The following is a 68679-nucleotide window of genomic DNA, read 5'->3' on the forward strand; positions in this document are numbered from 1 at the left end:
GGGCTCTCCCGGGGCTGGCTCGGGGCTGTCCCGGGGCTGATCCGAGGCTGTCCTGGGGCTGTACCGGGGCTGTACGGGGGCTGCCCCGAGGTTGTCCCGGGGCTGTCCCGGGGCTATCCCGGGGCTGACCCGGGGCTGTACCGGGGCTGTCCGGGGGCTGTCCTGGGGCTATACCGGGGCTGCCTCGGGGCTGTCCCGGGGCTAATCTGAACACAAGTGAATTTTGGGCCGAAAAATTGGGTTGGCGGGATATGCCCTGCCATGATTGTTGAGTTCGAAAAGAGCTTCGATTTGGTATATTATAGGCCCAGTAACGATATCTAAATAAAAAGTTATGGTCGTTTTCAGTCATAGTTCTCCGATTTTTTTCCTCCGAAACTGATGAAAACAAGTGAATTTTCGCTATCGCAATCAAGTAATATAATAGTAAATAAGAGTATCGTCCCACAAGGATTGTTGTTTACTAATTACCGAAATTATATTAACCCCGATTTTATTTGAATAATTGAAAAGAGAGTTTATAAAATTAAGTAAAGTAAAACTAAAACAATTAAATAAATTAAACAATGCTAAGCAAGTGAATAAAATTCAATAGATTAAGACTCTAGGGTTTTCGATTTCACCAAAATTAATCATGTTCAAATTTCCATAATTCAAGAAAATTAACATTCAATCCTATACTGACATCAATTTCTCTAAAATAGTTATTATTCTTTCTCAAGCAACAATAATATTAATCCAACAAGTAAAATCCACATCTCTGTCAGACTTCTAAACTTGTTAAATATCATTAAGTGCAAGAAATTTAAAAGAACTGCACAAGCATCATAGATATCTCTATCCTATGAACAACTCATGGTATTTCAATTTAGAGCTTATTTAATCATCACCTTTCAGTCTCAAATCAAATACAAAATCATGTAATAGTTGGCCAAATAATCACAAGCATTAAGAATAAATTGAAATACTCAGCATATATGGATTAAACATCAATTACTTAAAAAGAAGATTGAGAATCTGAACATTCATAATCCGGTTACATCGTAGCCCTAGAAAAAGAAATTAGTTCATCTCTAAACAAAATAAATTTCTAAACAAAGTTTTAATCATTGGAAAAGAAAGGAAAGAACTAGTTTGGAGTTGAATTGAAGCGTCTCCGTCTCTGAAATTTTAGCCGTTGTTCTTCTCCGTACTCAATTCTCCTTTCTCTTCTTGAATCTGCTCTCAAAAGTCAGCTGTCACTCTCCAGTCCAAAAGTCCCTTTTAATTGCCCTAAAATTATATATTTATATGTTTTGAAGCATTAGGATAAAAATGAGTAAGTTTTCTCATGATTGGCCTTCAAAACGCGTCTTTTCTCGCGTCGTAGCGCCGCGGCGTTGAGTTCCTAGTGCTGGGGCACTAGCTGTGCAAAAATTAGCGCCAATCGTCAGTTTTAGAGCACTGCGGCGCTGTCATGGGCACTAAAACGCTACTTATTATGTCCACATGTACTGGTTCTATAAAACTCAGTGCCAAAACGCTACAAATTGGCGCCTAAACGTTGTGTTTGCTGTCCTTTTTTCCACCACAAGTTGTCTAAAACCTTCCAAATCATAGACTTTCACCTAACCTTCAAACAAAGAACAAAAACACACATAAAAACTAACGAAAACCAACTAGATATTAAGTGTAAAATGATACTAAATGAGTGAGTAAAACTCACTCATCAAATATCTCTAGACTTAATATTTTGCTAGTCCTTGAGCAAAACAAAAATGAAAGAAAGAAAACTAAAAAAAACAAAAAGTAAAAACACGAGTAATACGAAACATAAATAAATGAAATCTTGCTTGACTATTGATCAGGCGTTGTTTCACAAAAAATGCCTCAGAGATCTCACATAAGTTATAGCTCAAGAAAGACTTTAGACTTTTTGAAAGTTTAGAATTTCAACTCGAATGCTAATCTCACCCCCACCTAAGACTCCTTATGTTTGTGTGTGAATTATCAATTACACATACCCAAATGCAACTCAGATGGGTTTATGCAATTAAGTGAATCAAGGTAGATCTCTGAGTGAAGAGAATTTTTTGAACTCCATAGGCTTGCTTTTCTTATCACTCTCTACTAATGTCGGTCAACAAACCACCAATGATCAATAAGACTTTATTAAGCTTGAATTGAATGGCTAGGGATTAAGGTAGGATAAAAGGATATCAATGAGGCTCTAAATTCCCTAAACTCATCAATTACTCTAGGATCCTCTTGTATAACTTCTAACTCACTATCCCAATACATCCGCCATTTGCCATCAACATTCTTGTCTCAACTCTTTATTTCTTTCTCTCTCTTTCTCTTTTTTTTTGAATTTTTTTTTGGAATTTTTTTTTCTTTTTTTTTTTTTTATAAATACGAGAAATACAGAATTTCATTGGAGACATCAAACAAATTATAGAAAATATCAATACACCTCCCAATTCTAAGCACAACTCAACGTGCATCCTAGAATAATCAACAAGCTTAAGGGAAAGGGTGAATGATAGGATTTATTTAAAGGCTAAGCTAATAATGTGGATCACAAAGAAAAGTTTAATCAGGCTCAAAGAGGTGACTAGGGATATTATTATAACATGGTAAGCTCAAATGGCTCAAACGATCTAAAAATACCCTAAATCATTTTCTTAGTGATAAATTGCCTGGGATTTCACCTCGAGTGATAATCAAACAAGTTCTAGAGTCCGGTGAGATCTTAAGAAACACAAAATTCACATAAACTTTCTCTAAGTTCACAAAATGGCTAAGTGCTCTTAGTTATGTGCGCAATAATATAAGGAAATCATAAGTAGAGCAAAACCAACAAACAAGTCAAGCACATAAACAATCAAATTATTCATTGTCTCCCAGAAGCCATAGTTAAGTTCAATCGTTATCTCATCATCGGCCAGGGGCGAAACAAACCGAACCAAAGCTCAAGTTTTTTTTTAATAAACTGAATAAAATAACATAAAATAAGATAGTTAACTCCCCCAAACTTAAAAATGGCATTGTTCTTAATGGAAATGTAAAACAATAGAGTGTAGAAGACTTGCCTGAGTAGTTGTCAGTCAGTGTCTTCATTGGGTGCAAGAGGAGGTGCGGAACTTGCAAGGGTTTTTTTTCTTTTTTTTTTTACGGAGGCAGCGCCAAGGCGCTCTATGGTAGTGCCAAAACACTATGTGCTCTGCCACTTTTGCCCGAAAAGGCTCTATTTCACCAAAGCGCTCAGATGAGTGCCAAAACTCTACTGTCGCTGCCAAATCCGTGCTTTCATGCCTGCTTGAGCTTCATTTCAATTACAAATCCTTAGAGCAACCCCCAAACTTGTTTACTAAGCTATCAATCAATTTAAAACACAATGAGTCAACTGTAAATAAAATAAATAAATCCATGAAATAAGAGAAAAGATTTTAGAAGGCTCGGGTTGCCTCCCCAGAAGCACTTGGTTTAACGTCATCAGCCTGACGTCTTGCTTTTTATGGTGAGTTCAGGAGAATGGTGGTCTTCTTTTGATTAAAGCCACCATTAATAGATGGCTTCAAACGTTGTCCGTTAACCTTGAATGTTCCCTTGCATCATGAGTGACTTCAACTGCTCCGTAGGGAAATACTCTCACCACGGTAAATGGCCCAGACCATCTGGACTTGAGCTTTCCCAGAAATAAGCGCAGCCTTGAATTATAGAGCAACACTTATTGGCCCGGCTTGAACTCTTTTCTTGAGATGTGCTTATCATGCCAAACCTTAGTTCACTCCTTGTAAATCTTGGCTTTCTCATATGCATCATTACGAAACTCATCCATCTCATTAAGCATCTGTGGTTTCTCAATTGATGGAAGAGGGCGTGATGGGCCTCGTCCCAAAGCTTCAAAGTACCTCTGATTGTTAGGTCGGAAAGAATCCATCTAGTGCACAAACTCCATAGCTTCATGATCTTTTATTGTAATAGTTTCCGGATAAATTAGACAAGCTTCCAAAGGCTCTTGAAGTCGGTTGATTAACGCCCAAAAGTGATGTTCACAAGCGGTCAATTGTAGCACAGAAGGGCGGTCGTATCCACAGAGAGATAACAAAATAACAAGAATGACTAACAGAATAAGAGCGTTAGAGAAAAGTGAATTAAAGAAAAAGAAGAGTTTTTGAGATTTTTGTTGCAAATAAAAAGTAGAGAAGATTTGTGTGGAAGAAATTTAATAACAAAAATGGTAAGGTGTCGAGAATCCCTAATGCTTCGTTCACCAATCAAGTTTTGATTCACAAAATAAAAGAGCCGAATAAATTAAATCTCTATGTTGACTCTGAAAATATTATTATTACAAGTTAACCAAAATCGACAATATATCAATTTGACAATATTACAGTAAAAGACAATTTGTAAAATAATTTGAATAATAAAACAATGCATGACAGAATTACATAAGAAAAGTGTGACTGAACTTATATAAAAATTGGCACACAATATTTTGAAAAGTAAAAGAAAAATATATGAGATTTAATTCATTCGGATGTTGAAATTTACAACACAATGAATCAAAAATCCGAATTGGGTCACTCACAAAAGTTCATCTTAACCTCACCAAAAGAACTCTAGCCTAGCTTGCAAAACATTCTCACAAGTTCTAGAGAGAAAATATGAGAGTGACAGCAAAACGACAGAAAACTGAATATTCAAAGCTTTTTAAAACCTTAAGCCAACCCCTCTATTTATTGTGTTCAGAGGTTGCCTGTCAAATAAGGAAATAAATAGTAAAATTAGAAAATTACAAAAGAAAAGGAAACAAAATAAAATTACACATAAATTAGGAGAAATCATATATTTAATTTGGGAAAGAAATCTGGTAATTTGCTCTGATTTTTGGGGAATGAATTCGGATTCAGCATAGGAGGGACACGTGTCGAAGCTTGATTGGCAGTAAGGAAAAAACGCGCCACGTGTCACGCTCGGAGTGGAGGAAGGGCGCTGTCGTGTGCTGGCAGATGGCTGTCGCGGGGACAGCTGGCACACGCAGGATGGACGGAGGGCTGGCACGCTGACACGCGGGACCCATGCTTCAGAATTGTTGGACGCGCGGTGATGGCTCCATGGAAGGAACGCGCTCGCTGAGGAATGGGCGTGCTGAGGACGCACGCAAGGAAAAGTCAGGGAGCGTGGAAGAGCTGGGACCCACGAGGACTGATGCGACTTGGCCGGCTCAGCTACTCGGCTCTCTCTCTGATGGCTTGTGCGGCTCGGCTGAGAGGCTTGGCTTCGGATGGTTGAAAATATGGCTTTCATGGCTTATTTTTGTATGGCTTTTTACACTGCTTTTTATCTGTAAATAATTAAGCAAAAACTAGACAAATTCCAATTAAAAATATTTTGAATAAAAATAATGGAATTGTTTAATTAAAGATTAAATATTTTAATATTATATAAATCAAAAACAGTATTCAGGGTGCATTTTCATGCACTAATCACAACCCCCAACCAGCTTATTGCTAGTCTCTAGCAATCCAAGCGCAAGAGAAATCATGTCACAAAGAAAATCTGAGTCTCAACTAGTTTAGTCACCTTGGTATTTCAAACAAACTATCAGTAAGAAGTCAAAAGATACTATCAAGATTATTTCAGTCATAACTCCAGAGTTGTGTGTGTGTGCTCCAAACCATAACCTTCTTACCACTGACCATAACACATATAGCTTTGAAAAATTCACCAAGTAAAAGTCTCAACTCCATTGATCTCATGGGTGTCAGAAATATTTGAGTGTAAAGGTTTTCTTTCATGGAGTTGGAAGCACAACAATCAACGCTCAGCGTGAGGAAGGTCAAATTTAGGACAAACAGTCAAACGAACATTGACCAAAAGATGGGTTAATCAACTACTAGAACATTCCACCATTCTTACCACAAACCAGCTTTTGGGATTTCATTCGGGTCAAACAGGAATTTACAGAAATGATCAAAGAGCCAAAAAAAATGCATAGGAAAATTACTTTTTTTTTGTTTTTTTGTTTTTTTGGCAAGAGACAACCTTAAGTGAATGTAGAAAGGTGTTCTTTTAACAAACATCTATATAGCATCGAATGTGATTAACACCAAACTACAGGATCTGTGAAATGTTGCTCTTGCTCAGTTTTTTTTTTTTTTGAAAAATAAGAAATGAGGCTCTATTACATAAGATCATTCCTATCTAACCCAAAATCCATCCCTCAAGCATATGCACCAAGCATACCACTAACCATGTAATGATGTTCTAATAGTGATTTTACCAGCTCAAAAGATCAATGAAAGTTTAAAAGTTGTTTTCTCTACTCTCTTGACTCACCAAAAATCAAGCACTTAAACTCAGGAATTTTCTCAGCTGACGTGCATTAACATTCATCTTACCACAAGGTTTAGCACGTGCAAAAAGAAACTCTGGAAGTCATTTCTTAGTAACCAAGACAGCAAAAATCAACCCAAACCAATCATTTTGAATCATACTCAGACAACTTTGCAAAAATTTTAACCCAAATATCAACATGACAAAAATCGCTCTTACGCATGAATATGCTCACCACTCTCAACCAAAATCAGACAGTGTCCTCAGTGTCAAAAAAAATTATGGAAATATAGAGAAAGAAGACACCTGGATAATGAGCACTCCACATATGAGCACAGCTTGAGCTTCCTGATATGATTCTCCAAAAACACACACATAAAAAAATGTAAAAAGAAACGAAGAAAATAGAAAATGAAAATATGATACAGGAGATGTGAGCAAACTACTTAGGACTGGTAAACGGGGTCATCGAGAGTGATCTCTTCAACCTGGTTCACCCGCTCTAAGTAATTTTTCAGACGCTAGCCATTTACTTTGAAGATTATCCCATCAGTCAGGTCCTCAACCTCGACAGCACCATTGGGAAAAATACGTTTTACTATGAACGGGCTAGTCCACCGCGACTTCAACTTACCGGGGTGGAGATGCAAACGGGAATCATAGAGATGAACCCATTGATTCGGCTCGAAATTCTTTCTTAGGATCTGCTTATCATGAGCCGCTTTCATTTTTACCTTAATCCTAGAATTGCGCTCTTTTAGTATGTCGATCAATCGGTGTTCTTGCAATGGATCGAGTTTAGATGAGATGATGATTAGGAATGTGTCTTTATCTCCCAAGAATGCATCTTTTAAGCCCTCAGGTGGTTGGGCTAGCTTGACTTTTGGAGCATCCTCGGTGGATGATTTTAGTTTTTCTCCTTCTATTGGGAGCTCCTGAAAACATGGTGGCCCAAACTTGGTTCCTCTGTCTTGTGATTCTTTAAAAATGGTAGAAATGGTAGCCACCTCACAAGGATCAGAACTCTTAGCTTCAGAATTTTGGAGGAGGTTTTCAAGATCTTCAGAGTTGCTTTGCGGCAAAACCTCCTCCTCGACAAGTGTGTCGATCATAAATGTTTGGTGACACTCGTCGTCATCACGTGGCTGCTTTTGAATATGAAAAATATTCACCTCAAGGGTCATATTCCTGAAAGATATCTTCATAAGACCATTCCTACAATTGATAAGTGCGTTTGTTGTGGCAAGGAAAGGTCTTCCTAGAATGATGGGAATGGATGACTCCATATTCACCACGGATTGTGTATCCAAGACAAGAAAGTCGACGGGGTAATAAAACTTGTCGATTTGTAACAGAACGTCTTCGACTATTCCCTGTGGTCTCTTAATGGATCTATCGGCCAGTTGCATAACCATAAATGTGGGCTTAACCTCTCCAAGACCCAATTACGAGTAGACCGAATAAGGCATGAGGTTCACTCTCGATCCTAGGTCTAGTAACGCTTGACTGAATTCATGTGTCCCGATCTGGCAAGAAATGGTAGGACAACCTGGATCCTTATACTTTGGCGGTGTTTTCTGCTCAATCACCGCGCTCACTTGTTCCATCAAGAATGCAGTCTTCTTGACATGGTGCTTTCTCTTTATGGTGCACAGATCCTTGATAACCTTGGCGTAGGCCGGCACTTGCTTGATCACGTGTAGTAAGGGAAGATTGATCTTCAATTGTGTCAAGTGCTCCAGGATCTCACTTTGATTTTCCGGCACTTTCCTAACAGGTCAGAGAGCTCGGGGAAAAGACACCTTTACCGGAATTTTAGTTGGCTCTTCTTTCTCCTGAGCCGATTCTTCATTACTCGAAGTGGTCGTACTTGTTGATGGCGTGTCAAAATTCGTAGCACTTCGTGTAGAGATGGCGTTAACTTCCTTAATATTTTGACCTTCAGAGTTGGAAGTTTGAGCCATGTGTTGTCCTCTCAAATTGGATTGGGCTTGTGATGGAAATCTATCTTGCCCCTGAACGGTTAAAGCTTCTGTCAGCTTTGTGATATGACTTTTTATTTCCTTGTTCTCTTCCACCAGCTGTGTGAGCATTGAATCAGCTTTTTGATTCGTCTTATTTTGCGCATCCATAAAAGCTTTTTGGGTATCCTCTAGAGAATTCCCTTTTGGCTGCATGTTATTCTGAGGCGTAAAATATGTCCTTGGTGGTTGAGATTGTTGCTCTGATTTCCATTGCCCTCTAGATGATTGTGCTTGTTGGGTTGGATCTCTCAAACTGAAGTTTGGGTGGTGTTTCCAGCTATCATTATATGTGTTTGAGAAAGGTCCATAAGGCTTATTGTATGTGCCCAATACATTGCACTGCTCCTCGTATACCCCTTTCATTTCACCAAAAGTGAGACAATCTTGAGCCAGATGGCCCATTCCACCATAAACGAAACAGAGCTCATGTGCCTCTGTCCTTGCCACCATGTGGGGTCCTTTACTATCTTTACTTTTAAGGGCCTCAATTTGCCTCGTCAAAGCTTCAACTTGGGCCTTGAGGCTGTCATCTTCCCTTAATTGATAAACTCCAACTGGTCGGGACCTACTGGTGCTCTCAGTAGCACTCGGTCCAGTCCAAGTATGAGCTTTCTCAGCTAACTCATTCAGGTACTCGATAGCTTCGTCAGGATCCTTTTGGAGAAAATCCTCATTGCACATCATCTCAACAAATTGGCGCTCTCGGATTGTGAGTCCATCATAGAAATAGCTTACGAGACACCAACTTTCATATCCATGGTGGGGACACAGATTTAACAGATCCTTAAAACGCTCCCAAGCTTGATAGAGAGTTTTGTTTTCTTTCTGAGCGAAATTCAAGATCTGTCGTTTCAAATTATTAGTCTTATGGTGTGGGAAATACTTGTTGAAAAATGTCATCGTCATTTCTTCCCACGTACCAATAGACTTGGGCCTAATAGAATACAGCCAGCTTTTGGCCTTGTCCTTAAGAGAGAAAGGGAAAAACTTCAAGCTGACGGTGTTTGCGGCCTCAGCACGGCTGTGAAAGGTGGCCAGCACCTCTTCAAACTCCCGGATGTGTACATAGGGGTTCTCGTTCTCTAACCTGTGAAAGGTTGGGAGAAGTGCAATCATGCCCGGCTTGAAATCCGTAGGTGGTGCATTCGGTGGGAACATGATGCAAGATGGGGTAGCCGTACGCGTTGAGTGCAGGTAATCTTGCAACGTCCTCTGCTGAACTTCCTCGTGTTGTGCCATTGCGAATAGATTTTCAAATGCGAATTCCAACGATGAGTGTGAAGATGGAGGCGTAGGAGACGAGTCGGATAGAATTTCACTAGGGGTTTCTAGGTTTGGACGTTGAGCGAATCTCCCTAGCTCGTCTCTGTACCGATGCATTCACCCAAAGCAGTTTTTTTAATTTTTTTTTGTTTTTTTTGTGTTAATTTTTAATCAAAACAAAAGAAAATAATTATATAGCAACTTAAATCGTAACCACCGAGAGTACTCTCAGGAAAGACTATAGCTCTTGGCTCCATGAATAGTCTCCTAGACAGAGCAACGTTCCCAGGAAAGATTGGTAGGGCGAGGCCCACTTAAGTACCAACTTTTCTAGATAGAACTCCCTCAGATTATACTTTCCATGTAACCACATAATTATTCTCAAAATTAATTATTATATTTTATTGAGTAAATTATGAAATGTAATCTAATTAATGGAAACTATCCCTAAAGTCAAAAGCCTAAATCTACTAAATTATGAAATTCCTAGATTAGGAATCTAAATTAGTCAATTAATTACAATCTAAATTGTAATCCTAAGAATGAAAACTATAAAAGAAAAAATTAAATTAGGCAACAATATAACAATCAGCAATTAAAATATACAAATAGAGAAACAAAATAAAATCCTAACTTATCAAAAGTAAAAGATTACAAAATCAATTCACAATCAATTTTAAAACTAAAAAGAGAAATAAAATTAACAATAAAAACAAATCCTAAAAGTGTGAGATTTTTTTTTATAAGCAATATAACTACAAAAAAAAAGGGTAACAAATGCTAAAAAGATGAACACATAAACAAACGGAAAACACAACTAAAAACAAATACTAAAAAAAATGACATTTTTTATTTGAGAAAACAATAAACAACTCCCGAAGAGAGCAAAGAAGAACGTGAAAGGTAAGAAAGAAAGGAATACAGAAAATAAAAGTTTATTAGGTAACAAATGCTAAAAAGATGAACACATAAACAAACGGAAAACACAACTAAAAATAAATACTAAAAAAAATGACATTTTTTATTTGAGAAAACAATAAACAACTCCCGAAGAGAGCAAATAAGAACGTGAAAGGTAAGAAAGAAAGGAATACAGAAAATAAAAGTTTATTTTTTCTTTTTTTTTGTTGCAAACTTAAAGACACGTACGAAAAGAAGAGATTTGCAGCAACTCTTTTTTTTTTTCTTTTTTGAAATAAGAAATGACAAGGAGAAAGAAAAAAAATGAAACAAAAAGGTTAAAACAAATTAAACTACTAATCTACTACAGAACGTGAACTAAAGGTTAGACACAGATTAATAACTAAAAATAAGAAACTAACACAGCTTAATTGCAAAGGAAATAAGAATTAAAAAAAATGTATACTTATCTTTTTGGCTCAAAAATCTACTGATCAGTCTTGCTAGTAGTACCTCCCCGGCAACGGCACCAAAATTTGATTAACGCCCAAAAGTAATGTTCATAAGCGGTTAATTGTAGCACAGAAGGGCAATCGTATCCACAGAGAGATAACAAAATAACAAGAATGACTAACAGAATAAGAGCGTTAGAGAAAAGTGAATTAAAGAAAAAGAATAGTTTTTGAGATTTTTGTTGCAAATAAAAAGTAGATAAGATTTGTGTGGAAGAAATTTAATAACAAAAACGGTAAGGTGTCGAGAATCCCTAATGCTTCGTTCACCAATTCAAGTTTTGATTCACAAAATAAAAGGACCGAATAAATCAAATCTCTATGACTCCGAAAATATTATTATTACAAGTTATCCAAAATCGACAATATATCAATTTGACAATATTGCAGTAAAAGATAATTTGTAAAATAAATTGAATAATAAAATAATGCATGACATAATTATATAAGAAAAGCGTGACTGAACTTATATAAAATTTGGCACACAATATTTTGAAAAGTAAAAGAAAAATAGATGAGATTTAATTCATTCGGATGTTGAAGTTTACAGCACAATGAATCAAAAACCCGAATTGGGTCACTCACAAAAGTTCATCTCTAACCTCACCAAAAGAACTCTAGCCTAACTTGCAAAACATTCTCACAAGTTCTAGAGAGAAAATATGAGAGTGACAGCAAGACGACAGAAAACTGAATATTCAAAACTTTTTAAAACCTTAGGCCAACCCCTCTATTTATAGTGTTCAGAAGTTGCCTGTCAAATAAGAAAATAAATAGTAAAACTAGAAAATTACAAAAAAAAAGAAACAAAATAAAATTACACATAAATTAGGAGAAATCATATATTTGATTTGGGGAAGAAATCTGGTAATTTACTCTGATTTTTAGGGAAGGAATTCGGATTCAGCATAGGAGGGACACGTGTCGAAGCTTGATTGGCAGTGAGGAGAAAACGCGCCACGTGTCGCGCTCGGAGTGGAGGAAGGGCACTGTCGTATGCTGGCAGAAGGCTGTCGCGGGGACAGTAGGGGCGCGCAGGATGGACGAAGGGCTGGCACGCTGACACGCGGGACCCATGCTTCAGAATTATTGGACGCGCAGTGATGGCTCCGTGGAAGGAACGCACTCGCTGAGGAATGGGCGTGCTGGGGATGCGCACAAGGAAGAGTCGAGAGGCGTGGAAGAGCTGGGACCCACGAGGACTGATGCGACTTGACCGGTTCAGCTACTCGGCTCTCTCTCTAGTGGCTTGTGCGGCTCGACTGAGAGGCTTGGCTCCGGATGGTTAAAAATATGGCTTTCATGGCTTATTTTTGTGTAGCTTTTTACACTGCTTTTTATCTGTAAATAATTAAGCAAAAACTAGACAAATTCCAATTAAAAATATTATGAATAAAAATAATGGAATTGTTGTATTAAAGCTTAAATATTTTAATATTATATAAATCAAAAGCAGTATTCAGGGTGCATTTTCATGCACTAATCATTGGCTAAGATGCTCAGTGACCGAGGTGTTAATTGTTTCAATTCGAATAAAACTATCACTCGCTTGTGGGTATTTGGGAGCATTAAATACATTGAAAATCACCTCCTCCTCTTGTACTCTTAGGCAAAGTTCACCCTTTTGCACATCAATGAGAGCCCGACCGGTTGTCAAAAATGGTCTCCCAAGTATAATGGGAATTTCCTCGTCTTCTTCTATATCCAAGACAATAAAATCGGCCGGAAATATAAGCTTATCAACCTTGACGAGTACATCTTCAATAATTCCTCTCGGGTGTTTGATGGAGCGATTGGCCAATTATAATGAGACCGTAGTTGGTATTGCTTCTCCTAGCCCAAGTTTCTTGAAAATTGACAAAGGCATTAAGTTAATGCTTGCACCTAAATCGCATAATGTCTTTTCAAAAATAGAATTTCCAATAGAACAAGGGATTGTTAAACTCCCCGAGTCTTTAAGCTTCTGAGACAACTTCCTTTGCAAGATGGCACTACACTCTTCAGTAAGTGCAACTGTTTCATAATCCTCAAGTTTCCTCTTGTTTGACAGGATGTCTTTCATAAACTTCACATAGCTCGGCATTTGTTCAAGAGCTTTGGTGAATGGGATGCTTATGTGCAATTTCTTAAAGATGTCCAGAAACTTTGAAAATTGTTTATCAAGCTTACTCTTCCAAAGGCGTTAAGGAAACGGATCCTTCGTGATGGCTCCACCGACAAAGGTTGTTGACCCGTAGGAATTTCACCACTATTCTCTAAAGATTGAGTATCTTTGGGTGACGAAGCTTCTTCACTACTTTTGCTAGACTTCTTAAGCTATGGGAGTGTATTTAATTCTTTCCCGCTTATCAAAGTAATGGCATTGCATTGCTCTATTGGATTCACCACCATTGTACTTGGCAAATTACCTTGTTGATGATCATTTAGCATGTTAGCCAATTGACCAATTTGCACCTCCAAGCTTCTGATCTGAGCCGATTGATTATGGAAAATTTTCCTGGTTTCATTTATAAATTGTGTGTGAGAGGTAGCCAATTGAGCCATTACATCTTCCAAATTCACCTTCTCCTCTTGTGGTAGGTTGCTCTGTTCGAGCTGCAACACATTTTGAGTGTTTCTCCAAGACAAGTTCGGGTGATTACGCCATCATTGATTAAACCTGTTGGAGTAAGGATTGTTCTGTTGCCTATTTAAATTTTCCAGATATTGAGCCTGCTCCATTTGTAGCTGTGCAAAAGGGTTGTCAGCTTGACATTCAGAACCTTGATGAGGCCTATTACAAAATTCACATACTGGAGATAATGCTTGAATAACATTAGCTGTCAGATGATTATTTTGCAATTGTTTGGAAAGAGAAGCAATTTGGGCCGTGAGTTTAATGATGGCATCTATCTCATGTACTCTGGCTATCTTCTTTGGTATGCTTATTTCACTTGGCCACTAGTAATTATTGGTTGCCATATCTTCTAGCAACTCATATGCTTCATCTTCAGTTTTTTTCATTAAAGCTCCTCCTGCAGATGCATCAATCAGAGTTCTTGTAGTGCTGCTCAACCCATTGTAGAAATTATGGACTTGTATCCATTTAGGTAGACCATGATGAGGATATCTTCTCAATAACTCCTTGTATCTCTCTCATGCTTCATATAGAGTTTCACCTTCATTTTGAGCAAAATTGTTGATCTCGATGCGCATCTTCGCTGTCTTAGCCGGTGGGAAAAACTTAGAAAGGAACTTCTGAACTAAGTCTTCCTAACTAGTGATTGAATTTGGCGGCAGTGAGTTCAACCACCTTTTTGCTTTATCTCTCAAAGAGAAAGGAAACAAACGAAGGCGAAGAGCTTCATCATTAACTCCATTGTATTTGACGGTATCGCAAATCTCCAGAAAATTTACGATGTGAGCATTAGGATCTTCATTCAGTAATCCATTAAATTAGATCGCTTGAATCATCTGCAACATCACCGGCTTTAATTCAAACTTATTCGCCTGAATAGCAGGCCTCCTGATCACTGATTGAACACCAGTTGGTGGCAATGCATAATCTCGCAAAGCCATTGGCTGATTGACCACCGGTGGATTGTTCAATGGTATGTTGTTGTTGTTCTCGTTTATTACCCCTTCAAGATCAGCCATAGTTCTTTGCGACTGAATGACAGTTTCTCTCTTCTCTTTTCTATTTCTTGGACAAGTATGCTCAATTTCTGAATCAAGAGGAAGTAGAATACTGCTCCCAAACATTCGTATGCACGTAGAGTAAATTCCTGTAGAGCACAAAACAAGAACAAGAAAATAAATAACAAAATAAAATCTAAAGTAAAATTAGAGTTATTTAGTATCGATATTAGCAAAAAAATAAAATAAAATAAAAAATAATCCCCGGCAATGGCGCTAAAAACTTGTTGTGAAAAATCGTAACACAAGTATACGCTATCGCAATCAAGTAATATAATAGTGAATAAGAGTATCGTCATACAAGGATTGTTGTTTACTAATTTCTAAAATTATATTAACCCCAATTTTATTTGAATAAATGAAAAGAGAGTTTATAAAATTAAGTAAAGCAAAACTAAAACAATTAAATAAATTAAACAATGCTAAGCAAGTGAATAAAATTCAATAGATTAAGACTCTAGGGTTTTTGATTTCACCAAAATTAATCATGTTCAAATTCCCATAATTCAAGAAAATTAACATTCAATCCGATACTGATATCAATTTCTCTAAAACAATTATTATTCTTCTCAAGCAACAATAATATTAATCCAACATGTAAAATCTACATCTCTGTCAGACTTCTAAATCTGTTAAAAATCATTAAGTGCAAGAAATTCAAAAGAACTGCACAAGCATCATAGATATCTCTATCATATGAACAACTCATGGTTTTTCAATTAAGAGCTTATTTAATTATCACCTCTTAGTCTCAAATCAAATACAAAATCATGTAATAGTTGGCCAAACAATCACAAGCATTAAGAATAAATTAAAATACTCAGCATATATGGAATAAACATCAATTACTTAAAAAGAAGATTGAGAATCTGAACATTCATAATCCGGCTACATGATAGCCCTAGAAAAAGAAATTAGTTCATCTCTAAACAAAATAAATTTCTAAACAAAGTTTTAATCATTGGAAAGGAAAGGAAAGAACTAGTTTGGAGTTGAATTGAAGCGTCTCCATCTCCAGAATTTTAGCCGTTGTTCTTCTCCGTACTCAATTCTCCTTTCTCTTCTTGAATCTCCTGTCAAAAGTCAACCGTCACTCTCCAGTCTAAAAGTCCCTTTTAATTGCCCTAGAATCATCTATTTATATGTTTTGAAGCATTATGGTAAAAATGGGTAAGTTTTCTCACGATTGGCATTCAAAACGCGTATTTTTTTCGCGTCGTAACGCCGCGGCATAGAGTTCCTAGCGCTGGGGCGCTGGCTGTGCAAAAATCAGCACCAATCGTCACTTTTTAGAGTGCTGCGGCGCTGTCATGGGCATCAAAACGCTACTCATTCTGTCCACATGTACTGGTTCCGTAAAACTCAGTGTCAAAATGCTACAAATTGGCGCCTAAACATTGTGTTTGCTGTCTTTTTTTCCACCACAAGTTGTCTAAAACCTTTCAAATCATAGACTTTTAACTAACCTTCAAACAAAGAACAAAAACACACGTAAAAACTAATAAAAACCTCAAAAACTAATTAGATATTAAGTGTAAAATGATACTAAATGAGCGAGTAAAACTCACTCATCAATGTTCTAGCTTTTTTTTGCCTTAGGTTTTAATCTCTTTTTCCATGCATTTCCCCGTTGTTTGTTTTTGTGCCTCATCTGTTTAGATTTTTTAATGTTTACTAAAATTTCATCTGGGTTTTGGTGCATGTCTCTTCGGTTTTCCTCGCTTGCCTCCATGTTCGTTTGATTCGTGATTTTAGTCTGTATTTTTGTCTGTTCTTGGGGGACTGCATGTTTGGCCTTTTTTTGCACCTGGTTTTAATGCCTTTTTCCATGCTTTTTCCCGTTGTTTGCTTTTGTGCCTCATATGTGGGTTTTCAAAAATTCCTTCGCAATCGTTCCGTTTTGTCCTTGATTGGTCCTTTTGTTCATAGAGGAGTTTTTATCGTTATGGTTCCATGTTGTCTTTGGCTGATCTTCATCTTCTTTTCCCGTATTTATTGAGTCGGTGATCTATGGAGTCTACAGTGCTGATTTGTCCTGCCACGTTGATGATCTATGCTCATTTTGCTGCAGAGGTATTAAATGAATCTTCCATTGTCTAGGATGAGTGAAAATTTTAGACAAAAAATATATTCTGACTTTTAGCTCTTTTTCTTTTCTGTTGTCCTTTTTTTGGAGTGATTGTTATATTTATGTTTTATTCATTTTTTGCCCTTTTTCCCTTTTTCCTTATTGTAAGTAATGCATAGTTTTTATTATTTAATTAGGGAATTTTAGTCTCTCATCTTTTGTCAACTGCTTTGTGCTCTTACGTGTGATGTTGTTAAAGGCTATACATCTGTTCTCTATCTCTGTATTTAAGAATGTGGCTGCACATGGATTTATCATGCATATCCCTGTTTCTTTTGGTTGCATTTCTCGTTTTTGCTCCCCTATCTCACCTTCCATCATTTATTGCTCTGTTTCATCGTCCATCATTTACTGCTTGATCATTTTATCTCTGTGTCTTTTACTCCTTCTGTTCACGTTTGGTTGACTGCTATTTCAGACTTAAAGCAATATTTATAACGTTATAGGTACTGTTAACAATCCTTATCCATAACTTTATAATTTATGGTGATGATATTGGATGTATTGGTTTGTTGTGGTGGTATTAATGTTTGTCGTTTGTGTTTTAGTATATGTCTTTGTTTTACTTTGTATTTGCTTAGTACATGATATTTATGTGTTGACTTGCTGATTTGTTTCTTAGTCATGTGTATATATGTACCTTTACTTATCTTACTTTTGGTAAGTTTTTTTTTTTTTTTTTTAACGTGGCAATGATGATCATAATTCATTTTGATGTGTTGATTTTGGTGTAATTTGTCTCAAGATTGCTGTGAATGTGTTTTCCTTATTTGGATTCAAATTTTATCTATTGTTTTTTAGTTAGATTTTTTGGTAAATTCTCCTTTTGTTATTTTGACTTATTGCATACCTTTTGCCTTCTTTGTATTGACTGTTTCATTCAAAAACTATTTATAAGCATGTTAACTTTCTTTTTCCATTGCTGAGCTTTAGCTTTTCTATCATGTTCTTACCGTTTCATACAAAAAAACTATGGGGAAAAAAAAAACAGAGACCCTGCTATTTATTTTGGTCCTCTCATGATGCTCTTCATCTTTTGATTGCTCTATTTGTTGCTCCTTAATGTGTTTCTCTTCTCTGCATCTTTTACTTTCTTTCGTCATGGATTGCAGGCTTTATTGCTCTGTTGGTGTCGCTATTTTTTTTCTCCCTCTTTCAATTCACCTGGTTTCTTAAACATTTTCTATTCATTTGCCAACAGATGTCATTGATATCCTGACAAAAGTGCAAACAATTGAGCAAACAAATGTCAACAACAGACCAACATCACGGTGCACTATAATGATACAAAACATAAGGTAAATAAACTCCACATAACTTTCATCATAACCATGTCAGAAAAATTTATGCTCAATAAAAGCGCAAAATTTTTACATCGTCCAGAACTTTCTATTTTAACTTTCTTTTTTTTCCCAACAAGAATGAACAACTTTAAGTTACCTTATGGGGACATAAGGTAGACCAATTTGATAAAAATGTTCTAAAGTCAATGAAAGGACCAGTTGTAGTTATTTTTACAACAATATTGGTCAAGTAATATCTAGGTACGTATTTTCTTAGCAATTTATAAGGATAATTACATACAAGAATAAAACACATGCACCAACATACACCGAGATATTAATTAATTAATTGTAAATATCTTAGGCAATATATATGTCTCAAGTACTGCAGCAACAATTTTTTACATTGACCCAGATATACCAGAAATAACAACATTAAAGACAAGGTAACAAAAATAATCCACAAAATCTCAAAACTGAAAACCTTTTATTACTTTTTCTTCTAACTATTGTTAATTTTACATATGTAGATTCTCTCACCAAAGTCAAGAAATTGAGTTCCCAATAGCATCAGTGGCACCAATACAATCCATTGAAGAACAAAAAACACAAAATAAAAAAACAATTAATGAGCTAAAACATTAAGTCAAGAAAGCAATCAGGTTAGTATCATGATATTCCCCGTACTTCTTTTTCTCCAACTACACTATTCAAACAAACGACTTCTCCTCATCTATGTAGGGTGTAAGATTTACAGTAAAAACTACCATAACTGGGTTCTCAACAGACTAAGGCTAGTATTACAACTCTTGTCCCAGATGTTATCGACAACTAAAGCAAGCAGGAACTGGTAATTGGTGTGACAGTCATAGACACATAAAAACAATGCCATCTCTATAGTAACCAAGATTACAAATACGCCATTACGAAAATGTATTTACCCTCATTAGCTATAATAAATAATTTATTACATGAATCATCTATCATTATATATATTACAGGTACAGGTTAATCGTACAAATCGAGGATGACACTGGAAACATGGACATCCCTATATATGGCAGAGCAGCACAGGCCTTTATCAAAAAATAATGCTCCGCACCAACAATCGATGAAGACTTCACCGATCCTTTACAATCCCACCAGTCATTGCTCAGTTAAGAGGACAAACGAAGACCTTCCAAATATATTTTCAACAAAGAGGAGCACAAATGATTGCAATCGTTTCAAAAATATTTGAAAATACTCAACCTGCAATGCCATTGCCACAAATATCAGCCACCGCAGCACCAACAACAAGGTAAAACATGTATACTAATTTATATCAACAACACATAAAAAATGATATTTATTATTTCAAATATATGTCTAAACAATATTTTACCATTTCGGCCCTCGCTAAAAAACAACAGCATCAACTCCAACATCAATTCACCCACAAACACCAGACCCACAAAAATCAGGCACAAGGTAAGACATATTCACTAATCTACATTATTCACGAATAAAAAACAATCTTTATAATTCTAGACACATATCTTAACAACCTTTTATCATTTCAGTTCTCAGTCAAAAGAAACAGAGCAATCCAGAAAACGCCCAAGCACCAGACAATATAACTACTCTTAAATTAATATATTTCTAATTTCCTCAATTATTAATACTAATTTTTTCAAAATTTATCTTTTACAGCTAAAAAAAATAGAACAACAAACAAGGATAAAAACTCAAGTACACAACGTACTTATGACAATATCATATATACATATCCATATGTAAATATGTACATAAAAAATAATTCTGTACTATAAAAATTATTAAATTTTTGTATAATATAAAATTATTACCCGTTTCAACATGCGAGTACGTACGCAGCTAGTATAACTTAATGACAATTAAAATAGGGAACACTATTTATTTATTTAAACCATATATAGGACAGGTTGGCTCCTATTTTGGTTAATCACAATTTTTTTTTCTCTTTTAATTTAATTATTGCGGAGTCGGTTGTTGGTGTAGGAGGTCCAATCCATTTCGTATAAGTGCTGAAAAAATTGTAAAGATGCCGTTTTCGATAAATAAAATGCACAAACATTTGCTGTAAAATTATTATTCGAGTGACTGCCTATTTCCTTTTACAAACTTGATATTAAGTTGTGCATACCTAATATCATGCTCTAAATTTTTGAAAATTGTTTCTTCTTCGAATTGGTTAATACTAGCATATCTGTTTGCAATTTTGCAATACTTCACGTGAGAAGAGGAACTAAATGATTAAAAGATTTCTAGATTAAATTATAACTTTTCTCCTTTGGATCTCTTTAGATATTACTCCCTAGCGGAAACACTTGCAATTTTCACTTATGGCTATTATGATCGTGCCCTAAAAGAAAAAAGAAAAAAGAAAAATTGACTCCGGTTATTTTCACTGATTGAAACATGTGTAGTCAACATTAACTAAAAAAGACTACTGGTAAACAAAACTTTTCTTTTAAAAGAAAAAATACTAGTAACGTGTCTTTCTTGGCTAGAGATGATACAAATTATTCAATCATCATTTTGTTTCTTTCTTAAACTTATACTCTTTTTTTTTTTTTTTTGCTAGTATTATGCTCTTGATTTGAGAGGGAAATTAAACATGTCCAAAATATATACATGTGTTTGTTTATTATCCACCTCTTTTCCTACAGAAGCCATTCGCCAAGCTGACGAATAGAATTTCACCCTTAAAATAATTTTACATAATACTAACAATAATCTTAAACTAATAGCAAGAGAGATCCACAAGATCAAATATCGGCGTATATTTAATTAACAGATTACAATAAAAAAAAATGGAAGAGCAAAAAAATAAAGTCAAATTTTGATTAGAGGTCAGTTAGGCAACGCCGCATGTATTGGCTACAAGAGACCAATAAAAAGGAACCGTCCATGTGGAAAACAAGAGCCAAGCCTAATTAAGATAATTCACAATTAATGCTTATAATTTTGGCCCCCGTACAGATCGATTATTAATTAACAGCGGATTACAACACCGTTTAAACTTTAGCCCTAAAGTCTAATCTAGAAAAACTTATAACCAAAAAAAAAAAAAAAAAAAAAAAAAAAAAAAAAGAAAGAAAAAAGAGGTGAGTATAAAATTGATGCTACGCAGCTAAGAATGATGACCCCCCTATTCTCTCTTACAGTAACTCTCAATCTCAATGATGATGAGTAGTTGTGTGTCATTCTATACAAACACACACACACACACACACACACACATATATATATATATATATATATTTAATTGATTTCTTATTGGGCTTTCCATTTCCATCAGCTACCATCCGTAAACAAATAAATTAACCTTTCGTAAGCTTCCACCATAGCATGACATTGACTAGCGTGCTGATTCAGGACCACTTTGTCTCTCTCTCTCTCTCTCTCTCTCTCTCTCTCTCTCTCTCTCTCTCTCTCTCTCCTAACTTCACTTTGGTTTTCCATTGTTCTGTGGTCTCCACAAGCACGTCATGGGTTCCGGTTCTTGCCTTATCTTCTTATCTACTAATTTGTATTTTTTTGGTTTTGCCTACTAACACATATTTTCTTCACTGCCGATTATTAACAAGATTGCGTTTAACGCAGGCCTTCCCTTTCTTCTATACTTCGTCTTCATCGAATATTTAAAATATGTCCAAAAACAACTTTAAAGATCACGAACATGATCACATATAAATATAATAAATTTACAGCGTTAAGATTAATATCATAAACCCAAAAGAAGAAGAAGAAGAAGAAGAAGAAAGACTAAAAAGATAAATATAATTCTGACCGACCAACAAGATACTAACTAACTAGCTAAGGTTGGCCTTTTCATTCGAAATTCAGCCGGTTTTCGTAATTGCATGCTACAATCAAAAAGCTTAAAAAGCCAATCAAACAGAATCCTTTTTTATTCCGTTTTAATCCATCTTCGCGCGGTTTCACCACTTGCACTTGTAAAATCATCAACTAACGGTGCAACATGGAAAGATAAAGAGAGATGATCGTCATCGTCATAATCCAAAACTATCTAGAGAGAGAAAACATCATGACCAAAAAGAGAGAGGAGATCATAAGAGATTATAGACAGTCGAGGATTCGCAGCAATAATAATAATAAGAAGAAAAAAAGAAAGAACAATTCTTATAAATCTCATCTCTTTTTCAATGATCTTCATCGGAGTCTTCCGGGTCCGGGTACTCGTTTAAGTCGGGCGTGGGATTAGATTTGGACGGAGACGACGTGGCATGGAGAGCGGTCTGTATGGCGTCCACCTTGGCACCGATCTCGGTGGCTCGCTTGCGGATGGAGGCGGCGGACATGTCGGTGAGGCGGTCGTCTTCCTGGAAGATGAGTTCGGGGAAGTTAAGGCGAGCGGACGGTCCTCGGAGGTAGAAAACCGCCGTGTCGTAGGCCCGAGCCGCCGCGACCGGGGTGGTGTATGAGCCGAGCCAAATCCTTGACCTCTTGTTCGGCTCTCTTATCTCCGCCACCCACTTCCCCCACTTCCTCATCCTTATTCCCCTGTACGGCTTCTCCGCCGCTTGATTCATATGATGATGATTATGATTATGATGATGATGATGATGATGATTTTGATGCTGTACTTGTCGCCTGATCGGCTTACGCTTCTCGGCGCTGTTATTAGTTGATGTTGAAGAAGTCGAACAGCAGTACTGATCAGACTGATCTCCTAATTCCATTTTCCAAAAGATAGATTTTAGAAATATTTTTTTGGCTTGGTACAAAACCCCAACAAAGAACTGACTTGGTGTGTGGAGGTGAAGATATATATGATTGATATAATATATGAGCGGAGGCTGAAATTGTATTTGTGTGTTGTGTATCAGTATATTTCCTACTTGGCTGCTACTCTGTCGTAAGGACACGGCCGCCACGTTGATCTGCCTTTAAGATAAATCTAAAGTTGGCCGACATATTCCATCACCTCCCACCTTTCAGTCTCTCTCTCTCTCTCTCTCTCTCTCTCCTCTCTAGTATAGTATGTGTTCTCTCTCTCTCTCTCCTCTCTGGAATAGTATGTGTTTTGTGCTCCTTTTTATAAACTGATATTTATATTCCTTTTATACTCTGTGATCTCTGAGGGGCTTGGCTCAGTGAGTCTGAAAAGGCTTATTGCAGTTTATTTATAAATAAATATATTTATTGTTAAATAAAATTTATGAAAAGAAGTACCGATTGAACGGACGTAGTTTTGTTAATTTTTGTGGAGGTATAATAACTTGCCGACGTGTACGGTTACGCCTCTCGTACGTAATCACACCCAACATCCATCCGCCCTAGCCGTTCCTTTGCTTTGTGCTAAGGTAAGGTTTTTCTTTTGGTTTGTCAAACTCATGAAAGAAATAACTGGTCCATATATTATAATAATATTCTTTTTCTAATTAAATTATTATTTTTTTAATCTTTATTTTGGATGATTGTCTTGGGTGGTATGCTTTGTGGGAATAGTTTTATCGGCATTTCTTTGGATAGAGAAAGTCGGTGGTTGATGATGGACGGATAGATGTGGATGTGTGTTATAATACTATGTATATATATATATATATATATATATGGACAGATTATATTGGACCTAGCTAGCTAAGGGGGGTTTTGAGAATGACTCTCTCTCTCTCTCTCTTTCCGTCCACGCAATGACCAACCCCAAGTGGTAAAAGCAAACGCAGACTTGAAATAGTTTTAATACGTATCCCTGGTTAATTTCTCATTTTGTATTTCTTCTAATTATAGTATATATTTTGGTAGGGGTTGGAGAAAACTATAGTTATCTATCTGTTGTTTTGATCCTTTTGGATTTGAAATTTATATTCAAGTTTGGTTTTGATGATTAGCGTAACAGTGGTATTGCTGTTGTGAGGGCGTTAAAAGTATGACTTGCTAATTATTAGGAGAGGCTGGGACACATGTGTAGCAAATATGTGGATAACCATTACCTTAAGGGAAGTTCTGGTCAATTTTGTTTATTAGACTTCTAACACCTTGGAAACTTCAATATATATCCAATACTCTCCGTCTAAATGACAACATATACAGTATAACTATTATATATATATATATATATATATTTGATAAAAAAAAAAATTTAAGATTCAAGTTGGTCTTCCTAGCTAGCAGTATTCTTATTATATAAATAAATGAATTTATAACACTTAATACTTAACCCGGTTAGTATTGGAATTGAATATGTGTAGGAACTACTGTATTGGTATTATACGGAGTGGAAAAATCTTGTCCATTCAAGACAGGAGGGTTTTTGCGTGATACATCTCAGTTAAAGACAAAAGGAAGAATATAAGAAAAGATAGTAGTAATATACATTAGGAATTGATGAAATTTACTGTAATATTGGACAAGACTCAACATAAGGAAAATATATATATATATATATATATATATATATATATATATATATTAATTTGTCTAAACGTTGCTCAAAGGAGGCAAGAAAACGGGTAAACCGGAAAAAAGTTGTTTCGAAGTTCATAAACAACAGCTTAATGAAGCAAATGTAGCCTTTAAAGGAGAATAATAATATAGAAATGTGGAACAAGACAAACTTCCAAACCTACATAATTCATAGATCACTGAACAAGTACTATACACCATTTTAATAACAGGGAAGATCATGTAAAATCAGACATTGGAATTTGAACAAAAGCTATATATAAACAAAACTAAAATTACTATAGCTCCTTGTGTTTCGATTTTATGTATTATGATATCTTTCTGATCTGTTGATTTTTCAATTTTCTATAGCAGAAAAGATTCTTTCCCTCAATCCTATGTATTTGCGTGGTCCAAATCTTCAAAAACATGATGAATAATCAAAAGGGTGGGTTTAAATTAATCTGTCCTTTTTCTTTTCTCTGCCGTAAATCATATAAGAAACTACACCATATCCAATATATGTGTGTGTGTGTGTGAGAGAGAGAAGCGGAATTTAGTAAAAATATTAATTCTAAGTTCATAAACATTCATTGCACATAAAAATTAATCTTTTGTCAATATATATAGAAAAAACAAATATATTATTTTCCCAAGATTTTTTTCCTTCTAGAGAATGAGATACAGATAGGGGAAAATATTATAAAAAAAAAATTAAAATATATATATATATATAGAGGAAAGGAAAGGAAAAGAAAATAAATTATTAGGGTGGACTTAAGATTTTCTGTTTGGGAAAAATTGCATACCGGACATACTGAATCCATTAGGAGGGTGAAACATCGGCCATGATGATGATGAGGAAGACCCGAGAAATAATGGCCGTTGACCTATAGCAACAGCTGGTGGTGATGATGAAGAACGAGCATTAAAATCAATACCCACTGCACTTGATCCTGATCTTCTACTGGTACTACTCATAAGATTAACAAAATTAGGCTGCTGAGCAAAGGAGGTGATCTGATCAGCTGCGCCGAGACTAGAGTAAGCGCCGCTGATTTGATCATGATGATGATGATTAGGCCCTTGATCGTAAAGAATACCCTTGAAAACATGGCCTCCGATGCCCACACTCGTCTGATACGCATACTGCTGCTGCTGATGATGATGATCAGGACCTCCATCGTCCACCATGGAGCTCACTCGCACCACGTGAAATGTCGCCATGGCGTTCACTTCCAATGGGAAATTCTTTGCCCCATCACCATCATGATCTCCTAACCCTAGAAAATGAAAAGTAAAAAAATATATAAAGCCTATAATTGGAAAAAAAGGGACATCATTTATTCAATTTTAATTTTAATTAGAGCAATTAAACCAAAAAAAAAATAAAGTAAAAGAGAAAGTTGTAGAAAGAGATAGATATAAAGATATATAGCGATATAGCTATAGTAGGGAGTATAGTACTGAGAGAGAGAGAGAGAGAGAGAGAGAGAGAGTTGGGAGTTTCTCTGAAAAATAAAATTTTTTGAGCCACCATAATTTTACTTTTTTTAACCGTATTTGTATTAAAAATTATTTATTATGCATATTTTTTTTAATTTTATTAATTTTAATCAGATTTAACATTTAAAAAATTAATTTAACCGGTAAAAAAGTCTATTAAAGACCGTCCCAAACAAATTTCCCGAATATGTTTTTGGGAGTTTCTCTGAAAAATAAAATTTTTTGAGCCACCATAATTTTACTTTTTTTAACCGTATTTGTATTAAAAATTATTTATTATGCATATTTTTTTTAATTTTATTAATTTTAATCAGATTTAACATTTAAAAAATTAATTTAACCGGTAAAAAAGTCTATTAAAGACCGTCCCAAACAAATTTCCCGAATATGTTTAACTTTTATTCTTCCTTTTTATTTTTATGAAAACAAGGAAATTTTCCAAACTGTAATTTTAGGTAGTCTCTCAAGAAAGGGGGAAAAAATCACACAGGCACTCCCACCAAAACAGATGATGTGATTAACCATGATTAGTGAGGAGAAAAGAGCAACTAAAACTTTTGAATATCTAATATGTAAGGAAGAGATTAAAGTCCGTTCATTTTACTGATTTGAATTTAAAATTTGAGTTTTGTTACAGTTAAAAAGCTCTAAGAAATAATCATATTTAACTTTTTTACTACAGTAAAAAATTTTCACATAAAATCACATCTCAAATCAAATTACAAATTTAAATCAACGAACTAAACGGACCCAAATTTCTTAGTTGAGAGGTGGTCTGAGAAGAATTGGACCTTCTCATCTCCAACAAATCATCAAACTCCCAAAGGACCAAAAGCTCAAGAGTCACAAGTCTCCACTACTTGCCACTAGGCTGAAAACGACTTCTGTCGGCTGGGAAATATCAAGTGATCAATACGCATAAAGAATGAGAAGAAATATTGCAGAGAGCCACCTGGCTATCCAACATATTACGAATAGTGCATATACATAAATTCAACCGTTACATGATACAAGTCCCCAAGATCAAGCTAAAATAATGTTGGTGTCGCTACATGATACATCCTTCAACTACACACCACTGACTATTGTCCATCAAGTACAAAAGAAATCCCAATAGAGAATGATTAATCCGTATAAACTTAGAGAAGAATTAATCAAAATTATACTATGCTGTCATTGCGTTTACATAAAATGCATGACCAACATGAAAATTTTTCCAAACTCATTACCGTGAACCATGATGTTCCAGACAAAAGGTTTATAGTTCTGATTTAACAGACGTTGGACTGCACCGTGGTACATTATTCAATAAGCCCGACTGGCCGTTTGTGGAGCACATAATACATTTACATTGTATGATAATCTCTCTCAATCTCCATGAAGAAGGCAAATATATACACAGTTTATCTCATGTCCCTTTTTTATATTTAGGCTTTTTTTTTTTTGGCATAAAATCCCCTAAACTTTTCGTGTTTGGCGGATTGGTTGTTAAACTAAAAATTTTACAATCTAACTCTTTAAACTTTAAAATGTGTTGCACTGTTAGTCATTTTGACGATATCTGTTAAATCTTAAACGGCTTTTGCATGTGATTCCCAGCGTGACATACCTCTCAAGAGCATTAGTGGTCATTTCATAACTAAATTAAAAAAAGAAACAAAAACACCAGATTCCTTTGTCTCATTGCATCACCCAACAGATAAAAGATGTCAATACTAATGGTATTTGAACTACCAAGCCAAGCAAAATGATACGTATTCAACAAAACAGAGTTTTTTTTTTTTTTTTTAGTCGAACAGCAAATCAGAGTTAACAAACAATTGTTTGAAAAACAAAAAAAAAAAAAAAAATCATAATTAAGGTGCCCCATGCTTTAACTCGGGTTCACCATGGCAAAGTTAGGCACTAGAATTTTCAACTTGCAAAACCTTAATGATACAGAATAAACCCAGATTAATTTAGTTTTTTTTTTTTTTTACCCATATTGACAAACCTAGATAAACGAACCCGGATTAAAATAAAAAATGTCAAAATATCGAAATGTTAAGAAGCTTACTTTTTGCACCTTACGGCAGGAAGAAAAACACGCGGCTTTGCTTTATTTGGTGAGAGAACAAATTAGTTCGGATGAGCAGACATTAATATTTGTATCGACAAAACATAATGTGGAGTTTCTTAATATTTTGTTCAGAGATCCAAGCTTGGTATTTTTTTTATTTTAATCTGGGTTTTCGGACTGAGATCCGAACCCAAATAAATGTCAGTACTGATATCCAAACTTTCGGACACAAACAAAGCAATAAAATCCCTATGTTTCTCGGCAACCAGCTATACCAGATGAAGAGAGAGGAAGAGAGAGAGGGCGCTAAACCATAATCAAGGCAATACCAGATGCGGCGATAGCTCTTCTCCGGCGGTGGCAGAAGGGGAAGGGCATGAGAAGAGAGAGGCAGCGTGAAGGAGATGGGCCTTGGGGCTTTTATTTTGTGTGTGTGTGTGTGTTTTTATTTTATTTTATTTACCTACTTATTTAAAAAGAAAAAGACCATCAATACCTTTACTAATAGTTCAAGTGCAAATCACGTGAAAAAAAAATCGTTTAAAATCATTCAATTTTTAACAAACGTTATGAAAAGGACTGTCAATACAATACATTTCAAAAATCAGGGAGTTGATTGTAAAAATTTTAGTTTAAAGATCAATCCGCCAAACACAAAAAAAATTTAGGGAGGTCCATGTAAAAAAAAAAGCCTTTTATAATAACAGTTTCTCGGTAGATCCAAAGTGTGTACTTAAAAAAAAAAAAAGAAAAAAAAAAAAGAAGACAATGTGACGGTGGAAGTCTGACCCAAGTGTCACTGTGAATTATCCAATACAAATCACAAAAGAACAATTGCACGACAAGTTTACAGCTAAAACGGATATATTAAACCAACTAGGCAAATTGATGATTTGTTCTGTTCCATAACAGATTCATTTACCCTCCATATTGAGATAACACACCATACTGAAATTTCAAAACAGATAACAAGAATCATGAGTATGAGGTGTTAGATTTGTGGTTTGGTGGTAGTATTACTGAGTGCATCTCTTTTTAAGTAGAATTGAGTTGAATCACTTTCGTTTTATTAATGAGCTTTTACACTTTTTTTATGAACGAAAAGATAAAAGACGAAACGACACTAATAATTTTTTTAAATTCAAACAAAAAATAAAAATAAAAAATAACAACTCATCTTGTCAGTCTACTGTGCGGACATTTGTATTTCTATAGCTCCACCTCCACTACCCTTTATCTATGGCCTCAGATATAATAATTCATACTCTGTTCAGGTCGTTTTCTTTTAGGTGTTTTCGTGACTTGTGGCCCAATGAACACCAGCCTCACTTCTCAATGGAGAAGTCATCCCGCATTAAGCTTTTAGTACATACAACTTTGCTTAGAGCTGCCATATCAAATACTATAGATAAAGGTTAGTATTGCTGTTTCTGCCATATCAAATACTCAATGGAGAAGTCTACGTTGGAATTTTTGTCACCTTCAACTTGGGTAACCCTCCTGTCGGCGCGCTCACTAAGGAAACTTCCACATGTATAACTGTAACTACATATAATCACTCAATTCTAGAAGGCGGCAGATCCTACGATCACCGTCTAAACTTAACAAACACCTTATAATTCTTTTCATTTATGTCTTTTCCAATCAGCCAACTTCATGTGCGGAAACTAAGGACTCGTTTGTATCTTTGAGTTGTAGTTATTTATGTGTAAATTTGAAGTTGAATTTAAGTTATAATTTGAGTTAAAATTATAACTTAAGTTTGTATTTAGATGTGCACATTTGAATTATAATTTGAATTAAGAATTTATTTGAATTTGTGTTTGAATGTGTCAAAACTTAAATTTGTATTTAAATAGTATTTTAATAAAAGCTCAATAGTGATGAAAAATTTTAATAAGGTATATTGATGGGATTTTATTCGTCTCTTCGTTGTGAACGCATAAAAAATCATCTCAATCGGATTAAAACGAAAAAGTTATAACGTTTTTAAAAATAGAAAAAATATTGTTCATTAACTTGAGTTTGAATTTCTTGTTCATTTCACCGATTCGAGTTTTGCTACAATAAAAAACTCTCAGAAACAGTCATCTAACTTTTTTACTACAGTAAAAAACTCACATAAAATCACATCTCAATTCGAATTAAAAACTCAAACCAGCGAACTAAACGGGCCCTAAGAATTTGAGTTGAGGGGAAAACTTAAACTCAGATTTTAGCCTCAAACTCAATTTAAAACTCAAATTTTATAAACGAACATAAATTTAAAAAAAAAATTGTAACTTAAATTCAATTTTTTTTTTAGTTTTACTCCAAAGAACAAGCCCCAAATATTTTCACGTTATCCAAATTTTATCTCAAGCGGCCAAAGTCACCATTGGTTTTCAGTAGTGGAAACTGAATTTGGCTTCCTGATAATGATAAGAGGAAATGCAAATTCATAGAATTTGTAAATTGCAAAGTAAAGAACTAAAACACACTATCTATAATTAACTATTGTTGTTTTGTATTGTATTGGCTTTGAATCACTAACATCCCGTTTGATTGAAAGATTTATTATCTGATTTGAATCATGATTCATGATTCGTTATAATATTTTTTCTTATAAAAAATACACATAAATTAAAAATGATTCCACCCTCACCGGATAAATCCGGAGAAGGACAACAGCTAGGCAGACTCGCAGGAAGATGCTACTGATAGTAGTCCGCTTTGTGAAAGTCCCAAAAAAGCTCACTTCGCGGCAGCGACATCCATCCAATGAGATATGCTTCGGGTAACATTCCCTCATCTGAAATTTCATTTTTGGTGGGAAATGTTCTTTATTTTAGATAATGAAACCATTTCATTACTACCAACCCAAAGAAATACGATCTCAATCTCATAATTTTAATGTACGAACTAAACGGGCTCTATCTATCCAGCCACCGTAAGGCATCACGTTAGACTAAAGATGAGACAACCTCAAAACTGTAATCAAATATCCATGAAAATAATTTTGTTCAAGAATTGTAAGCATTGAAATGTTCAAAAAAATGTAGACAATCAGGCAGGAAAAAAAATTAATTACCTCCATCGTAAACAATCAAACTGTACATCCTCAACATCACTTTTCCAACCCATATCAATGTAGCTAGTTCTTTCTCATTTACATGTCAAAAAATCCAATCTTCCACTTCCATTTCCTCATCATCACTATCCCCAAACAGATACTCTTCTTCACCCATTTCCTCTGCCTCCCATTCTTCCTCTTCCCCTTCCGAAAACGCCGAAATCCTCACGCCATTTAAGCGATCGCTCGTCACCACAAGCTCATCAACAACTCTATCAAGATCACCAACATCATCAAAACCATCATCACCAAACATCTCATCGCTTCCACTCCTACGCTTGGGCACCAAATCGCTCTCCGTAATCTTCCCATTCTCGACCTCAATCCACGGTACCCACACGTCGGCGTGCCGCCCCAGCGCCTTGTCCCAATCCCCGACGACCACCGTCCCTAAATTGGCGTTCCTAGCCCTCCTCAACATCTCCGAGAAATCCGAATCGTCGGAGACCAGAAACAGCCAATCGATCCCTCTGCTCATCGAGTGTTGCATCTGCCGCTTCAGCGCCCAATCCGCCGCCTGAGGCTTGTCCTCCACCGTCTTCACGAAAACCCCCGCCCGACGGAGCTCCGACGCCAGCCCGTACCCGACTTTCGGCGTCAGCAAATCCCTCGCCGCCTCGTTGTACTTGTGGTTCCCCGAGATGTGCCGCTCCTTAAAACGCTGCCGTTTCTTCCCCTTCAGGGATTTCAACCGGTTCAGCTTCTTCTGCCGCTCCCGCTCGTGGAGCTGCTTGAAGTGCTTCTTGAGGTCGAGGTTGGTCTTGCACTTGCGGCCGCAGACGCTGCAGACGTAGGGCATGGAAGGGACGGCGACGCCCTTGCGCTCGAGGATGTCGAGGGTCTTCCTCTGGCGGCGCTGGTCGAGGACCCACTGGGGAAGGTGCACGAAGGCGTGGCGGTTGGCGTAGGCGGAGGCGTCGACGACGTGGCCGAACTTCTCGGCGACGCGCTTAAGGGACATGGCGGCTTGGTAAGGAGGCCCACGAGGGGGCTTGTTGTCGAGGTCCCAGAGAATCACCACCTTCTTCTGCTTCGGCGCGTACACGCCTTCCTTGTTCTTCACCATGTCGATCTCGGAACCCGACGCGGAGGCTCTGACGCGACATCTGAGGGTGATAATGTGTCGTTTTAAAGGGAAGGATAGAGAGAGAGTGGTGTGGAGGAAGTGAGAGTGGGAGGATTGGAGTTGGTTGGTGCGGCGGAGGAGGGGCGGAGGAATTAGCGGTTGGAGGGTAGCGGTGGTTGCCGCGTTGCAGATTGGGTTCATTTCATTTATCGTTTTTGTCTTCGGAAGACTGTGATGAGCGAAAATCGAGCTCGCTCTTTCAAGATCTTGTTCGGTTTGCTTTTTTCTTGATTTTTGGTATCCGTTGATATTTTCGTACTGTTTTCTGGTTTGAGATCTTTCAGAATTGAGCCCAAGTTTAATCTTCTCTCTATCTGATGAAAGGATGCGGGCTTTGCTTAGGCGTGTTAATGTGGGCCATTTTGGTTTCGGGAAGGCCCGTGAAGGATAAATTAGGCCTGTATACGCTTAATCCTCTCCCGAGTGCACATTTGCTGCTGCGAGGTTCAGGGCACAGTTTTGAGCGGCGCCGTTTGAGTTTGATTTGGTTTGTAATAATGGTTGTTACTTGCCCAATTAGTTTATATTATCCTTGTCTCATTTGTTTAATATTTGGCCGTGTTTTGCGTCTCTTTGTGTGGTATTTTTTTTTTTTGGTTTTTGTGCTTGGGATTTTTGAATTGTGCATATCTTTTGTATCTAAGAAAGAGTTCGTATGATCTCGTTTATTTTACCAATATGATTTTAAAATTTAAATTTTATTATAGTAAAAAGTTTTTAGAAACAGTCGTATTTTTTTTTTATTACAATAAAAGATTCTCACATAAAGTCATATTTCAATTCAAATTAAAAACTCAAATCACTGAACTAAACCGGCTACGTGTCTTTTGATTACTTATACGCAAGACTCCTTATCTTCTTTTGAACGTTTATTTTAAATTTACATGCTGAGCCAGTTGTTTATTAGTGCCATATATTTTATAAAAACTGGGACGGAGGGAATTAAGGATTATGGGGGCTTAAGCCCCCTCTTAACTTTTTATTCTTTTTAAAAATCTATAGATATATTATTTCAAATTACATTACAGTCCCCACAAAAAGAATGAAAACTTGATTTAGCCCCACTCAATTTTTTTTTAAATATACATATTTATTGAAACAAATTACATTTAATTAAAGTTTTACCCTAGTAATTAGTCTCTCCTCGCAAAAATTCCTAATTTTGTCACTGGATAGAAAGTTACCTGAGTATGAATTGCTATTTTTATTCCCTTTTAATGCTATGAAATATATTTAGAGAACGTTTGGTTTATGTATTCAAAATCATGATTCAGAATTATTTTTATTTTACGTGTGTTTTTTGTGAGAAAAAAATACTGTAAAAAATTATGAATTATAATTCAGAATCAAAAATAAATATAAGAAACAAACGTGAAGAAAAAAAACTGATTTGCTTCAAAGATGGTCGACGATGTTTCCATTCCATCATGATTACCGACTTTAAATAGCGAGGGCGCAGACTTTTCCATATTTTGTTACTAAACCAAATGAACAAGAAAAATTTGGATAGGGATACTTCTGTAATTTAGGTTGTGAATGATTTATTGGTAAAACTTATTAAGCGTCCAAGGCGTACCTTATCCATATATTGAAGATGGAAAAAATAAATAAATAAATTTAACGGTATTTGATATTTCCTTGTTTCCACTCAAAAGATCATGATTCTTTCTTAAAATCCCTGCAACGTTTGCCTTCCAATATATCTTGTCTTAATATTCGCCAAACAAAAGGAGCCTACATAGAGTTATACGACACATCATTTCATTTTTTTTTTTTTTCAAAAGGTCAATAATTTAAAATTATGGGAGGATATTTGGCGAACATCTAGTTGCACAAAATCCTTGGGAAATCTTGCAAGAGTTGTGCAGTTATTTTCCTCTTAATAATCGCCTCAAAAGTTGGAATTCTTAAGGTTCTGTTAGGATCCTGGTTGAATCCTATATTATTAAAGTATGGGCTTAACATGTGGGTTTATAATCACTTGGGCACCATCTCCTTACAAGCTAGCTTTTAGAAATGAGTTCTGTCCAAGGGTTATAACAATTGGTATCAGAGCATGTCCCTTCTCAGGCCCACGTTGCGGAAGGCGCGACCTGGGGAGGGGCGACTTGGAAAGGCCAGAGTGGGCCATCCAGAGTGGGCCGCCGTGGACGTCGGTGTCGGAAGCATGGTGGTATGTTAGGATCCTGGTTGAGTCTCACATTGCTAAAGTATGGGCTTAGCATGTGGATTTATAATCCTTGGGTAGAACTCATCCTCAAAAGCTAGCTTGTAGGGAGAGGGTGCCCAAATGGTTATAAACTCACATGCTAAGCTCATACTTTAACAATGTGGGACTCAACCAGGATCCTAACATACCACCACGCTTCCGGCACCGACGTCCATGGCGGCTCACTCTGGATGGCCCACTCTGGCCTTTCCAGGTCGCCCTTTCCGCAACGTGGGCCTGAGGAGGGCATGCTCTGATATCAATTGTTATAACCCTTGGATAGAACTCATCCTAAAAAACTAGCTTGTAGGGAGAGGGTGCCCAAGTAATTATAAACTCACATACTAAGCCCATACTTTAACAATATATGACTCAACCAGGATCCTAACAGGTTCTTTGTCTTCTAGAAAATTCATATGGAGCCTTACACTCGAGAGTCATATCTGCCGACATCAAATTTCTTATTCTTTCTCTTTGTTCTCAGTTTTTTTTTTCCCCCCCTCACATTTTTACACAGTTGATCAGAATATAAACAAAAAGTGTGCGCCCACAATATCCGTCTAATGTGCTTCCACCACCCCCAAAACTACATTAATAAATAAAAAAATAGAATAGAATAAATACTAATTCCATTCTACACAATACAAATTGAGGTCCCCTTCCAAAACAGGTGGCGTTCAATGAACAAATCTTTATTCCCCATGCCACATCGTGGCCTAATTTTATGCAAATTTATTTGCTCTTACTAGTTACCTGCATAAAAAAAAAAAAAAAAAAAAAAAAATTCTCTTTTGTCCCCATACTTGCTCAATTCATTTATTATTTTCTTAATTTTTTGAGATTCAATTGTTATTTTTTTAATTAATAGAATGTGCAAATTTGACGTTTTAGTGACGTGTCATTTGTGCTTGAGCAAAGTCATAGATTATCCGTCCTATTCCCAATAAGAAGAAATAGTATCCAATGATAGCTACCCAGGGCTCTGCCTGCAAGAATAGAGACAAACGAGAATGGATGAGCTCTTACTTATATGGTTTTGCTTGCTGTGTTCTCCATGCTAAAAAGTCTCACCTATTTGCTTGCAGGGCCATAATCCTATTCCTCGGTTGTGCCTTTCTTCTTTTTTTCTTTTGTCTTTTTTTTTTTTTTTTTTTTTTTTTTATATTTTTTAGTTTTTTTTTTTTTTTTTTTTTTTTTGCATAATTTTTACTCCATCTTTTCCAAAAGCACTTTCCTAAGCTTTGTTAATCCCCAGAGAGAGAGAAAGATTAATTTTATAACTAATATGGTCAATCGCTTTCTTTTTTAACATCAATCATCTTATAATTCTATCTCTTTACAACATTTCCATAGCTTGTCTTAAAGATTATCCCCATTCCATACGCCTTAAACTATCAAAGTGGGACTAGACAAAACTTCCTTTGTCCTTTGATCGCCTCCTTTTTTTTTTTTTTTTTTTTTAAAAGGGGAAGGGTTCTCTTAACTTTTATTTTCTCTTTAATAATTTTCTCCTTGATTTATGGCAATTATCTTCAGAATTATAATACACACTGTTTTTTCCTCAACTACAACCGACCCAAAAAAAGCAAGTCAATTATATAATATAATTAAGATGATTTGTAATTATTCTGATGATTGCTTTCTGTTTTAAATAATGGTGGTGAATAACAAGAAAATTGAGCAGACAACTTTGGTGGGTCTCAGGCAGATGCAGCTATGTATATGTCAATTCTATCCAGTTCATATAGACGTACCTGGTACAGTGACTGTCTTTGCCTCTTTGGGTCCCATAAATTAAATTTTTTTGTGTTTCCTTTTTTTTTTTTTAACAAAAAATGAACTCTACTTTTTGTCCATAAGCTTTTCTATTTTAGCAGCTACTCCCACCAATTTCTTGTTTTCGTGGAATTTGGCACCAAGGCAATGAGAGAGAATTCCTCATCAATGAACATAGAAACGACAATAATAACAGAAAGAAAATACAATCATAACTAAGCTCATTACAAGAAAAATAGCAAAAAGAAAATACTAATGCTAAAAGTAATAGTAATAACAATAATAACACAAAGAAACGACACAAATTAAGTGGGGAGAGTAGGTGTCCCACTGATATTGAATCTATCAATTATGTTGCATGGAAAAGCATTAGCTGTTAAAATTGGTGTAATCACTAGAGGAAATATAATTGGCTAAATACTCTTGAACAGGAAAAGAAAGCCCACTAACAAAAAATGCTCTAAAACCAGCATTTATTCTAATCAAGATTAATGCCAGTCACAATCACCATCTTCCACTTCCATATCCATTGATTCTTCTCCACTCCCTTCTTGGCTTGACCATACACAACCGCTAGTAGAGATGTCCCTTTGTGGTACTTCAGCCTTTTGCCATGGCCAGAATTTGTCACAAATGAGACAAATCTTTTATGCGGATTCTGCTTCTTTCAAATTTAAGATAACGGGAACAAAATGCTTTTTTCTTTTTTTCTTTTTTTTTCATTAAAAGAGCTTTTAGGATGTGATGTGATATTTGGAAGATGATATCTCCAAAAAAAATCTTCTCACAACCTCCAATTTTATTTATTTATTTATTCTTTTTGCCAAGTATTTGATATCGGTGAGTCTAGATTCCAATTGTAAATTTCAACTTATAATCTTTATTACGCTTTTATTTATTTTACATATTAAAATTTTTAATTTAAATTAAGATGTGATATTTAAAAAAAAAATTAATTATAATAAAAAAATTAAATATAATATTTTTTTAAAAATTTTAACCGTAAAAATTTAAAATTTAAAATTTAATTGGATGAAATAAACAACACTTATATTTATACCTTTTCTTATTGTATCGTCGATGAACTTTTTCTTCATAGAATGATTTGGTCTACAGTGGCATAGATGTAGCTAGAAAAGGAAAACAAAAAACAAAACAAAAAATCATAATAACTGTCAGTTGACAAATAACTACCATCACGTATTACTATGAATTCATGTTTCGCTGCGCTTTTATGACTTTTTCGAATTTAGGAACTTTCATTTTGTTTTTCTTACAATTCGAGTTTATTGTCTCCCGTTTTAAAATCCAAGGGTCCGACAAAAAGAACAAGAGAATGACATGAAAGTCCTCGATGGTATTTTGACATTTTGTGGCGTTCTAGAAGTACTTATGAGTAACACGGGAAACAAAAATTGAAATTTCCATAAAGCAAATCAAATGTGGAATAACAACTGTTTTAGAATGAAATGCTGAATTTTAAATTAAATTTTATATGACACACATTTTAAATAAGAGTATTAAATAATTAAGGATAAATCAATTTTAACTGTCACGTTAATAAATAATTCTCTTAGGAGTCGACTGTTAAAAAAAAGTGTAAAACATATGAAGGAGGTCGGCTGCTCTAAAAGGATACAAAGAACAACATGAAGCTGACCGTATCCGCAATTATAGACGAAGAACTGTTAAAAAAAAGTGTAAAACATATGAAGGAGGTCGGCTGCTCTAAAAGGATACAAAGAACAACATGAAGCTGATCGTATCCGCAATTGTAGACGAAGAAGCTTCTGAAAGCATTTACAAAGTTGACTATGTAAGAGATGAGATTTTTGAGACTTGCACCAAAATTTACTATTTGTAAACTAAATATATGAAATTTAAATAAAGAACTCATCTTAAATGATTGTAATCTATATTTTTTGAGAAACTGCCTCAAAAGATAAGAAAAATAACCCAAATTCAAATAGAAAAAGTTTATGGGTAGTGACCTAAGCTATAAATAAGAGATTATGATTTAGAAAATCGCTAAGTCTGATTTTGAGCATTAATGAGTGTAATTTTTCTAAAGATAATGAAATTTCTCTCCACCCCGCAGTGGACGTAGCTCTCGAATTGAAGGTGAACCACTATAAATTTTATGTGTTCTTATTTAAATTCCAATTATAATTATATTTTATATTATTTAATTCGTACAAATCATTTAAAAATTTATTATTGTTCTGTTGGTGAATTCACCATTAACAATAACATTCTTAAAAACTGTTATTGACTTGACTGTAGAAGCCATCTAAAACAAACAAAATTTGGACCAACATAAAAAAATAGTAAAACACATAATATTATTTCCTAAAGAAGCATATGACACAAATATTACATCAAAAAAATAAATGCATCTCTCTCTCTCCCTCTCTCTGAAATCAACCACCACGTTTTCTAACGACGAAAGAAGTCGGTCCAAATTAATAAAATTGGAAAGAGTAAAAAGTCTGTATTATTTATCTTTCAAAAAAACAAAAAAATAAAAGGGTGCCATCTAAGAGCAGGAGTTATGCCTGTTCTGTATTCGTTTCCAACATTCTTTCCCACTTACTCCTGCCTTTCTTGAATTAGTCTTAGTCCACGCTTCCTTTTCCCTTCTCCTCTTAACAAATTTCCCCATAAAATTAAAAACCTCAAAAATCTTCTCCTCTTTACTTTTCTTCAGACAAAAATAATAATAATAATAATAATAATAACTAATCCACAGAGTAGACGAAGAAGAAGAAGAGATGGTCGAAACGATACATGTGATTTTGGCCATAGGCTGCTTTGGAATCTTTTCAATCATCTTCATCTTGTTACTATGGAGATTTTATTTCCATAAACCTGATAAGGAAGTTATGGAGCCAACAAGAAGTAATAACAGCAGAACCGAGAGACTACAATCCGGGATCACCAAGCTTCACCAAGAAGGCGTTTTTCGTCACCAGCTCCAAATCGATTTCGACACCAAACAGAAGGGAAACTACTACATGTTCCGACGTGGGGTTTCCGGTAAGCCTCTCTTCAGCTGGGCTGACCACCCGTCTCTGATCACCGACGCCGTCGAGAACGGCTGGTCGCGCTTCGCCTTCACGGGCTACATGTCGTCGTCGTCGACCGCGTCAACGAGATCCTCGGCAAGATTGTTGGGTTTGTGCGCTGTTGGCGGCGATGTTCGGAGAGAATCTGAGCCGGAAACGAGCTGGGAAATATGCCAGGAATCGGCGGATTTCATGCAGAAGATAAGGCTGAATCCGGGGCTGAGAAAAGCCTTGAATTTTGGAAGTCAATCCGCGGCTGCTACGTCCGTGATCAGGACGGCTCTGCCTTTGCCTGGCCCGCCTTTGGGGAATTCCTCCTTCCCACAAGAGGCCTATTTCGAGATCACCGTCTTGTATTGTCGCGGCGGTGGTAGCGGCAGAGGAGAAGAACATGATTCTATTGGTAATAATAAGGTCAGGGAAGGGGAGAAAACGAAGCTCATACAAGAGAATTCTAATGCGAGAGCGAATTCGGAGTCTTTGGTCCATTTTAATGGCCGTAGTAATAGAGTTAACAAGATTGAGGACTTGAAGATTGGTGGTAAATTAGATGACGGGAAAGCTCATGATCATGAGGGAGTAATGTTATCGGTTGGACTCACCGCCGGTGGCTCTCTTCCTTTGAAGCTGCCCGGAAGTTATCTCGGCAGCATTGGATTCAACTCCGACGGTTCGGTCTTTGTTGACGGTAATTCATGAGTTTCTTTTATTTTTCTTTTTATAGCATTCAATTTTCGGTGACAGTGAACCAAGGGAAAAGTGGTGAAAACTTGTGAAAGTTTGAAGAAAAAGGAAAAGTGGCAAGGTTATGTTTTTTATTTCTTATTTTACAGTGAGTATAATCTTTGGCTTAAAAGATCTCCAACACCATGAAGGTGTTTATAAAGAGCAAGGTCCACCAACGTTTGACTTAAAGTCAGACATGAATGCTAAATTACTTCTTTTTGAAAATTTTCTCAAAGCATGAATGAAGTGAATTAATGGACCCATTTAGTTGTACCATCCTCATTTCTATCTCGAAAACTTTTGGAGCTATTGACCAAATAATTCGTTACCATAATATACTCCATATCTAGACTAATGGTGTATTTTCTGTCCTCTTTTTTTTTTTTTTTTTCAGGAATCAAACTCGTCTTTGCATCCGAAAAGGCGGAATGGGGAAGAACAGACAAGGTGATCGGTTGCGGGTTCGATCCAAAGCAGAAGAAAGTATTCTTCACTGTAGACTCGGAAGTAATACATGTAGTCCATTGCAAATCAGAGGAATTTGGGACACCCCTTTATCCAACTCTGGCTGCAAACGACGACGTTTCGGTTCTTGTAAATTTCGGACAAAGTATGTTCAAATATCCGCCGGCGAATGCCCAAAGAACCCCAAATCCTTGCTTTGTTGGTCCCGTGGCGAATTCGCCCGCTCTAGGATATGAAGACAGCAAAGAGCTTTTCTCAATGGGAAGAATAGATTCTCAGTGGCTTAACAGATGTACAACAAGAGGAAACCAGAATCAGGGGAATCCAAACAGGGCATTGGACTTTGACGAAGAGTCTGAAGCAGATTTGTTTGAGATTGTGTTGGACAGTTGCGGAAGATCCCCAAACGTAGTGTCTTAGAAAACACATCATCAACAAAATTCAATGCCGAGGGTAAAACTACTGTACTACTTACTCTTGCATTTGTATTTGTTGTGATTTTTCTTTTATTTTTTTCCTTCCTCCTTTGCCCTTTTTGATTGGTTTACTTCACTCATCACCGAAATATAGGAAATAGAAACAGGTTCATACACACTGCGGAAAATTTTTATTTCGTTCACCATTTGATTTTTCTTCTTTTGGCATGCAATGTATTTTCTTGTACATAAACAGCGCTAATGTCCATTCAAGGTGTAATACTATGCGGTTCTTATGTAATGAAATTGAAGGTGACATGGTATAGAGATGAAGAAGACATTTTTTGTTTTCCTATTTTTTTTTTTTTTTAATAGTGCTTTAATTAAAACTTGAAATTTACTCTATTAAAACCACGTCCAGCATAACTGGATCTGGCGTGCATTTTTGCAAACCTAGCATTAATCAACCTGTGGTAGCTTAAAAGCATGCTTATCATTGCGTACGGTTCAATTTGCTTCAAGAGTTTCTTCATAAAAATGCAAAACAAAAGTACAAATTCAGGGATTATGGGCCTGAGGTTATAATGTAATGACAAGTTAAAAAGGGAAACAGAATAAAGGAAGAGAATTAAGAACACCAAATTTTGCTGTCAAATCTTTGTTAAGGTGGGCCAAAGGTGAAGGCAAAAATCATCGTGCAAGTTTGCAGGAGAGGAATGTTTGATGCGCTGCATGTTCTGGCAGTACAAGGTTGACCGTATATATACGCCTTTAAAAGGGAAGGATGTGGTGATCATATTGTACTGGTGCATGAATCAATACCAACTCTCATGTGACCAATGCAAGAAAAATAATAAAATAAAACAAAAAACGCACATATGCATAAAGTCTAAAGAAGAAGAATATCAACAACCTACTTATATTTTTCAAAAAAAAAAAAAATCCAATCCCCCCATTGTGACTCATATCTCATACTCAACTGGTAAATTTGGCATTTCAGGTAAAGAAGATTAATAAATTAATTAACACGTTATTCTGTAAAGAAGAGAGTAATTGAGCCTTGCTGCATTAGTGTTCTGCTTGGACAGACGGAACATTTTCCTCGTTTTCCATTTGAACCAATTAAAATTGGTTTCCATGTGTACAAAATATAATTTATCGCGTATCAGTTAGTTTTTTTTTAATATCCTTTATTAATTAAATCGATCATGAAATATTCATGACCATAAATAAAGATTCAGTGAAATGCATATTTACTAAGGATGTATTTCTGACTGCACTCCCAAGAAGTCGTTGAACTAAGAGTGCGTTTAGAAGCGCTTCTTAAAGCCCAAAATTACTTCTGTAGTCATCAGAAATTGATAATGGTGTTTAGTAAAAACCATAAAAAGTGATTTTTAAAGTATTTTTGAAAAATTTACAGCTAAAATCAGAAACAACTCAAAAACAACTTTAGTTTTTAAATTATGCGAGAATCAGTATAGTACAATTAATGATTATCAATAAAATTATATTAAATAATTCATTATTAATTACTAATTATATTAATAGATATACTTAATAACTAATAAATAGATAGTAATTACTTAATTATTAATTAAATATTAATTTATTACTATTAAGTTTGTCAATAATAATTATTTATTTAGTTAAAGATTAATTGTCAAAAATTAATTATATAACATATTAACAATAAAACAAGTAATAATAAGTTATTAAATAAATAATTAATATCTCAATCATATATTATGTTGATTATAATCTATTAATTAGTAAATTAATTTATAATTATCAATAGTTTAATTACTAATGTACTCATTAATAATAATTTATCCATTATTATTATCTTATTAATATATTCATTTTTATTTGTTAAATAATTATCAATTATTAATTACTTTATATATTAATTTAAGATTATTAATTATGGTCATCTTAACTACTCACATCAATTCATCATCACAATTTACCAAACGATATTACACTGCTTTTAGAATCAACAACACTTGTATAATTACAATTTTACCAAACACTCAAATATTTTTTGTAACTATTTTTTCTTTCAGCACATCTAAAAATAATTTTTTCAAAATCTACAACACTACCAAACTGCCTCTAAGCCTGCAAAATAGAAAAAGCCCAAAATCTCATGTGATTTCCATCTGGGAAAATTATAATTTACATTGTTAGGAACCTAATATTTAGAAGTCTTTTTCAATAGTCTTAAGGATAATATAAATAGGGGGTTTAGTTGCTAGGGAGAGGGGCATGAGATTTGTAGAGAATTCTGGTGTTTTCGGCTGTTAGCTTGGGAGGTTGTGGGGTTCCTCGAAAATCCCTCTTTATCTTTATTTTCTTGTATTTTTCCATTCTTGCCGATTGGGAGCTCCGCTTGAGCTCACAGATGTATTAAACTGATTAATATTCAATAAAGAAACTATTAGTCGGATCCTTATTGAATTCTTGCTAATTTATCACTTCTTTTGAGTCCATGATCCTAACAATGGTATCAGAGCATCTACGAACCATGGAGCTCTTTGAGTTGAAAGAGAAACTTAGGGCTGCTCTAAGAGCTAATCTCAAGGTTTCTAGAGGTGAGCCCGTGAGTTCAGAACCTAAGGTTTATCTATTTGAGTTGAGAGAAAAACTTAGGGCTTCGTTGTGTGGAGGTGAGCCAGCGCGACAGGATCTAGAACATCAAAGTCAACGAACGTCGCCGGAGAAAGTGCGACGAGATCCATGATCGCGCAAGGCTGACGAAGACTTGAGCGGTTCTTCACGATCTAGTAACAGATCGGCCAGAACTGTGGCAAACAGCAACAGATCAGCGACCAAAATTGAGAACGCCGACACGATTGACCCTGAAATTCAAAGATCCAGTAAGATTGGGGCTAGATCTGAGCCGGATGGGGCGAATTCCGACGCAGCTGAGGCTAGACTCGAAGAATTTGCATTGTATTGGGTCTCAACGTTCGGTCGCGGTTGGGGCTGATTCCGGCCCGGTTTGGACCATGCCTCGCGATTTCCGGTGTGAAATGGGTTGGTTCCGGTGCTACGGAGACAGATTCTAGCGCGACGGAGGCTGGGCTCGACGATTTGGCTACTGTTTAGATAGGGCCTCACAATTTCGGCATGAAAGGGGTTGATTTCGGTGCTGGGGAGACAGATTCCGGCGCGACGGAGGCTGGGCTCGACGATTTGGCTACTGTTTGGATAGGGCCTCACGATTCCAGCGTGAAAGGGGTTGATTTCGGTGCTACGGAGACAGATTCTAGCGCGACGGAGGCTGGGCTCGACGATTTGGCTGCTGTTTGTATAGGGCTCACGATCCTGGCGTGAAAGGGGTTGATTCCGGTGATGGGGAGGCAGCTTCTGGCGGGATTGTAGTGGAGTCCCGCAATTCCAACTCCATAAAGGCTGATCCCGGTGAGATTGGTGTTGTTTTCGAAACTTCTGGCCAAATTTGGAGCGGGTCTCATGATTCTGACACTGTTGAGGTTGTTTCCATCAAGGTTGGGGTTGATTCCAGCAAAGGTAAGGCATGGTTTTGGAATTCCGGAACTATTAAGGCCACCGTTAGCGATTTGGGGGCTGTGTTCCCAAAAGTGTGGACTGGGCCTCGTAATTCAAGAGTGAACTGGGTCGATTTTGGCATGATTAGGGTTGGACCTTGTAATTACAACAATATTGGGCCTTGTTCTGGTGCAATGGTGGTTGAGCCTCAAAATTCCAACACAGTTATGACTGGGTATCGTAAGTCTGTAGCTGAGTATGAAGCAATTGGTGATAGAGAGGCTGAAAGGATGAAGACCTAGTTAGCTGAGAAGAAAACTTCCTTTTTAATGATGGATTTGTCAAAAGCTTTTATGGTCATTGATAAGCTTGATCAGGGGGCTCCAACTGAATTGGTGGACTTTGTGGCTGCTTTCTAAGATACAATGAAGATGAAGAAGAAAGTAATTGATTGGCTCCAATTTGAAGATGTCTACTCAAATCGAGGAACTAACAAAGCCTTTTGTTCTCAATCATTTAGATGTTATTTTTCAATTTTATTTCTTAATTTTCACCTTGAGGACAAGGTGATTCTTTAGAACGGGGGTAATGTTAGGAACCTAGTATTTAGAAGTATTTTTCAATAGTCTTAAGGATAGTATAAATAGGGGATTTAGTTGCTAGGGAGAGGGGCATGAGATTTGTAGAGAATTCTGGTGTTTTCGGCTGTTAGCTCGGGAGGTTGTGGGGTTCCTCCAAAATCATAACTAGTTCAAATAGCATATCCAAAACCAACAGCATCGCCTATAGCTGTAAGCATGCATTAAAAAAAATAAAAAAATAAAAAAATAAAATAAGAGCTAGTAGTAGTGCAGTACCCTACTTATGATAGATGGTCAAGTCTCAATATAGCCTTAGGCAAGAGATTTCAACTGATAAAATAAGTCAATCACATTGGCATAAACACATATCAGATGATTTGTGGATATTGCTTCGCCTGCTGCCGCACTCTTCTTTTATACTCGACTGGTTCCTGCAAATTAGGCCAAAAACATACTTGAATAAATGCTATTCCTTTCCATGAATCATAAGCAGCGACATAACTTATCATGAGGCATATAAGCAATGACCTGAATGAAGAGCTGATAACCATCAGTTTGTGCTGGATCAGCCGGGTTAGGCTGGTCTAGCAAATCCTGGATGCCGACTAGGATTTGTTTCACAGTAATGGCTGGTCTCCATCCCTGGACAGAGGACAAAAGTGTAATTTCCAAGATGACACTGAACATATTCTGCAGCAATATAATCTCCAAATGAATATTGATTGAGTTGTAGCAGTTGCTTACGCTGTCCTCGCTGAGGATCGAAAGACACACAGTTCCAGAAGGATAGACATTAGGGTGGAAGAAGCCCGGTGGAAATCTGCACTTTGGGGGCTTGCTGGGGTAATCCTCACTGAAGTGAAGCGTAAGTGGAAAATACCCACCCTCCCAATCAGTCTGCAACATTAAGAATGTAAATACACATCAAATAAGGCACTTCAACCATGAAGGACGAAAAGAAAGCAACATTTACATCAATGATATTGACGCAAAAGAGGAATCGGAATCAGTCTGCAATATTCGGTGCTGAAATTCGTCAAGTCGCCAGCTTTCCCTCTTTTGCGATGAAATATACATTACTAGATCTTGCTATCCAATTGCCTATGGGTATAACTATAGGAAATTGGAAGGATTTTTTTAATCCCATGGAATGTGGTATAAAACAATAAAAAAGAAAAAAGAAACGCTATATATTAAAACTTCAAAAGAATGAAACACCTGTTTGACAACATGATAAGGAGCAAATAATATGTGAGCGGGTATTAATTAGCATCAATTCTGACCTTAATATTGTAAACTTACAACCAGTGTCCAACCACGTACGAAAAGAGTAAAGAAAATGCAAATAGCAACTGGGTTCATAAATCGGTCAAAAGGCAATTAGTCCTTGAAAGCAAGTAAACTTTATTGGGTTATTTACAAAAGCAGAACATGATAAAGACCAACGCGCAGAAACTAACAAAGTTCATAAACGACAACAGGTAGAATTTTTTATGTTTGTGTGTTTGTCCACATTAATGCACTCAAATTAAAAGCCCATAATTATCTAAAAGACACTATTCTTCCCTTAAAACATATCTAATCATTTATTTGATTGACCCTACAAAAAAGGTGAAATATTTTGGGAATATCATTGGTCAACCATGGAAACATTCCAAAAAAATGCGAAGATAAAAATGACACAGATATACAAAACTTCAGACAGCCAATCAAGACATTCAAGAAAAAGAGTGGATGTTCCAAAAATAGGAAGGGAATGTGATTCTCTAAGTTTAATATATGCAAATTTCAGACAGTCAATAAAAAAAAAAAGATCGAAACTTTCCTTAAAAAAAAAAAAAGATTGAAACTACAAAAATGCCGCGATTAAAAGAAGAAGAAGAAGAAGAAGAGAACTGACACCAGGCTTGCCGGGGATTATGCATTGCCAGACCATCAAATTGACGGACCCATCAGGAGCGGTCTCAGGCTTGGCGACAAAACCCTAGAAATCAAGAAAGAAGGAAAATAAATAGTAAATTTTGAAGGAAGAAGAAGACGAAAAGAGAGGAAATGGAAATTGCAGAAATAAAGAAAGATTACGAACATGAGGGTGATTCTTACGCCAAGCTTTTCTCTCCTCGGCGAGACGGCCAAGCGCGATACCTCCGGACATTCTTCTTTCGCTTCGATCAAGTTTTTTGCTTCGCAGTTTTTACACTCGGTGGATGAACACTGGTTTTTTGATTTACGGTTTAGTTCGCACTAAAAAGCTCAAAGGACGCGCACGCAACCCGAAACAAGCTCCCACGTCCACATTGCAATGTGCCGACGTAAGAGATAAATTCTCCATTAGTCTTGAGGTGTCAAACGTGCCGGATCATCACGAAATGTCTGACCCCAGGCTCGTTACGGACCTGAGCCGTGCCAAACAAGGCGTTGAACAGTTCAGGGCTGTGCCTTCTCTCAGGCCCAGTACGGGCCCAAACTCTTATCTATAAGGATCAGGATTGGGCCCGGGCCCAAGCCTTTTACGGGCCGGCTCTGACCTTTTTATTTTTTTATAATATTTAATTAAAAAAAGAAAATATATCATATATTTTTAAAAGATGTTATTTTATTGAATTTAGATAATACGAATAAGTACATATAAATGACTGTTTCATTAAAAATCCTACCAAGTAAAACTCATGGGAAGATCAGGACAAAATATTAGCGAAAGAAAAAAAAGTGCAGTATTTTAAGATAATTAAATTACAAAATCTAAGTACTTCCAGAAGATTTTGTTATGTCTAAGTTAGAAAAATATTCTTGAATTGAATCATCTGTATATTATTATTTTCGTCTTCTAGCATCTTCCTAGTCTTTAACGCACATTAGCCCCTCCAAGATATATGTATACATTATGCTTCTCTTCTCATCAAGAATTTGGTTGCTTGCACTAAATGCTTGCTCTGATACTACTGATGACACTAGAGTTGTCAGAATGTCACGGGATATTATGAACAGTGTTGGAAAACGATCGGTCTTGCTCCTCCACCACTATAAGATGACCAATTTGTTGTCATCGATTACAAAATTTGATTCAAAATATTTTACCAGTTTGGTAGACATTTGTGTTGATAACGATCCTAATGTTTTCTCTTTCTTCTTCAAGAAGCTCCACGATATGCCTTTAGGCCCCGAACTGCTTCTTGATGTCGATGTTCCCTATTCTTTTTGACCTATTCCGTATTTTGCTTCATACAAATCAAATAATTTTTCTAACATTTTCCTAACATCAGCAATAGTTAGTTGCATATCAATACCTAAATTTTCTGTCGTAGCAGTCATTAAAGATTCGGTCTCATCTACTCTGCATCTAGGATTTAAAATGGTTGCTAATGCATATAACATAGGACAACCGGACCAATAACTTTTAAATTTAGCTTCCATTAGCTTAACTATAGTTCTAAAAAGTTTAGTATCCTTATAATAAGAAAATATTTTCGAAATATTAAATAGTTGATGCAAAGCTAAATGTGCAGTAGGATAATAAACTCCAGAACGTAATTCAGTAGCATTGTAGAAAACATCTAAAAATTTAAAAAAGTACTCACCAATCTTCCAATTTGTATCGAAAATTACAATTTGATCGTTTTTACTGTTCACATACGTTGTGATGAGCTGTTGATACGGAAGTACAACCTTCAACATTAAGTAGGTGGAGTTCCACCTATGTCTTACATCAGTTGGAAACTTTCTTGGGCGCATCTGGCTATTCCTGCAATATTGTCAAAATTCTTAGAGCCGAGCTCTAGAATTAGATATGAAGGATAAAGATTCTCTAATATTTGTTACATTAGAAGAAATATGTTCAATTCTTGTTTGTACTACTAAATTTATTATGTGACATGCACACCGTTAATGAAAAATTTCACCACCAAACATTGGTTTCAAACTACGTTTAAACATGTTAATTGCAACCGTGTTAGCTGAGACATTATCAAAAGTAATAGTTAAAACTTTATTTTCTATCCCATAAAACCTAAAAATTTCCATTATTGTTTCAAAAATAGCATTTGCATTATAAGGAAATGGACATAAACGAAAACCTATTATTCTCTTTTGTAAAACCCATCATCGTCAACATAATGCGCCGTGACGCATAAATATCCAGTTTTATTGCACACATCCTATAGATCAGAAGTACAAGATATAATAGCATTAAAAGACCTAAAATTATCAACTAGAGATTGTCTCATTGCATGAAACACTTTCATACAATCAGAACGAGTTGTGTTTCTACTTACGCGTTTAAATTACGGGCAGAAGGCCGTCTGAATGAATTCTTCAAACATTGCATCATCTGTAAAAGAAAGAGGTAATTCAGTACTAGTTAAAAATTTAGCTAGTGCCTCACGAGCACGTTTTGCATCGTATGTAAAATTTTACAACCCTTGTGATGTGAGTGATAGTCTTTGTTGGCAGTAGTCCACACTCCCACCTTGGTGCAACGGTAGACATGCTTTACAATGTCTATCCAGATTACTTGTACCCCACCCTTTTTATTAGAAAAGTGTTTTTTACACTATTTACATACTGCACGAATTTATATTTCACCTGTTTTTAGATTTGGTCGAGGCTCCTCTGTGAAATGTCGCCATGCGGGAGCAGTTCGCGGTCTTTTTCACCTGCTACGTTCTCTAACTTCCTCATTGTGCACCGAAGCATTATCAATCAGAGTAGTTTCTGGTTCAGTAGGGGTGGAGTTGTGGGCCAATATTTCATCCTCGTAAAATGACTCATCACCAAGCTCAGAGAGAGCAGTGAAATCAAGAAAATTTGATGCGGACATTTTCTGAAAAAAGAAAACATAAACTAATGTTAATTCGTTCATTTATAAACAATAAACAATATAAATAAACTTAAGTAATACAATGTTATGTAACAAAATTGATAAGTAGAATACCTTTTTCTGAGATTTCTAAAAATTGATTAAACTTTGTAAATGAAAAAGTGAGAAAATGAGTAATCGAGAGAGAAAAGTTTAGAATCAATATCAAATAGACAATATGAGAGATAGAATGAGAGTGAAATGAGAAGTTGAGAGTGAATTGTTGTGTGAGATTTAGGGTGGGATTAAAGGGTTTTTATAGGGATTTTTGGGCACATTTTCAGCTTGTGACCATTGGGCACGTGAAGGGCCCAACGGTCACAAGCCTGACGGGCTAGAGGGCTTTTTGGTGGGCCGTTTCGTTGGCCGAACACATGCCTGGGTCGGGCTGAACAAGGGCCGAATCCGTGCTTAGGCCGAACTGGGCTTGGGCCGGGCCACGGGACTTCAAGGGCTAAGGTCGTGCCTGGGCCTCGAGCTGAGAAGCTACAGCCCAGCCCTAGCCCATCTAACGTGCCGGGCCGGCACGGTCCGTAATAGTACTGTACCGGGTCATGCCGAATTCGACATTGTTACGGGCTGGGTCAGGCCGTCTATGGACGGCCCAGCCTATTTGACAACATTACACATTACAAACTCCTCCAATTCGTCTACAACGTGGGAGATTTTCTGCCTCACATATCGGTAGTTTAAATTTTTTAAACCTTTAGATCTGTGTATTTTTTTTTATTTTTACATGATTTTATGCATATCCAACAGATAGAAAACCTGACCTACCAGTATGTTGGCCAACCGGAGAAGGTCTCCTATAACAATATATTGAAGAGACCATAATAAATAACAGATTTATGAAACTAAATTATCTAAATAACATATCATAGGGACCTTCTCCTGTACGCCAATATACTGATAGGTCAAGTTTTATGTTCATCAGATCTACATAAAATCAAGTAAAAGTTAAAAATTACGCAGATTCAATGGTTAAAAAAAACCTAGCTTACCGGTATGCCAGGCGTACCAAAGAATCTCCCCCATATCTTAAAACCATTTTTTTAAATGTAACTTTGTTTTAATATCTTAAAACTATTTGAAATAGATGACAATTTATCATATAAATGTTTCTATTTATGATTAATAAAAATATTTTCTTTTATGTAAATTTTCTTTTTACGATTGGTGAAGATTTTCCACATAAATAAAGACTTTTTACTAAGTAAATTATTTTTTACCAATCATAAATAAAACATTTAGGTGGTGAACTGTTATTGACTTCAAAAGAATTTAAAATATGTTATTTATGTAATTTAATTTTAAAAAATTATTATTTACTACAATTTCTGTTAATATTCAAATCATTTAATAAAATACTTTAACCGGTTACTAATACTAATCTAATCGTTTTCTCGTTTTTTTTAATCTAGCTGTTTAAAATAGTTTTTTTTACTAGTATAGAATTTATGAGAAAAGGTATGAAAAATGCTAGGCATACTAACTATAATCCTAACTTTTTGTATTAATTTTGAATTTCATTCTTTATTGGTACTTGTTTAGGAAACTATGACATCAATTAAAAAATAAAAGATTGCATTTGTCCATAAATAGAAGAACACTCAATGTTAAAAAAAAAAAAATTTAAATTAAAATTGGTTTTTCTTGTATTACTCTTCCTTAAAGACAAAGAATATAGCGTTTAAGCATAATTATATGGGTTATTTATTTATTTTTAACAAAAATTTTAATAGAAAAACTAGTCACACTTAATCTCGATTTTTATAATAATTCTGATAAAGAGGGTTAAATGGTTCTAATTTAAAATTTACTACACAAATGGAGAGTTTTTAAAGTCTGATGACAAAGTTTGAATGAAAGCGATCCTTTCTTTAATGTAACTTTGATTGAAGAAACCTGTAGGGTGTATGTCACGTTCAGAGCTTGCAGTTTTGTCAAATGCAATATGCATTTTCGTTAGTTATCAAAAAAACAAAAAAAAAAAAAGCATTATCGCTAGTATTCTTAACATTTCGAAAATTCTTGACAAAGTTTCTCCCAAAAACAAAAAAAACAAAAACAAAAGAGAAGATAAACATGCTACATAATAATTTCAAGTGAAAATAAAAATAATTTTGGGGCGGCGTGGAGCACGACTACACTGCAAAAGAAGTTCCTGGCGATTATTAGTTCAAATAAATTAATAAAAATGACCTAACAGCAAGTTACACCCACCCCAAACCCCTAAGATATTAGCATTCCAGACTTTTGGTCTTCTAAAAAATCAAATTCATGCTAACCTTGCTCCTTCGTCAAAAAGCAACACAAAAAGAAATTAACACAGAAGAAGTTACATAGATTACCAACAGTCACAAGCCCCCCTTTCTTAACGTGACCACATTACAAAATTGTTTAACCTATGAAGGCCTCTCTGTGAAGAGACTTCATGCTGTTGGGGCAAACCAGATCACATGCAAATGCATCAGACAGGCAGAGGGAGGAAGAGAGATCCTGGTTGGCAGGTAAAGGCGTTTACCAATCAAGCATAACCCTTAAGTACCAATCCTGCGACCCTTTTCAATGATTCAGCTACCTTAACCAAATCAGATTCCGAATGGCCAGCGGAAACAAACAATCTGATTCCAACAGGCAACCGACATTTATCTAGTGCTGATCTCTTGGAAGTCACCACAAAGACAGAGTCCTCCTCCAATGCCTGAAAACGCAACATCTTGGTATTAAGATCAAGATAAAGCCAAGAGGTAAAATCGGCCTATAAGTGCGAGATGAATGAAACACATGAACCTATTTACTTACGCGGTCAGCAATTTCTTGGAGGAGATGCAGGTCGGTTTTCAATGAACCTGTTGACTTCTCTAATTTGAGGAAAACAATAGGTGATTCTGGATTGCTTGCTATTGACAGTCCCGGTACCCCGGACAAACCTGTATTTTGCAATATATCTAACTCAGTAGAGTTCAAGTCGGCTTCAGAAAGAACAAAAGAAAAATAAAGTTGCTTCATCTGGCTCATTGAAAATGGCTAAAATCAGCCATCGGCTCCTTCAATCATGTAGACCAACACTAAAGGGAAAATATTCCGAGGAAGGACCTATATAGCAAATTTCTCAATCACCAGCCACAAAATGTCACTGGGGCTCTAGCAGAGCCCAAAGCAGTTTTGCTTCCATGGTACCTCAATTACATCATAACAAAAACAGAAACACTGAAAACATATGAGAACAAAGCTCTATGGACGATTGGTAATGAGATGAGAACAAACCTTTCCATAACAGTGCAACGTTTTCCTTCAGCTTTGTTATCAGATCAGGCTTTTCCTCCAAGACATCAATGGCAGTAATGGCAGCAGTTGCAAGGTATGGGGGCAATGACGCAGAAAAGACGTACCCGGAGCTACTCAATCTCTGCCAAGGGTAAGCTTAGACCAAGACATTAGCATCTTGAAATTGGTCCATTTATTGTGTGTGCGTGCATGATTATTTACATAATGAGAATATTAAGTTAGAAGTTTCCTTACTTAAAATTTTCAACCACTGAACATAACAGATCAATCAAGTCCTGCGCATAAATTAGTGCCACCATACCTGGTGATCAATCACTCTAGCACTCCCAGTGCAGAACCCTCCCTCTGTGGCCAAAGCGTGACCCATTGCAGCAGTAATAATGTCTATCTTGTCAACCTGCAACACCATTTCACAATACATCACAAAAAACTCTGAATCACGGGTTGTTTGGTTGGGGGATTCGTACCCCAATTCGAATCATGGTTCATGATTCGCTACAGTATTTTCTCTCACAAAAAATACACGTAAATCGAAAATGGTTCTAATCTCATGATTCTAATCTATGAACCAAACGTCTCCGAGGGAATAATAAAACTAAAAAGGAAAGTTAAATGAAAAATACCGGAACTCCAAAGTATTCAGTTAAACCTCTTCCAGTTTTCCCCAGCACACCAAACGAGTTGCTCTCATCCAATAAAACGCGAAATCGGTATTTCTCCTTCAATCTAATAATCTCATGTAAGGGGGCAACTTGACCAGAATTCTGCATGTGCGAAATCAAAGTGTCAATATCTCCCATAAAGGTGTTTGACAAATAGGTAAAAGCACTTCTAGCAAAAATAAATATATAAATCATAAAATATAGGTGCACAAAAACAAACATAAAGATGCCTGTGCGACCAATGTGTTTTAAACTTCTGTAAAGTTTTCGTTTGTTAATGAAATTTTCTTAGTTTCCTATCCAAAAAAAAAATTCACCGAGTTTGACCTTTTAATATACTCAACAAGGCAACAAAAAAGTTGAAAAATGCAAGGTGCAACATATGGTAGATACCTGGTAGACAGCTTCAACCACAATATAACGCCGCAATTTTTTAGCACGTTGATTCTTGGCGGTAAATTTCTCCAAAGTATTCCTTAAAGATTCCATATCGTTGTGTTTGAAGTACACAATTGTGCTTCTAGAAAGATACAAGCCATTTTGAATTCCCCAGTGGACACCCTCATCCCTGGATAAGGAAAGAAAGAAATGTTTTTATATATGAGATCAATACTTACAAACACTTTATATTAGCAGAAAAGGTTCCTAATCTCTGCTAAGATCCATAAGCTAGAGAGTTAAAATATGTGTGGGCACATGCATGCTTCCGTGGGTGAATAGTGTTCAAACGAAAAACCAAAAACTAACTAAACATAGGAACATAACGAACATCTCCAAGCTAAACAAGGTGTATAACAGTCACAATAAAGATGATTAAGAATACTCACACAACAATTACATCTCCCTTTTTCGCAAAAGCTGGAATTGCACTGAACATGGTGGAAAGTCCATAAGAATAGAGAATTGAATCAGGAGTTCCCAAAAACTTTGCTATTCTTGCCTCACAATCAAGGTGGACATCTAATTCACAAGATTGAAGGATAGAAGATTAAGAGGAACGTAAAAGCTAGAAGGAGATAGAGAAAATATCTATGGTATTCATTTGTTAAGTACTCTCGTACCAATAGTTCCATAGAACCCACGAGGACCACAGGAACCAACACCATATTTTTCCAGTGCAGAGGTGCATGAATCCTGAGATCAATATTGCTATAAGTGTTCTATTCAAGCCACACCCTTATTCATAAACACAAAAGAAAAATATTACATGGAAACAGACTTACAAGTAACTTTTTGTGTCCTATTAGTCCAAGATAATTTGCTGAAGCAAAGTTAACGACTTCTTTGCCATTGATTATTGTGTGTGGTCCGGCAGCACTGAATAAAATGCAAGTCGTGAGAAGAGTCCATGGAAACAGTTAGCAATATTAAAAGTTACTCATAAAAACTATTTAAAAATTAACAGAATCCTACTACTTATGCTTTGTTTATAATAAACATGGAAGAAAACCCAAGAATTTTATCTTCAAGAGAAACATTGTAATGGCAACTATGAAAGTAAGATAAAATCAGCAAAGGAACACCCAGTTTTCATTTTTCTTGTTCTGGTTGTAGGGTGGAAGAGAGAACATGTAAGGAACAATACAAGTGCAAAATGTAGATCACGAGAAGAAACAAAATTTGAAAAGAGCCGACTTTATGAAGAGATAAAACTAATTCCACCTTTCCAAGACTGGGGGTTCGTACTGCATCTCTTCTGTGATGGGAGGAATAAGAGGTTCTGGAACCCATTCCTCACACAGTTCATCTATTTCCTAGACAAATATCCGCTGAAATGTTAGATGAGACAACAAGGTATCATCATATAATATACAAGCATATCAGATCTTAATAATCTGTACAATAAAAATTTAAAAAGCTCACAGAAATGCCCAATTATAGCTACAAATCCATAAGAAAAAGACCTAAAATCCCAAACTGTCATAGTACTCTTCTGCTGCTGTCAGAACAGAGAAAAGAGGCAGCAGAGGATACTAACTCCTATCAATCAGAAGGTTGGCATTAGAAGCATCGACAAACCTTCTTTGTCAAAGGCCGTTTAGGAGGTTTGTAGCTCTTCTGAGAAAGTAGGAAAAGGATAACCACCAGAAGAAGAACTTCTACAAACAAATGGCCTTCCAAAAAGAAAAACAAAAGTAGATCAGAATAAGCATCAACTGCAATAAACAAACATACGGCCAGTTATTAGGATTTGAGAGGCTACCGCCAATGTGCACTCCAAAAACAACCGCTCGAGCAGACGGGACATCTAGAGCTAATGTCACCCATTCTAATGTACTGTTCACCATGTGCAATACAGTTGATGCCATCTTTTTCTATACCCCAACTCTGTTGCAAAGAAGCTTCAAGTATTACTCATACAAATAAGGATACTTGTGTCTTCTAGCACATCTTTTATAATTGTTGGCCTACACTATAGAGCTCAGAGACCCCTGGATCCTGCTTGTCAATGCATAGTGTTAACATGTTTGCAACAGGTATAAAGAGCAATTAGAACAGGATACTAGAGATGAAAGCTAATGAATTTTTTAAAGTTGCAAAACAAGAAGACACTCTAAATGGAAAATATAAATAAATAAATAAAACTATTTCTCTTCTCCCATTAGCCTTGAACAGTATTAAAGTATAAAACTATTGTTAGCCCACCTCCTAACAGCTTAAGCTTTTGGGATGGAGAGGGAGGTACTAAGTTCAAATCCCTATAATTGCACTCTTTATCCCCATTTAAATTGTCATCATGTGTTGGGTCTTTAATATATCTTAGACATAAATATTCACTTGTTGGGCTTTCCAATTAATTTACCCACACGATTGCCCATTATTCACCCCACACGTGAGGGGGAGTGTTAAAGTATAAAACTATTGTTCGCCCACCTCCTAACGGCTTAAGCTTTTGGGATGAATTGGTAAACTAACAAACAGAAAATAGGGAACCGAAAAAACTTCACCAGAGATGATGAAACAGAGAACAAGTTCAAATATGAAACAGGGCAAAAGGTTGCCCCACGTCTTCGTTCTTACAAGTCCAGCTTAATTGGGGTCGGGCAATCAGGCGTTTCAAGGCGCCTAAACATCTAAAAAATAGAGCTTTTTTTTTTCCCCTTCCTTTTTAGTGGTACAGCTGAAAAAGTATTGAACCATTAGATTTGTGGGGTAAACCCTTACTATAAATAAGTCAAGATACCTAGCTCAATCCATCTTCAAGTATGCATCTTAAAAGCCAAATCAGCTAAAATCTTTGTCAAATCAAAACTTCAAAACAAAAGATTCTTTCTAAATTCTAATCAGCAAGATTGATAAATATGCTAAAAAAAGAGGGAGAAACAAAAAAAAGCAAGCCTATCGTGTATATTATGCCAAACCAATATTTTTGCCAAAAATGTAATCTTTCGGTTCAAAAGATATAGAATTCACTGGGGTGTGCTGAAACAACCTCTTAGGGGGCGTTTGGTACGTAGTAATCAGTATGAATCATATTCCTGGGAAAGTGATTGGGGGTAATATGATTCCTATGAATAATACATTACTGTGTTTGGTTTCATACAAGAATCTTTCTCAAATTCTCAGGAATATTACATTACTGTGTTTGGTTGTGCATGGGAATGTTGTGAATTAAAAAAAAACATATTTTTTTTAAATGAATTACAATTAGCACTAATATTTTAAAAGCTATAAAATATTTTTTAAATATTTAGCTCATAACATTAGCACTAATATTTTAAAAAGTATAAAATACAACACAATAAGTAGTCCATAAAATTATCAAATAATATGGGTCTCAAAATGTTAACTAAAATCCTCTATACTCAAAAGTTCTTACAAAAGTTCTAAATATGAGAACATATACTTGAATAAGGTTCCAAACTTGAAATTAGAAGTTGTAAATCTAGGACCATGTATAAAAGTTCCAAAGATGCCATCAAAAGATCTAAATATTGGACCATATACTCAAGTTTGTAAATATAGCACCAAAAGCTTCAACCTAACTCATTCTAAAAGAGATAGAAGAAAATTTAACTTAAATTCATCATCCAACGTGAAGAAATAGTTGGTGTAGTCATGGTTTTAGACAAGAAGTTTTCCGACTCGTACTCGTTGTGCATTTGTTAGTCTTTCTACCTTCTTTATTTCATCAAATACCTACATCCTCCTTGCAGCACTATCAGCCTCATATTGAAAACAATTAGCAAGCCTACCAATATTCTCACCAGCCATAGCATACATATCAAAAAACTTCTATACTGTCTCAATTAAAGTATCAACCAATACATCTCCACTTTGAGATCTCTTTCTCTTTTTCCTTCCTGATGCTAATGGTGTTGAAGTTGTGTCAACAGCTAGATTAATATCCTTAACATATATATATATATATATATGTGTGTTTACATATATGTAACATCTAGAATATCCATGTAGCATTAAAAGTAGTACTTTTATTTTAATTGATGCAATCGATGGGGAGAAATAGCAAGGGACAAAAAAGGATGAAAAAATCGTGGCCGTTCTGGTTCAAACCCAGATGCAGTTTAACGAGGAGTGGAGTGAGTATTGTGGGTTTTGAAATTTTAACCCAAAATAATCAGCACCAAATACGATCTTCTATAAAAAAAAACAAAAACCCATAAATGTTTGACGATCCAGAAAAAGTAAAGCTTCGATTTCAGAATCAATGAATATCAAATTAATGAAATATAGGAAAAGAAGCTAAAACAGATCTGCGAAAGCCAACATAAATAACAAAAGAAATACTAAATTCAGAACTCACAGGATTATTAGCTTCTGATGAGAGGTAATCAGATCTTGATTTTGATTTTGGGTGAGAGAGAGAGAGACCTTGTTTAGGGTGAGAATTTCAAAGGTTTGTGTGGAAGAAGCAGCTTGGAGATGCCTTGGATTAGGAGAATACGAGGAGTGGAGTGAGTATTGTGGGTTTTGGAGAATAAATTAATAATAACGAAACAGAGGAATCGCAAACATAAGGTTCATTCCTCAGATTACAGAACCAAACTAGACGACTTGGGTGGTGCTTTTTGGTTGATGCAAGTTGTGTCTCAGGCGGCGGATGCAAAGAAGGATGGAGCTTTGTTGAGAAAATACAGGGTTCAACTTATGTTTTAGTCGTGGAGGTAAAGAGAAATAGCAAGGGACAAAAAAGGAGAACATAGCATGGAAAAAATCGGAAAGTTCAGACCAAAAATTTTTCACAGAAAAAGGAGAAAAAAAGGAATCATACTCTGGCGGTGGCGGCAGAGGAAATTCCGGCAACGGCGTGGTGGATCGGAAGGCGGCGGCGGCGTCCTCGACGGAAGCGGTGCTGGGTCTGGACGAGAGAGAGAGATGGGTGAGATGGGTGGGTGAGAGAAATGATAGGGCAAATTGTTTCCCGCAAATAAAATCCAACGAAGAAGACGAAAGAGAAAATAACCAATACAACAATATATATGCACGAGTCGAAAAAGGATCCAATCGCGTCAATTTCCAGATCTATCTATAATCCTAGCGATGCACAACATCGAAGAGAAACCTCCGGATTTAAGCAATCGAGATCGAGAAACAAACTGCTCGTTCCATTAAATGCAGATATGAAATTGAGATATAGAGAGAAAGTGGGAGATTAGTCCGGTCGGAGGATTCGTTCTATCCGAATTGTAATTTATAGTTTGTTATAGTATTTTTTTTAAAAAATATATATATATATATATTAAAAATAATTCTAATCTAACGGGCTCTAAGATTGAGAACGGTGAAAGTACCTGGAGGTGGTGATTGGATTGGGAATTGTGCGCGTAAGGAAGAAGATGAATGTTGTGGAATGTGGATTCTTCGTCTTCGTCGTCTTCTTTATTCACTCCGTCTCAGATTCAGATAAAACGAGGGAAAGGGTCAACCAAATCCCAATCAAATCCGAGATTTTTATATTCCTCGTTGCAAAATAAAATATATATATAAAAAATTAAATGAAATGCAATGCAATGGACATCTTTGATAAGGTTTTTAGGGTGGTTTTGTTTCCGGTATAAAAAAAATATTATTTTTATAATAATTTTAGAATTAATTTTAAAATTATGTTAGTAAAAAAGAGAAAATAACTTTTAACTGTTTTTTAATTTTTTCATAAAAATTATTCTTATTATTTTTTATTTTTATTTTTAAGACATTTGATAAATAAACACGATTTGTAGATTATTTTCATTTTCATGCCTCAAAAAACATGTAAAAATATTTTTAAAAATAATTAAAAATTAATTTTAAACACACCCAATATTTTTTTTTTAAAAGATAAATGACTAAATGTCTTTTTTTTTGTAAAACAAATAAAAACATTTGATAAAAAGGAATATTGGAAGTAGGATTTTTATTTTCAAAAACGAAAGTAGGATTTTTAACTTTCTCAAAAAAAAAAATTCAGAACAAAACGAAAAAAAAATCATCTCAAAACAAAATTTTTTTTACAAAGGTTTAATTTCTTTTTTTTTAATAATTTATCATTCTCTTAAGCATTTGATTTAGTAGAAAAATATTATATAAACATGTTTTGAGAAAATAAAAAAGAAGTTAATGGGGAAAACGGCATCTGATAAAAAAGAATATTGGAAGTAGGATTTTTATTTTCAAAAACGAAAGTAGGATTTTTAACTTTCTCAAAAAAAAAAAATTCAGAACAAAACGAAAAAAAAATCATCTCAAAACAAAATTTTTTTTACAAAGGTTTAATTTCTTTTTTTTTAATAATTTATCATTCTCTTAAGCATTTGATTTAGTAGAAAAATATTATATAAACATGTTTTGAGAAAATAAAAAAGAAGTTAATGGGGAAAACGGCATCATAAATTATTTAGGAGATGTATATTTATTAAAGATTACATTTAAAAAAAATGAAAGGAGAAATCCCAGACATGAGTCATGATTTTTATCTCTTATTCTTAATTATTAATCTTCTCACTCAAATAATTATATTAGTAAACGAGTATTAATTAAGAATGATATTTAAAAATTTAAACTTATGCATTTTTCATGGTAAATTTTGTAATTTTTTCTAAATAAACTATGGACCCGTTCACTTCGCTGATTCAAGTTTGTAATTTAAGTTGAGATGTAATTTTATGTGAGAGTTTAGTAAAAAAATTAGATGTGACTGTTTCTGATAACTTTTTACTATAGTAAAATTTAAATTCTAAACTCGAATTAATGAAGCGAACGGGATCTATATATGTAAAAGTTTTGACTTTTGGGCACACCACTATGGTACACGTAAGGCCATTTTACGTTATAAATAACGCGTGGAATAAGTGCCATCAGATTAAATTTGATGGTGTTAAATGAAGAGGCCCATATAGAGCCTCTCAGATACAAATTTTCTTCATTTTAAATTGGGCAAAACAATATGTTCGTAAGGGAAAAATAAGTATTTGTAGTTATCTCCAACGCGATTTAAAATGAGAAAGTAGTTTTCCTTTCAAAAAATAAACTAAGAGAGTAGTTTCATATTTGTTAAAAAAAAATAATAGTAATAATAATACTAAAATAAGTATTATAGAAGTTTTCCTTTTTATAGAAGCTATCGTTTCCTATTTGCACTTTGCACTGTCGCACAAGCATGATGCAGTGAAACGACGTATGGATTTCAGTTTTGAATTTTTCTGTCGTTTATCTGAAACGACATGCTAATAGTCATTCAGAAGTTTGCTGCCTTTTGCTAGTAAACGGCACGTCGTCGGGCTTATGAAAGTTCGATGTCGTCCTTTTGTGTAAAAAAACATGTTTATTAGCTTTTTGGGTTGTCATTTAAGAATACAAATGACATGTTGTTTGCCGCCCAAAAGCTGTCATTTGTAGCTAAAGCCTTTTTTTATTCTTCTTCTTGTAAAAGTAAACTCTTATCTTCACACAACTATATCCGCTTATATACACGCGCGATGAGTATACAAAAGCATATATTTAGATGTAAACCTCCCACCCTCCTTTTCTTTCCTTTTCTTTTTTTCTGGAGAGAAACTAGTTAAAAACATGCGTTTTTTTATAAAGGGAAATTTTCATTACCACAATAAATGAATTACAAACTCAAAATAAAGTCGTACATGACCTTAAGTACAATAGAATTTGATTCAAACGATTGAATCCACCAGTCAAACAATAATAGCACAAGGGTAAATACAAACGCCGATACTTAATGGAAAAAATTCCGATCGGCACATAAAAGTCGAACATAATCAAAGCTCGTTAAAAAAGACAAAAACAGTCGATGGATTAAACCAGTCAATCGAGATCAAACCCCAATCCACTAGACATAAGCAACACAGTATAAAGAAACCTCTAACCAGACATCAACACTTTCACTATCGAGAAACACCTCAAACATATGGGACACACAAACCAAGCCGGAAGGTGGAAAAATCACCTCTACTATTACAAAACAACATTAAAAGTATGGTGAAAATAACATCGTCACGTCGTTATTACAAACTAAAACATACCCCAAAACTAAAAGAAAGCCCAAAGACCTGTTGTCACAAGCCTTCGATGACGTTACAGCCGGTGAGATAAACATGAGAGAGGGAAGAAAGCTTTGAGAGGCAAGTGAAGTAGCTAGATGGAGGTCGTTAAAACGCAGTGACGAATCCGCATGTGTGTCGCTGCGCATCTCCAGAGACAACACTACCCTAGCCAAAAGAAGCCCACCATGCCAGAAAATAGCCTCCAAAAGGCCTTAATCACCCAAAGTTTAAAGTGTCAGAAAACGCCTCCCAAACATCTAGTTTTTAACCTCCACCCGAAGCTAGACCCAACCTAACCAAGCCACCCCACGAAACACTACCTGGTCCATAGACAAGCCCTCAACAAGATGAGCTTGGGGACTGATTTTTCAAGGTCGAAAGTGCAACGACGCACCCAGAAATGGTGCCGAAACTTCGGCCAACACCCAAACTTTCTCTCTCTCTCATTCCATTTCTCTTTCTTTCTCTCATTCCATTTCTCTTTCTTCAACGCTTAGCACTTGTGATGGAACAAGTTACTGTGGATTTATTTAAAACAATGGTTATATAAATCGTTCCGAAAAAAAGGATAAAAGAAATAAAGACATAAATGGGAAAAAAAAATCTAAAACAAAAGACAGGAAAAAAAGGACAAAAAAACTTAAGAAAAAAACTTTTGTAAAATGTTTCGCAACTGAAACTGAAATTTATAAGGATTACAGGTAAAAGATGTTTATATAGGGTCATATTTGAGAATAAATTAATTCAATAGAGTAATTAAGAAAAAATAATATTTTAGATAATTATAAAAAAAGTATTTAAATGAGATATATTTGAAAATATATAAAAATGAAAAGTTAAAAAGATGTAATAAGAAAAGATAAGGGAGAAAAAAAGAAGAAAAGGAAAAGAGAAACTACAAAAAAAAAGTTAAAAAAGAAAAGGAAAGGAAAAAAAAGCTAAAAGAGTAAATTAAAAAACAAAGAAAAAAAAGTGGAGCAACAAAACGGCGACAACGAAACGCCCACGTAAAAATAGATTGGCCTTAGTTTTTAGGTATCGATATGAATATATACTAATTATCGATGACTATTGACTTACATGTTCATACATGAAATATTTTGAATCCACTTTTTTTAGAAGATTTTATCCAGTTATTCAAACATTATAAAATATATAAAATTTCATCCCCTATTTTTTTTCTATCAAGGACATAATTCTTGTATAAGGTCTCATTCATTTCGCTGATTCGAATTTAGAATTTGAGTTTTATAACAGTAAAAAGTTCTCAGAAACAGTCACATCTAACTTTTTCACTACAGTAAAAAATTTTCACATAAAATCACATCTCAACTCGAATTAAAAACTCAAATCAGCGAACTAAATGGATCATAAATGCACAAAACTAACAAAATGAGTTTAGATTTTTTAGGAGATATTTAGGTAGCATACCATGAATTTTAAAGTCGGATTAATTTTTATCATGAATATTAAAATTATTATAAAATATATTATAATAACATCATTTAAATTTTGTGTACCACTAAAATACCCACGAACTAAACCTAGGTTTTTTTTTTTCCCCCTTTCTCATTCTCACATCCCAAATCTCAGTCGCCTCTCTCTCGTAATGGAGTTCGCCTCTGCAACTTCTACGTCGTCATGATCTCTACTATATTGGAGATCGCATCTTACTCTCCTATTATTGCCGGAATCGCAAAGGTGGGCAGACGAGCGAACAAAGTTCTCACCGGAACCAACCAGTGTATTCCAAATCGGAGCTCATAGCCTCGATCGAAGCCGTCTTCCCCAGATTTCCGACCACCACCTCCAGCGCCACCCATCCCGGAGAGTCCACCGTCATCGTCGTGAAGCTCTTAAACTGTGCCCAAACAACGCTGAACTAGATCTCCCCTCGGGGTCGTGTGGAGGAGATCGCCAGTGAGATCTCCTCGGCGTGCCGGTGAGATCACCCGACTGAGCATTTTTTCCTTTTTTTTTTATAATTTTGGTCTTGAACATATCTCCCCGTCAGAGATCGTCACCTCCGTCCTTTTGTTGTCGCGGAGGAGATTCGCCTTGCCGGCTTCGTCGATGATTCCGGCTTTACCGGTTGCTTTCCACGGCAAGCAATGTTGTTTTTTTTTTTTTTGGGAGTTTGTAAATCCTGATTTGTGGTATTGGAATTTTTATGAATTTTGTTTGTGAATTTGTGGATTATGGATTTGTTTTGTGATTTTTCAGATTTTTTTCGTGAATTATTATTGTTATTATTTTTTGTGATTTTGGCTGCGCCAGTAGCAGTGGTTTGTAGATACCAACCGGTACAGTAGACGGATATACCAATATCATTGTGGATACTGGCGGTTGTTGGCCGGATACCGATAGGTATTTCAACTAGATACTGGTGTTGTGGCCGGATATCGGTCGATATCTCGGTTAGGTATTCCGACGACTGACTACTGCTACCAATACTAACTGTTGTCCCAGATACTACTACTGCTACCAATACTAACTGTTGTCCCAGATACTACTACTGCTACCAATACTAACTGTTGTCCCGGATACTATCGAGTAAGAGGTTGTTTAGTTAGGAAATTCGTATCCCAATTTAAATTGTGATTTATGATTTATTATAATATTTTTTTTATAAAAAATACACATAAATTAAAAATTATTTTAATCTCATAATTTTAATTTATGAATTAAATTAATTTATGAACTCTTAAATTGGATACTGTTTTTGTGGCTAAAAAATGGAGGGTCTCTCGCTCGTACACTGGAATCGTGCCAGATATGGACTAATAATCTAAAGGTATATTTATGGACTAATAATCTAAAGGTATATTAGTATTTTAAATATACTGTGATAATATAGTTGTGAAATTCTCTCTAATAATTTAGATATGACATATTATAAATATACTAAAAGAGAGTTAGGGTTTACTGTTTATGCAGATACAATTTACTGTTCTTTCTACAGTATAATGACGCTTTTGCCCTCGATTTACTGTTATCTTGTTCTTCTGGTGCAGGGGTAGTTTGGTCTTTTAATGTGTCCCTGATGGGTTTTTCGGTTTTGCCTCGAGATTGCTTTTCACTATTCACACAGGCACAAAACACTGTCATATACATTAACCCCTTCTTTCTGATTTTGCCCTTCTTCTTTCCTTTTTTTCTTGGTTTCGTCCTCTTGCTTTCTCCTCTTCTCCTTCTTATGCCCGTGGGCTTTTGTATCTTTTTATGGGTTTGGGCCTTTTTGTCTTTCCGTTCTCTTCCTTCGTTGGCTTTACTCTATGCTTCTTTGTAGAAGCTTCTGGGTTTTTTTCTCAGATAAGGACCTTGAAGAAATAATGGTAGCTTCTGGGTTTTCTCTCTGCTCTTTGCAGAATCGTAAAGAAGTAGAAGCTTCTAGGTTTTTCTCTCATTTCTTTTTTTTTTCTTCTTTTTCTGCCTCTCGAGCGATTTTCTCTCCTCCGTCGTCCCCGATCCTTACCTCTGCACCACCACCACCGTCGCCATCAGCCCTCCTTTGATCACGATCGGATGTGGCTGAATGACAAGGTTTTAATTTTCTTTCCTTTTTTCCATTTCATTTCTATAATTTCGTTCTTCGTGTTTTTGCTTTCCTTGGAAGAACAATTTTTTTTTTCTTCTCTGAATTCTTTGTTTGGCAAACCATAGAAAATTTTTACTACTTAGTACTCTTTCTCTCCACTTAGCAAAATAAATACATAACTTTAAAAAAAAATTGCGTTTTTCTCTGTGTCTGTGCTTTTGGCACAGTGCGATTCACGATTTGCTGAGCTTCTTTCACCCGAGTGGAGCCCTACGTTGTATTCTTCCTCCATCGTTTTGTGTCTGTCGCCTCCTCCATTCTGTCACTGCTTTTTCCTTCTTTTTTTTTTTTGGCTTCCGATTTGCTTCTTCTCTTTCGTTTTGCTGGAAATCTTGCATTTGTTTCTTTGTGCCTTTGTTTTTGCCGGTTCTTTTGTGTGATTTGGGTGGAAATGTTGCCACTTTTTTATCCGTTTAGTTCGCTGATTCGAGTTTTTAATTCGAGTTAAGATTGTGATGTTACGTGAGAGCTTTTTACTGTAGTAAAAAAGTTAAATGTGACTGTTTCTGAGAGCTTTTTACTACTGTAACAAAACTCGAATTTTAAACTCGAATCGGCGAAGTGAACGGGGCATTTGTTTTTTCAATTCCTTCACTGAATCGATTTGTGATTTTTTTGCTGGTTTATGTTGTTATGTTCGTTCGCGACTCCCTCATTCTTCTTTCTTGCTTTTGTGTTGGTTTCAATCACCGATTTCGTTTGGGTTTTTGCATGTTGATTTTTCACTCTTCGTTTTCATTTTTTTCCTTTTTTTCGTTGTTTCTTTTCCTTTTATTTTATTTAATTTTTGTTTTCAATAAAAAGAATTTTTAATATTTAAGCTAAAATCTAGATATGAAGCTCATCATGATTTTTGGTATTTGATAAGTTGTTTAGTAAATTTCTAATGGTTCATACATAGGTTAGTGAATATGCTGAGCACAACAATGCAATCTTGCTGGTTGTTGTCCCTGCTGCTCAAGCACCTGAAGTTGCCTCATGCCGAGCTCTCAGAGTTGCCAAGGAATTTGACGGAGATGGTAAAATTGCTATTTTTTTAACCTATACTGTCTTTTCTTTTTCCTTTTTTGTTTTAGAATTTCTATCCTCCCGGTGTGAGGATTCTGAGATGTTGTTTGTACACCTTGAGCCCTTGATAATTTTCTTCTGTACATGTGCTGATTGTTTTCTGAGTTTCTGCCCCATATTACCCCTCTACTAGTGTGTATCATTCCTCTTCTCCAGCTCTACATTTTTTTAAAAGTTTTTTTTGGGGCTAATGGGAAACTAATATTGATTACAGGTACGAGAACCATTGGTGTAATCAGCAAAATAGATCAAGCTGCTTCGGACCAGAAAGCTCTTGCTGCAGTTCAGGCTCTTCTGTTAAATCAGGGGCCATCAAGGGCTTCGGATATGCTCTGGGTTGCATTAATCGGTCAGTTAGTTTCAATAGCTTCAGCACAGTCTGGATCTGTTGGTTCTGAGAATTCTTTAGAAACAACATGGAGGGCTGAGAGTGAAAGTCTCAAGTCCATCCTGACTGGAGCTCCTCAAAGTAAGCTAGGCAGAATAGCATTGGTGGATGCTTTAGCTCAGCAAATTCGCAGTCGTAGGAAAGTCCGCCTTCCTAACCTCCTATCTAGGTAAATTTCTTAGACAAATTCTGGATGTGTACTTTCTAATACATGCACACTTGATCTTTATGGTAGTTTATAAATTTGTTAAATAACCATTTAGTTACAACTTGGTGTTTGTTGGTTTGCTAACAAAAGCTATTTACGAGTAAATTCATCCCTTTTCTACCCTGAATCCAAATGTGATATCAAATTTAGTAGGGAATGTGTTTCACATTCGCCCTTTTATATTTTGCAGGTTACAGGGTAAGTCCCAAATAGTCCAGGATGAGTTAGTTAGGCTTGGTGAGCAGAATGGTGCAAAGTGCCGAGGGCACCAGAGCAATAGCTTTAGAACTTTGCCGTGAATTTGAGGATAAGTTTCTTCAACACATTACGAGTGGTGAGGTAATTTTTCTTTTGTAATACCTTCTTCTGGAGATTTTTATTATTTAATAATTTGCACGCCAGGTCCCTGAGTATTATTTTTTTTTTCTCCCTATTTATTGTCTTGAACGTGCTTATAAATGTGTACAAGATTCATTTAGTTGCCACTTTTGCTAACAAACTTCTATTGTAGGGTTCTGGTTGGAAAATTGTTGATCTGTATAATCGAAATGTTAATTTTTTGTGTTTTTTATTATTGGTTTCATTTCCCTGTGGTTTACATGCTTCTTAACACATGTTGTTAATCAATCATTATACAGTTGATATTTGTTTGTTGGTTTTGTTATCAGATTATCAGTAGAATTATCTTATCTTTGTATGTAAACTATGTTTTTTTTATTAGGATGGTTTTTTGTTTTCTTTCTATTTTCCTTCTCTCACTATTATATATCTTCTTCTACCTTTTCTATTTTCCTCCTCTTTACCAATATTCGAAGTTTCGTTGTTGTGCTATGTCTATTCTATCCATTGTTCTCCTTCGACTGAGGTATGTATTTTTTTTATTCTTAGATGTGTTTCTTATCCATTGATCTCCAGATTTTTTCTTTGCATTTAATGAGTCGATGATCTGTGATATATAGACCAGTGATTTGTCTTCCTAGCCTAATCATCTCTACTATGTTTGCGTTAGACATGTTAATTTA

At 35.6% G+C, this 68679-nt stretch overlaps 7 protein-coding genes and 2 non-coding genes across 14 annotated transcripts; 4 read left to right on the top strand and 5 right to left on the bottom strand.

The window, feature by feature from the left end:
- Positions 1-7766: 7766 nt before the first annotated feature.
- On the bottom strand, positions 7767-9725 carry LOC112091256. The gene is made up of 2 exons (XM_024164414.1): positions 8130-9725; positions 7767-8039 (listed from the first exon to the last, which is right to left on the bottom strand). Exons 1-2 carry the CDS (start codon positions 9723-9725, stop codon positions 7767-7769), a joined length of 1869 nt encoding a protein of 622 aa, XP_024020182.1.
- On the top strand, positions 9097-9203 carry LOC112091260. Its single transcript, XR_002902061.1, has one exon. It is a non-coding gene; the product is annotated as a small nucleolar RNA R71 (small nucleolar RNA).
- A 4386-nt stretch (positions 9726-14111) lies between the features above and the next one.
- Positions 14112-14215, top strand: LOC112091259. Its single transcript, XR_002902060.1, has one exon. It is a non-coding gene; the product is annotated as a small nucleolar RNA R71 (small nucleolar RNA).
- Positions 14216-21791: 7576 nt separating this feature from the next.
- LOC21392224 (ethylene-responsive transcription factor RAP2-1) lies at positions 21792-23203 on the bottom strand. The gene has a single exon (XM_010096339.2). The coding sequence runs from the start codon at positions 22831-22833 to the stop codon at positions 22294-22296; it is 540 nt and encodes a 179-aa protein (XP_010094641.1). The 5' UTR covers positions 22834-23203; the 3' UTR covers positions 21792-22293.
- Positions 23204-29489: 6286 nt separating this feature from the next.
- LOC21392226 lies at positions 29490-32831 on the bottom strand. 2 transcript variants are annotated; one of them, XM_024164413.1, is made up of 2 exons: positions 31174-32831; positions 29490-29505 (listed from the first exon to the last, which is right to left on the bottom strand). In XM_024164413.1, exon 1 carries the CDS (start codon positions 32480-32482, stop codon positions 31259-31261), a length of 1224 nt encoding a protein of 407 aa, XP_024020181.1. In that variant the 5' UTR covers positions 32483-32831; the 3' UTR covers positions 29490-29505; positions 31174-31258. The 2 variants fall into 2 exon arrangements, with proteins under 2 accessions (XP_024020181.1, XP_010094643.1); XM_010096341.2 differs by lacking the exon at positions 29490-29505 and adding an exon at positions 30611-30894.
- Positions 32832-38974: 6143 nt separating this feature from the next.
- On the top strand, positions 38975-41269 carry LOC21392227. The gene is made up of 2 exons (XM_024164417.1): positions 38975-40079; positions 40512-41269. The coding sequence occupies exons 1-2, from the start codon at positions 39098-39100 to the stop codon at positions 41000-41002; spliced, it is 1473 nt and encodes a 490-aa protein (XP_024020185.1). The 5' UTR covers positions 38975-39097; the 3' UTR covers positions 41003-41269.
- Positions 41270-45221: 3952 nt separating this feature from the next.
- Positions 45222-47460, bottom strand: LOC112091258 (SUMO-conjugating enzyme SCE1-like). The gene is made up of 5 exons (XM_024164418.1): positions 47179-47460; positions 46993-47076; positions 45837-45989; positions 45621-45734; positions 45222-45523 (listed from the first exon to the last, which is right to left on the bottom strand). The coding sequence occupies exons 1-5, from the start codon at positions 47245-47247 to the stop codon at positions 45461-45463; spliced, it is 483 nt and encodes a 160-aa protein (XP_024020186.1). The 5' UTR covers positions 47248-47460; the 3' UTR covers positions 45222-45460.
- Positions 47461-52092: 4632 nt separating this feature from the next.
- On the bottom strand, positions 52093-59818 carry LOC21392228 (long chain base biosynthesis protein 1). 5 transcript variants are annotated; one of them, XM_024164406.1, is made up of 14 exons: positions 59654-59818; positions 59134-59220; positions 56104-56339; positions 55920-56014; positions 55563-55654; positions 55124-55217; positions 54962-55034; positions 54728-54860; positions 54294-54468; positions 53862-54002; positions 53540-53635; positions 53218-53359; positions 52753-52880; positions 52093-52651 (listed from the first exon to the last, which is right to left on the bottom strand). In XM_024164406.1, exons 3-14 carry the CDS (start codon positions 56207-56209, stop codon positions 52475-52477), a joined length of 1452 nt encoding a protein of 483 aa, XP_024020174.1. In that variant the 5' UTR covers positions 56210-56339; positions 59134-59220; positions 59654-59818; the 3' UTR covers positions 52093-52474. The 5 variants fall into 5 exon arrangements, with proteins under 5 accessions (XP_024020174.1, XP_024020177.1, XP_024020176.1 ...); XM_024164409.1 differs by lacking the exon at positions 59654-59818 and adding an exon at positions 59335-59509; XM_024164408.1 differs by lacking the exon at positions 59654-59818 and adding an exon at positions 59332-59509.
- Positions 59819-65765: 5947 nt separating this feature from the next.
- On the top strand, positions 65766-68190 carry LOC21392229 (dynamin-2B). Its single transcript, XM_024164422.1, has 5 exons — positions 65766-65938; positions 66895-67012; positions 67276-67618; positions 67848-67996; positions 68169-68190. The coding sequence occupies exons 1-4, from the start codon at positions 65921-65923 to the stop codon at positions 67954-67956; spliced, it is 588 nt and encodes a 195-aa protein (XP_024020190.1). The 5' UTR covers positions 65766-65920; the 3' UTR covers positions 67957-67996; positions 68169-68190.
- The last annotated feature ends 489 nt before the right edge of the window (positions 68191-68679 follow it).

Source organism: Morus notabilis, unplaced genomic scaffold, assembly GCF_000414095.1.
Source record: "Morus notabilis unplaced genomic scaffold, ASM41409v2 Scaffold523, whole genome shotgun sequence".
Classification (NCBI taxonomy): domain Eukaryota; kingdom Viridiplantae; phylum Streptophyta; class Magnoliopsida; order Rosales; family Moraceae; genus Morus; species Morus notabilis.

Bases quoted from the DNA above. Each gene is read 5' to 3' on its own strand.
- LOC112091256 (XM_024164414.1), bottom strand. From the start codon at position 9,725: ATGCATCGGTACAGAGACGAGCTAGGGAGATTCGCTCAACGTCCAAAC. The intron at 8,040-8,129 runs GTAAAGGTGTCT...ACACAATTGAAG, and splicing joins AAGAGCCAACTAAAATTCCG to ATCAATCTTCCCTTACTACA.
- LOC21392224 (XM_010096339.2), bottom strand. From the start codon at position 22,833: ATGGAATTAGGAGATCAGTCTGATCAGTACTGCTGTTCGACTTCTTCA.
- LOC21392226 (XM_024164413.1), bottom strand. From the start codon at position 32,482: ATGAACCCAATCTGCAACGCGGCAACCACCGCTACCCTCCAACCGCTA.
- LOC21392227 (XM_024164417.1), top strand. From the start codon at position 39,098: ATGGTCGAAACGATACATGTGATTTTGGCCATAGGCTGCTTTGGAATC. The intron at 40,080-40,511 runs GTAATTCATGAG...TTTTTTTTTCAG, and splicing joins CGGTTCGGTCTTTGTTGACG to GAATCAAACTCGTCTTTGCA.
- LOC112091258 (XM_024164418.1), bottom strand. From the start codon at position 47,247: ATGTCCGGAGGTATCGCGCTTGGCCGTCTCGCCGAGGAGAGAAAAGCT. The intron at 47,077-47,178 runs GTTCGTAATCTT...CTTGATTTCTAG, and splicing joins GGCGTAAGAATCACCCTCAT to GGTTTTGTCGCCAAGCCTGA. The intron at 45,990-46,992 runs GTCAGTTCTCTT...TTAATGTTGCAG, and splicing joins TAATCCCCGGCAAGCCTGGT to ACTGATTGGGAGGGTGGGTA.
- LOC21392228 (XM_024164410.1), bottom strand. From the start codon at position 56,209: ATGGCATCAACTGTATTGCACATGGTGAACAGTACATTAGAATGGGTG. The intron at 53,636-53,861 runs GTATTTTTCATT...ATGGTGTTGCAG, and splicing joins CTGAATACTTTGGAGTTCCG to GTTGACAAGATAGACATTAT. The intron at 52,881-53,217 runs GTTTGTTCTCAT...TGCAAAATACAG, and splicing joins CGTTGCACTGTTATGGAAAG to GTTTGTCCGGGGTACCGGGA.
- LOC21392229 (XM_024164422.1), top strand. The intron at 67,013-67,275 runs GTAAAATTGCTA...TATTGATTACAG, and splicing joins CAAGGAATTTGACGGAGATG to GTACGAGAACCATTGGTGTA. The intron at 67,619-67,847 runs GTAAATTTCTTA...TATATTTTGCAG, and splicing joins CTTCCTAACCTCCTATCTAG to GTTACAGGGTAAGTCCCAAA.